Source organism: Heterodontus francisci, chromosome 22, assembly GCF_036365525.1.
Source record: "Heterodontus francisci isolate sHetFra1 chromosome 22, sHetFra1.hap1, whole genome shotgun sequence".
NCBI lineage: Eukaryota > Metazoa > Chordata > Chondrichthyes > Heterodontiformes > Heterodontidae > Heterodontus > Heterodontus francisci.
The window spans coordinates 31,024,738-31,096,826 of NC_090392.1; the positions used below are offsets into that span (position 1 = coordinate 31,024,738).

Below are 72,089 nucleotides of genomic sequence, written 5' to 3' on the forward strand. Positions count from 1 at the left end.
ACCTACCCTTCATTCTGCGAACATCCATGTACCTATCCAAGAGTCGCTTAAATGCCCCTAATTTATCTGCTTCAATTACCACCGACGGCAGCGCATTCCACGCACCCACCACTCTCTGTGTAAAGAACCTACCTGCGACATCTCCCCTAAACCTTCCCCCAATCGCCTTAATATTATGCACCCTGGTGATAGCCCTTTCCACCCTGGGGAAAAGTCTCTGGCTATCCACTCTATCTGTGCCTCTCATCATCTTGTAACCCTCTATGAAGTCACCTCTCATCCTTCTTCGCTCCAATGAGAAATACCCTAGCTCCCTCAATCTTTCTTTTAGGACATGCCCTCCAGTCCAGGCAGCGTCCTGGTAAATCTCCTCTGCACCCTCTCTAAAGCTTCCACATCCTTCCTATAATGAGACGACCAGAACTGAACACAATATTGCAAGTGTGGTCCAACCAGTGCCTTATAGAGCTGCAGCACAATCTCACGGCTCTTAAACTCAATCCCCCTGTTAAGGAAAGCCAACACACCATACGCCTTCTTAACAACCCTATCAACTTGGGTGGCAACTTTGAGCAATCTATGGACATGGAACCCAAGATCCCTCTGTTCCTCCACACTACCAAGAATCCTGTCTTTAAGCCTGTATTCCGCATTCAAATTCGACCTTCCAAAATGAATCACTTCACACTTTTCCAGGTTGAACTCCATTTGCCACTTCTCAGCCCAGCTCTGCATCCTGTCAATGTCCCGTTGCAACCGACAACAGCCTTCCACACTATCCACAACTCCAGCAACCTTCGTGTCATCGGCAAACTTGCTCAAGTTCCAAGTACTAATCCAAGCTCTAAGTTCATCTGCCTAACCTGTTAGACTTCTTGCATTGAAACAAATGCACTTCAGACCACTAGTCCCGCTGTTCTCTGCAACAACTCCCTGCCTGCTCTTCCCCTTAGTCTTACTGGTCTTATTTACTAGTTCCCCTTCATTTATTTCACTTGCTGTCCTGCTGCTCGGGTTCCCCCCTCCCCCGCCACACTAGCTTAAACCCTCCCGAGTGACACCAGCAAACATCGCACCCAGGATATTTGTGCCCCTCCAGTTTAGATGCAACCCGTCCTTCTTGTACAGGTTCCATCTGTCCCTGAAGAGATCACAATGGTCCAGATATCTGAAACCCTCCCTTCTACACCAGTTGTTCAGCCACGTGTTTAGCTGCAATATCTTTCTATTTCGAGCCTCACTGGCACGTGGCACAGGGAGGAATCCCGAGATTACAACCCTAGACGTCCAGTTTTTTAACTCCCCAACAAACATATCATTCATTCTTTGCCCTCTCCCATACCCAGAAATACTTACCTTGTCCACCTGACCTTACCCCCACAATGCTCGTACACTATGCACTTTACCCTTTCACACCATCTCCTTTACCAATTAGATGTGTTTGACCCCACCCCCTCCCTCACTGAAAAACATACCTTCTCCCCCCTCCCCACCAGTGTTCCATCTCAATCCCTGGATGGGGATCTGAAAGCAAGCAAGTGTCGGCCACCAACACCAATATCACTCTGGGACAGATGGCGGGAGCTGGGAAGTCATGAATTTGCTTATTTAAATAAATTTGAATATTTAAATGTGGCTGCCGTTGCCGTGCGGGGGAGGGGTCCACAACGAGACCTTGCCACCACCGGCAATATCGGGCTGGACCTTCCCGGCATTGAGGCCCCTGCTGGGCCTCTGCTGGAGACATTTTCCAGCAACCCCCTTTCATGACCCACAATGTCGGGGTGCCTGTAAAATTCAGGGCCCATATTTTTAATACACAGGTTTGCTTTCAGCACAGAAGCAAGTGCCTTTAGTTGAAGCAGTCGTGTCCAACTCAGGATCGCATGTCTAGTTTAGTTTAGAGATACAGCACTGAAACAGGCCCTTCGGCCCACCGAGTCTGTGCTGAACATCAACCACCCATTTGATACTAATCCTACACTAATCCCATATTCCTCCCACATCCCCACCTGTCCCTCGATTTCCCTAACACCGACCTATACCAGGGGAAATTTATAATGGCCAATTAACCTATCAACCGATCAACCTGCAAGTCTTCGGCATGTGGGAGGAAACTGGAGGACCCGGAGGAAACCCACGCAGACACAGGGAGAACTTGCAAACTCCACACAGGCAGTGCCCAGAATTCAACTCGGGTCGCTGGAGCTGTGAGGCTGCAGTGCTAACCACTGTGCCACCCCTGCAAATTTCACACAGAATCCTGTAAAACAGCTGACTTTGCTGGGAGTTGGACCAGTAACTTTCCTCTTCTCACTCGCTCACACAAATACAATCTCCTGCTTTTATCAGCCTTTCTCTCCTTCTCTGTTACAGCTAACCTGGCAGTGATTGTGATCCTGTCCCGAGGAAGATGTGCTCTCTCCAGATGTATCACTTACTACCTGGTGTCCATGGCAGTGACGGATCTCCTGGTCATTATCACTGCAGTGATATTAAATCGGATTGCTGGTATTTATTTCCCACTCAGTTTCCTGTGCATCACACCCATATGCAGTCTCCGTTCAGTCCTAAACTATACAACCATCAGCTGTTCTGTCTGGTTAACAGTCGCTTTCACCTTCGATCGATTTATGGCCATTTGTTGCCAGAAGCTGAAAATAAAATATTGCACTGAGAAAACTGCAGCATGGGTTGTAGCAACGGTCTAAACACGGAGCTGTTTGAAAACAGTCTTCTTGTATTTCACATATGAACCTAATTACATAATTAACAACATACCCTGGTTCTGCAGCATAACATTAATATATTATACATCATCTGCATGGGCTGCATATGACTTGAGTCTCACCATTTTAACCCCTAGTCTCCCATTCATTCTGGTTTTACTGCTCAATGCTCTCACTGTCAGACGCATTTTATCGGCCCGGAGACTCCGGGCTCACAGCAATGGAGAGAATCAGAGTGACCCAGAGATGGAGGAGCGGAGAAAATCCATTGTTTTACTTTTCACCATCTCAGGCAGTTTCATCCTGTTATATTTGTTATTTCTCATAAGGGTTCTCGATATCCGAATAGCGGGTGTTATATACTTTTCCGGTTCAAATTTCAAGGTATCAAATTTTATTCTGGAGGAGAGTGGAATAATGCTTCAGTTGTTGAGTTCTTGCATCAAACCGTTTATTTATGCAGGAACACAGAGTAAATTCAGGGAGGAGTTAAATGGGGTGAAATATCCAATGAGACTAATTGTTAAATTATTTAAACGACGAAAATAGCAAAACACAAATTTATATTGTATTTCCTCTTTTGCTGTCCTTGTTCTTTTCCAATTGGCCTCCTCTCCTAGATTAGAATTAGAATTAGAACATTACAGTGCAGTACAGGCCCTTCGGCCCTCGATGTTGCGCCGACCTGTGAAACCATCTGACCTACACTATTCCATTTTCATCCATATGTCTATCCAATGACCACTTAAATGCCTTTAAAGTTGGCGAGTCGACTACTGTTGCAGGCAGGGCGTTCCACGCCCCTACTACTCTGAGTAAAGAAACTACCTCTAACATCTGTCCTATATCTTTCACCCCGCAACTTAAAGCTATGTCCCCTCGTGTTTGCCATCACCATCCGAGGAAAAAGACTCTCACTATCCACCCTATCTAACCCTCTGATTATCTTATATGTCTCTATTAAGTCACCTCTCCTCCTCCTTCTCGCCAACGAAAACAACCTCAAGTCCCTCAGCCTTTCCTTGTAATACCTTCCCTCCATACCAGGCAACATCCTAGTGAATCTCCTCTGCACCCTTTCCAAAGCTTCCACATCCTTCCTATAATGCGGTGACCTGAACTGCATGTAATACTCCAGGTGCGGTCTCACCAGAGTTTTGTGCAGCTGCAGCATGACCTCGTGGCTCCGAAACTCGATCCCCCTACTAATAAAAGCTGACACACCATATGCCTTCTTAACAGCCCTATTAACCTGGGTAGCAACTTTCAGGGATTTATGTACCTGGACACCAAGATCTCTCTGTTCATCTACACTACCAAGAATATTCCCATTAGCCCAGTACTCTGCATTCCTGTTACACCTTCAAATTGAATCAACTCACACTTTTCCGCATTAAACTCCATTTGCCATCTCTCAGCCCAGCTCTGCAGCCTGTCTATGTCCCTCTGTACCCTACAACATCCTTCGGCACTATCCACAACTCCACCGACCTTAGTGTCATCTGCAAATTTACTAACCCACCCTTCTACACCTTCATCCAGGTCATTTATAAAAATGACAAACAGCAGTGGCCGCACTTTGTCCGATCCTGACATTGATTTCCAAGTGCTCAGCTATTACATGTTTTGTAATGGACTCTCGCATTTTCCTCACTACTGATGTCAGACTTAACTGTTTTCTCTCTGCCTCCTTTTTTAAATAATGGGGTTACATTAGCTACCCTCCAATCCATTGGAACTGTTCCAGAAACTTTAGAATTTTGAAAAATTACCACTAGGGCCATTTCCTTAAGTACTCTGGGATGTAGATTATCAGTCCCTGGGGATTTATCGGACTTCAATCCCATCAATTTCCCAAGCATCATTTCCCTATTAATACTGATTTCATCCAGTTCCTCCTTCTCACTAGACCCTATGTTCCCCAACATTTCTGGGAGGTAAATTGTGTCCTCCTTTGTCAATACTTTAGAAATCCTAGAAGAGTGTAGAAAGTGCAGGGGTAAAGTAAAAAAAGAAATTAGAAAGGCAAAGAGAGGGCATGAAAAACTATTGTCAGGTAAAATCCAGGAAAACTCGAAAATGTTTGATCAATACATTCAGAGCAAGAGGATAACTAAGGAAAGGGTAGGGCCCATCAGAGATATACAAGGGAACTTATGCGTGGATGCAGAAGATGTGGGCAGGGTTCTTAATGAGTTTTTTGTCCCTGTCTTCACAAAGGAGAGGGATGCGCAGACATTGGAGCAAAAGAGGAGGAGTGTGAAATATTAGGTACGATCAGCATAATGAGAGAGGAGCCCTAGTAAAACTGGAGTCAATGGGAATCAGGGAGAAAACTCTCTGCTGGTTAGAGACCTAGTTGTGGTTGTTGGAGGTCAATCATCTGAGCCCCAGGACATCACTGCAGGAGTTCCTCAGGGTAGTGTCGTAGGCCCAACTATCTTCAGCTGCTTCATCATCTTCATACAGTCCCTCACTTTGAGATCCTTACTAATTGTGTGATTTTTAACACAAACTGTGTCAGAACACTGCATCAGTGGACACTTCAGTGTTGTGACCTGTTCTTGGTTTCCAGTTCTCTTGCTTGTGTTGACTCAGGTCTGGTACAGTCCCACCAGCCCCCAGGGCACTGGCAAATCTTCATATACATGCCGGAATTTTATGCTCCCACTGGAGTGAGCTGGTGACGGTGATTGTGGGGAATAATGTTGAGTGAGAGGCAGGAGGCTGCTGTTCCTGAAGTCCTTCTGCCCCTGCTGTAATTTTACCAGTGCTGGGTATGTGCCTTAATCCCCACACAAGGCTGCTCGGTAAAACCTGGAGACTTCCCTGGGGAGTTGTGGTATGGGCCTCCTAATCGGGCACCCCTGCCCATGGAGCGTGCCCCTGAAGCCCCAACCGCCCCCACTGAAATAAAGTTCCCGGCCTCCCCAAAGGACCCCCTTTGCCTCACCGGGGCCGATCCGATTGTTCCTGACAAGGCCCCAAAACCTCATATCAGCTGGGGTCGAAAACCAAGTGGACACCACTCCCGGTGACGCTGCCTGGACTGAGAGCTGTCAGCCTCCTGATTGGCTGGTAGCTCTTGGAGGTGGGTATTCCTGACTCAAGAAGGTGGAAGTTCCACCCAAGTCCAATTAAGGACCTGGGCCATGTAAAATCCGAACATGGCTACCAGGCCCAGTTGAGGTGGGCTCGCTCCCGACTTTTCAGTTGGTCGGCCAGACTCGCGTCAATGTAAATTCTGGCAAGAGCATCTGGCCTCTGAACTGTTATTGGGAATGACATTGAACTATTTAATGAAGGGACCACAATATCTTTCCTTGGAATGATTTGGATCTTGAGGGCAGGATAAATTCTGAAATGGTCGAAACCCGGCAAGGTTTTTGGTTGTGGGTCAGAGTGTGTGCTTTACCCTCTGGAGTAAGCAGCAGATAAAGTCAAGTCTGGTGAAGAAGAGTAAAAAGGAGTGAAGACCACAACCCAGCTTCTTTTTCCAATTTCTCTGAAGGACCCTGAGAAGTTCACGGTATCAATTCATCTCACATCCTGTCTTTTGAAGAATATCTGCGAGTTTACTTTTCAACACAGCCTGAGAAGAATTGTTCTGGAAGATCCTAGTGGCCTGTCTATGTGTACTCAGACGTTAGACTGTATGCCAGTTTTGGAACAACATATCTCATCTGTTGTTTTCTTTGAAAATGAGCAAGTAATCTGTGACAGAGCTCTGAATTTATAAAAATCCCTTTTTTTCTGTTGACTAATGTATATGCACATCTGTGAGTGTGAAGGGACTAAGGTAAATAAAGGAACTTTAAATATTTTGATCTGTGTGTTTATGCTTTACTTCATTACTCGTTAAGACTTGTTTTATAATAAACTGGTAATTATCTTGTTCATTATAGAAACCCGGTTAGTGTGTTCTATTCTTTGAAAATAGAGGGTATGATTGACTGTATCGATAAGTGGGAAAATTTAAAATAATACGTTGTGACCTGTGGGAAAGTGGGACGAGAACAAACAGTGAACTCCTCCCACCTCGATTATTACATATTTAATTGGTTCTCCCATCACTAGGCAACGCCTCACAGCAACTTGTTGGAGCAAAAAGACAAAAGACCATCTCATTCACCTTTTACTCTCCTCATTGCTCAAATCGGATGAGAAATACCACCCGCATGTCATCAAAAAAATAAAATTAATCTAACAAAAGTGCCCCTTTCTAAAGGGGTAGAAACAATAAGCACCAAAATCATAGCAAATTAAATGAGAATATTATCTCCACTATGGACTGTGCACTCCAGTCTAATTTGCTTTGTGTCCTCCTGACAGTCGCATCATCAATAATAATGGAGTTGTTGACTAATCACAGGAATCAATTTCTATAAATTAATCTAAACAGACCCAGATATGGAGTGTGGAAAAACCCAGTGCCGGAGAATTTTAGGACACATAATTCCAAATTTCCCTGTTCCTCTCAAATATTATACACTTTCCACATGTTATGTCTCAAATTACTCACATACTGTATTGTAAAATAGTTTTCTGTGAATGAAATCTGTCTAGTTGTCATTGTAAGAATCAATATTAACAATCGGGAGTCTGCTTCATAGATCACTCTCTCAGTGAAATATTGGGCTGTATTTTGTTGAGGTCCTGTCTTCGGGATCCGTGGCAGTGGTGGGGGTGGGGGGTGCCCACCGGTGGTGTTGTGACGGGGGGCAGGATGATTGTACCAGCAGCGGCCAACTTGTTCCAGGCCCCAAATTCTCAGCAATGTCAATGCTGTGTGGTGCACCCGTCCTCTCCACCCGATGCTGGACAATGGGACCCGACTTTGATATGAAAATTCAAATAAAATTATCAGCGATAATCTGAAGTGAATGCGAGAGTGGCAGTGAGAGGAGCCGGGATATAAAAGGCCCGAGACCCAAGACCAGAAGCAGCGGCGTGAGCGGGAACAGGCGAGAGCGAGTGAGTGCAGGAACAGGTGAGAGCAGGAACAGGTGAGAGCAGGAACAGGTGAGAGCGGGTGAGAGCGGGAACAGGTGAGAGCAGGAACAGGTGAGAGCAGGAACAGGCGAGAGCGAGTGAGTGCAGGAACAGGTGAGAGCAGGAACAGGTGAGAGCAGGAACAGGTGAGAGCGGGTGAGAGCAGGAACAGGTGAGAGCAGGAACTGGTGAGAGCAGGAACAGGCGAGAGCGGGTGAGAGCGGGAACAGGTGAGAGCGGGAACAGGTGAGAGCGGGAACAGATGAGAGCGGTTGAGAGTGGGAACAGGTGAGAGCGGGAACAAGTGAGAGCGGGAACAGACGAGAGCGGGAACAGGTGAGAGCAGGAACAGGTGAGAGCGGATGAGAGTGGGAACAGGTGAGAGCAGGAACAGGTGAGAGCGGGAACAGGCGAGAGTGGATGAGAGCGGGAACAGGTGAGAGCAGGAACAGGTGAGAGCGGGTGGGAGCGGGAACAGGTGAGAGCGGGAACAGGTGAGTGCGGGAACAGGCGAGAGCGCTCTGTTTTGTTCTGTTCAGTGGAGCAGCTTGACCAGCAAAAATCGAAATGTGACGTCACAGGAGTGCTGGTAAGCGATTGGTGGGTATTTCCTTCTTACGCGCATCTTTTTCTGTTTACTTTGTTTTGGCCAAGTGACTTAAGACGTCATTACAGGTTAAGAGTACACTTAAATAAAAAGAATTTTTCAAAATACTGAGATCCAAATTCATTAATTAAATAGAATAGAGATGGCTGGGCAGCTGATGTGTTGCAGCTGTCGTATGTGAGAGCTCGTGGATGCCAGTGCGACCCACGGTGACCACATCTGCAGCATGTGTTAGTGGCTCGAGGAGCTTCGGCTCAGAGTTGATGAGCTGGAGTCCATGCTGCGGACACTGCAACACAACAGGGAGGGGGAGAGTCACCTGGAAACTATGTTTCAGTAGACAGTCACACCCCTTAGATTAATTACATCAAATTTGGACCGTAGTCAGGGACAGGAGGGTGTGACTGCGAGTGAGGCAGGTATGGGGATCCAGAATTTAGCTTTGGAGGAACCGCAGTGAGTGCCCTTATCCAATAGGTATGAGGTTCTTGCTCCCGATGTGGATGAGGGCACAGACTGCAGGGAGGATGAGCGAACTAACCACAGTGGTTCACAGTGCCATTCAAGTGGGGTTGGGGTGGTGGTGAAAAGAGAAATATTGCAGTCATAGGGGATAGCATTGTTAGGGGAATAGCTACCATTCTCTGCAGCAAAGATAAACGGTCCCGAAGGCTGTGTTGCCTACTCTGTCCATATTATCCTTTAAGTAAGAATTTGGGTCGGAGTCTGCCTTCTTTACCTCAGTGACTACAGTTGACTTCAGTAAGGCTTTTGATAAGGTCCCACATGGGAGACTGGTTAAGAAGGTAAGAGCCCATGGGATCCAGGGCAATTTGGCAAAGTGGATCCAAAATTGGCTTAGTGGCAGGAGGCAGAGAGTGATGGTCGAGGGTTGTTTTTACGATTGGAAGCCTGTGATCAGTGGTGTACTGCAGGGATCGGTGCTGGGACCTTTGTTGTTTGCAGTCTGCATTAATGATTTAGACGTGATTATAGGAGGTATGATCAGTATGTCGCAGATGACATGAAAATTGGTTGTGTTGTAAATACTGAGGAGGAAAGCCTTAGAGTACAGGACCATATAGATGGGCTGGTAAGATGGGCGGAGCAATGGCAAATGGAATTTAATCCTGAGAAGTGTGAGGTGATGCATTTTGGGAGATCTAACAATGCAAGGGAATATACAACGGGTGGTAGGACCCCAGGATGTACAGAAGGTCAGAGGGACCTTGGTGTACTTGTCCATAGGTCACTGAAGGCCGCAGCACAGGTAGATAAGGTGGTTAGGAAGGCATATGGGATATCTGCCTTTATTAGCCGAGACATAGAAAATAAGAGCAGGGAGGTTATGATGGAGCTGTATAAAACGCTAGTTCGGCCACAGCTGGACTACTGTGTGCAGTGCTGGGCACCACACTATAGGAAGGATGTGATTGCATTGGAGTGGGTGCAGAGGAGATTCGCCAGGATGTTGCCTGGGCTGGAGTATTTCTGCTATGAAGAGAGACTGGATAGACTAGGGTTGTTTTCCTTCGAGCAGAGAAGGCTGAGGGGAGACCTGATTGAGGTATACAAAGTTTTGAGGGCAATTGATTGGATAGATAGGAAGAAGCTTTTTTCCCTTTTGGAGGTGTCAATAACCAGGTGGTATAGATTTAAGGTAAGGGGCAGGAATTTTAGAGGGGATTTGAGGAAAAATGTTTTCACCCAGGGTGTGGTTGGAATCTGGAACACACTGTCTGAAGGGTTGGTAGAGGCAGCAACATCACAACATTTAAGAAGTATTTAGATGAGCACTTGAAACGCCATGGCATACAAGGAAAATGGGATTCGAATAGATAGGTGCTTGATGGTTGGCACGGACACGATGGGCAGAAGGGTCTGTTTCTGTGCTGTGTAACTCTATGACTCTTTGAACGCCTTTTCTGGAGTCAATGTAAGTTTGAGCTGACCCACCATGTTTAGTCATCAAGATTATCAGTCAATTCTAGCTGTCCTGCCGATGTTCAACTAAGCTGCCCTTCAGCATGTATTGTAACTCTGCTTCCACTTGGGTCTGTCTGTCTGGACCTAAGCTTCAAGAATGACATTTTAAAGGAATGGCTCCCTCTATACCCACATCATGTGTGGCTGAGGTTGTGCATTCTGGCTTATCGCTGCAAACGTTTTGTAATATTGTGAAAACCCTGGTTAGGACTTCACGCTGTTTTGCCTCTAAGTGTCAAAGCCGATTGTTTAATTTTCCTAGCCGTTCTGCATTCGCTGATCTGACAGATGGAGGTTCAATTTAAGAATTTCCTGGGCCTGCTTCTGCCTAATCCTCACTATCCTTTTCCTTCTCAACAGTCCCGATTGGCTGTATTGGCTAGTCCTCCTCCCTGCGGTCATATTGTTTGAGCATATTAATGTGACACAACTGGTTCTTCTTCCAGAAATCAGGAGTTTTAGTCAAGTAATATACCTTACCCACACTTCTGATCACTCTATATGCACCACTGAACCGTGCTTTTAATGGTTATCCCTGGGATGGTAACAACACTAATACTTCATCCCCTGGTTTTATGGTAGGTTGTGGTGTTCCCACCATTTGACAGGTATGGCTTGTCTTACAAAATTGTCTCACATCTTTGTAAGACCTGGCCAGTAATAATGTTTGCTTACTTGTGATTTGGTCTTCTGAATTCCCCTATGTCCTGCAAAAGGAATGTTGTGTGCTAACCTTAATAATCGTTGTCGATACTTCGGTGGTACCACTATCTGTCCAGTCTTCGTCAGCAGGTCTATGAGGTGGTCTCCATTTCCTCCTCAAATCCCCATTTGCCATATAATAGACTTCCCGAACTCCTATCACCTCAGCTTCTGACGGAGCCGTCTGTGCTATTTGATATATCTCTGGATCAGCTTGCTGTGCTGTAATGATAGACAATCTGTTAAACAACGTCTTTGGATTATCTAAATCCCCAAATAAGGTTTCAGATACTTGGCAATCTATTTGTGGTGCCGCTTTTACCTCTGACAACGGATCCTGTTAAGCCATTGCTCGGGTAACTACACACGCTGGAAATATTCCCTGAACATGTTAATGTAATTGCTCCATTTCCTTGATTTCACTTGGTTCCTCTGTAACTATAGGAGAAACTGATATTTTTGATCCAGCCAAATTATTTCCGAGAAGTAGATCAATTCCCTTTACTGGTAACCTGTGGACAAAACCTACAGTTACTATCCCAGATATTAAGTCACTCTCTAGGCGTACTTAAGACAAATGTAAGGGTATACACACCCCGCCAATTCCATTAACTAAGCATTCAAAGTGCTCTCTGGTAGAAAGTCACATATTTCCCCAGCAAGAGCGTTTGGGTTGCTCCTGTGACCCTGAGTATAATGATAGATTTTCATGCCTCACTTACAGGACGGCACAGTGGCGTAATGGTTAGCACCGCAGCCTCACAGCTCCAGCAACCCGGGTGCAGTTCTAGGTACTGCCTATGCAGAGTTTGCAAGTTCTCCCTGTGTCTGTGTGGGTTTCCGCCGTGTGCTCCAGTTTCCTCCCTCCTCCAAAAGACTTGCAGGTTGATAGGTAAATTGTCCATTGTAAATTGTCCCTAGTGTAGGCAAGTGGCAGGAGAATGGTGGGGATGTGGTAAAGAATATGGGATTAATGTAGGATTAGTACAAATAGGTGGTTGTTGGTCGGCACAGACTCAGTGGGCCGAAAAGCCTGTTTCAGTGCTGTATCTCTAAAGTAAAAACAAATCAATAAAAAAAATAAAATAAAAAAAATAAAAATAAAATAAAATGTTTAACAAAGGACACGGAGTTCCTCTCCCCTTTGATACTGGAGTGCTGACTTGGGCCTGCATTAGAGTGCTAAAGTGGGAGCTTCTTGACTGAGTGTAATTAAGGGTTAGTTTTATCTAAAGTCTAGTCCTTCTTTTATTTAGCAAATTAACTTAACAGTTGCTGTTTGGACTGCAGAAGGTAAGTTTTAGACCAGCTTTAAACAGAGTTCACTCAGGCTCTGCTTGCAGCTGCACCTTGTTAATTAGATAACTGGCTTAAACCAGTTTTCAGGGGCTTGAGTCAGACTGTATAAAAGTGGGCCATCTTACAGTTCAGACTTCGTTTGCACTGGAATGCTGACTTGGGGTTGCATTAGAGGGCTAAAGTGGGAGTTTTATGACTGAGGGAGTTCGGTGAGCAGGGAGCGAGGAGCTCCTTTCATTTCCTACCTGTCCTCAAAGAGCGTGTGGGGAGCAGAGAGTTTCCAAAGAGCACAGTTGACTGGTGAGTAAGTTCTGGTGGGTATTTTTCAAACTGGATTGAATTGTAAGTCATTGTTTTCACAAGATGTGGCTGATTTTTGTTTGTTATAAGTCTTCTAAAGTTTTAAATTTAAAGGGTTTCGTCATGGCAGGAGAGCCTAAAGCTGTGGTTTGCTCCTATTTCTGTATGTGTGAATCCGGGAACATTTCCAGTCCCTGGGACCAGCATGTGCACCAGAAGTGTGTCCAGCTGCAGCTCCTGGAAGCTCGGGTTTCAGAGCTGGAACGGCGGCTGGAAACACTGTGGAGCATCTGAGAGTCTGAGAGCATCGTGGATAGCACGTTTAGAGAGATGGTCACACCGCTGCTGAAGGGACTTGAGGAAGGAAGGGAATGGGTGACCACCAGGCTGTCCAAGAGAAACAGGCAGGTAGTTCAGGAGTCCCCTGGGATCCCGCTTGCAAATCGGTATTCCATTTTGGAGGCTGATGAGGCTGGTTCATCCAGGGAGTGTGGACAGAGCCAAGTTTCTGGCACCACAAACAGACTGTCTGCACAGGAAGGGGCAAAGAGAGGAAGTGCAATAGTAATAGGGGAATCTATAGTCGGGGAACAGATAGGCGCTACTGTGACTGTCAACGTGACTCCAGGATGGTGTGTTGCTTCCCTGGTGCCAGGGTCCGATATGTCACTGAACGGCTGCAGGGCATCCTGAAGGGGGAGGGTGATAAAGCAGAGGTCATGGTACATGTTGGTACCAATGACATAGGTAGAAAGAGGGATGAGGTCCTGCATCAAGAATTCAGGGAGTTAGGCAGTAGATTAAAAAGCACGACCTCTCGGGTGATAATCTCTGGATTACTCTCACTGCCACCTGCTAGCGAGTATAGAAATAGGAGAATGGCACAGGTGAATGTGTGGCTTAAGAGTTGGTGCAGCTGGGAAGGTTTTAGATTCCTGCACCACTGGAACCGTTCCTGGGGAAGGTGGGACCTGGACAAGTGGGACGGTCTATATCTAAACCAGAGGGGGACTAACATCCTTGCTGGCGGGTCTGCTCTTGCTGTTGGGAGATGTTTAAACTAATTTGGCAGGGGGAGGGGACACAGACTCCTAGCAGAATAGGGACACAGCTAAACACAGGAAAGCAAACAAGTCAGAGGGAATACAGTACGATCGTATGATCAGGATGGATAATCTCTACTTTAAAGCCAGGAGTATACCAGGTAAAACAGATGAGTTAAGGGCGAGGATTGACATGTGGAATTGTGATATAGTCGCCATCACGGAGACATGGTTGAGGGCGGGGCAGGATTGGCAGGTCAATATCCCGGGATATAGCATCTTCAGGCGAGACAAAGGAGGGATAAAAGAGGAGGGAGCATTGCAAAATTAGTTAAGGAGTCAGTTACTGCAGTAAGGAGAGATGATGTCTTGGATTGGGCATCAAATGAAGCTTTATGGGTCGAGTTTTGGAACAAAAAAAGGACAGCCTCATTGCTCGGTGTTTATTATAGACCCCCAGATAGTCAGCGGGAAATTGAGGAGCAAATATGTGCGCAATTCGCAGAGGTGTATTAAAATAATAATAAGGTAATTATATTAGGTGATTTCAACTTTTCCAACATTAATTGGGATAGCTATTGTGTTAAGGGCTTAGATGGAGTGCAGTTCTTAAAATGTGTGCAGGAGAACATTTTAGCTCAATATGTAAAGGATCCAACAAGGGAGGGTGCAGTGCTGGACCTAATTCTGGGGAATGAAGCCGGACAGGTGGGGGTGCATTTTGGTGATAGCGACCACAACATGGTACAATTTAAGCTTGTTATGGAGAAAGTAATAGACAAGTTGCAAAAAAAGGTTTTGGACTGGGGGAGAGCGTATTTTCGTAAAATAAGGCAAGATCTGACCAAGGTAGACTGGAATGAGTTACTTGTCGGGAAATCTACAGAAGAGCAGTGAGGGGCATTCAAAAAGGAATTGGGGAGGTTACAGGCCCAACATGTTCCATCGAGGGTAATAGGTAGGAGCAACAATCCCAGAGAACCATGGATGGCCAGAAACATTCAGGGTACGATGAAAAGGAAAAGAGAGGCCTTTAGCAAATACAAGGAGAGCAAATCAACAGAAGCATTAGTGGAGTACAGAAAGTGTAGGATGGAGCTTAAGAAAGCAATTAGGAGAGCAAAGAGGGGATATGAGAAAGCTCTGGCTGGTAAAAGTAGGGGAAATCCCAAGATATTCTATAAGTAATAATGGGTGGCACAGTAGCGCAGTGGTTTGCACTGCACCCTCACAGCTCCAGTGACCCGGGTTCAATTCTGGGTGCTGCCTGTGTGGAGTTTGCAACTTCTCCCTGTGTCTGCGTGGGTTTTCACTGGGTGCTCCGGTTTCTTCCCAAAGCCAAAGACCTGCAGGTTGATAGGTAAATTGGCCATTATAAATTGCTCCTAGTATAGGGAGGAGGTAGGGAAATATTGGGACAGCTGGGGATGTGGTAGGGATATGGGATTAGTGTAGAATTAATATAAATGGTTGATGGTCGGCACCAACTCGGTGGGCCGAAGGGCCTGTTTCAGTGCTGCATCTCTAAATAAAAAAAAATAAAAGTACATGAATGGAAAGAGAATAACCAGGGTAAGAGTAGGACCCAATAGGGGCCAAGGGGGAAATCTGTGGGTGGAGCCAGAGGACATTTGTCGGGTGTTGAGTAAATACTTCACATCTGTCATAGAGGGAGTCACAGACAGATGATGTTTACCATCAACCACCCATTTCCACTAATCCTACATTAATCCCATATTTCCTACCACATCCCCACCTTCCTTCAGTTCTCCTACAACCAATGTACACTAGGGGCAATTTACAATGGCAAATTTACCTATCAGCTTGTAAGTCTTTGGCTGTGGGATGAAACTGGAGCACCCGGCGGAAACCCACGCATTCACAGGGAAAACTTGCAAACTCCGCACAGGCAGTACCCAGAAACGAACACGGATCACTGGAGCTGTGAGACTGCGGTGCTAAAAACTGTGCCACCCCATTTCTTTTTACTATCCCAGTTGATATTGGGGAAGTTGAAATCCCCTACAGTTATTACCCTATTATTTTTACACCTCTCTGAGATTTGCCTACATATAGATTGGTCTTCACACAAGAGAATGAGGACGTAGTTATGGAACTCAGTGAGAGAGACTGTGAGGTTCTTGAGCAAATTTTCATAGGGAGTGACAAGGTATTGGAGGTTTTGGCCGGCTTCAAAGTGGACAAATCTCCAGGCCCGGACGATTTGTGTCCCAGGATGCTGTGGGAGGCAAGGGTGGAGTTTGCAGGGGCTCTAACCCAAATTTTTAATACCTCTCTGGTCGCGGGGGAGGTACCAGAGGACTGGAGAACAGCGAATGTGGTCCCACTATTTAATAAAGGTTGTATAGATAAGCCAGGGATCTACAGACCAGTGAGTCTCACGTCAGTGGAAGGGAAACTATTGGAGAAAATTCTGAAGGAGAGAATCTATCTCCACTTGGAGAGGCAAAATTTGATTAGGAATAGTCAGCATGGCTTTGTCAGAGGGAGGTCATGCCTAACAAATTTGATTGCATTTTTTGAGCATGTGACCAGGTGTGTAGATGAGGGTAGGGCAGTTGATGTCGTTTACATGGATTTCAGCAAAGCCTTTGACAAGGTCCCACACGGCAGACTTATCAAGAAAGCAAATGCACATGGGATACAAGGTAACCTGATGAGGTGGATTCAAAATTGGCTTAGCTGTAGGAGACAGAGTGATGACGGACGGCTGTTTTAGTGACTGGAAGCCAGTGTCCAGTGGCGTACCACAGGGATCTGTGCTGGGTCCCCTATTGTTTGTCATTTATATAAACGACATAGATGACTATGTCGGGGGTAGGATCAGTAAGTTTGTGGATGACGCAAAGATTGGCCGAGTGGTTAACATTGAGGTTGAGTATCTTGGGTTACAGGAAGATATAGGCGGGATGGTTAAATGGGCAGAAAAGTGGCAGATGAAATTTAACTCTGAAAAGTGTGAGGCGATACACTTTGGAAGGAGTAATGTAACACGGAAGTATTCAATGAATGGCCTGACACTGGGAAGTTCTGAGGAACAAAGGGACCTTGGCGTGTTTGTCCATAGATCTATGAAGCAGAAGGGCAGGTTAATAGGGTGGTGTAAAAGGCATATGGGTCACTTGCCTTTATCAATCGAGGCATAGATTACAAAAGCAGGGAGCTCATGTTGGAGTTGTATGGAACTTTGGTAAGGCCACAGCTGGAGTACTGTGTGCAATTCTGGTCGCCACATTATAGGAAGGATGTGATTGCACTGGAGCGGGTGAAGAGGCGATTCACAAGGATGTTGCCTGGGATGGAACATTTAAGCTATGAAGAGAGGTTGGATAGGCTTGGGTTGTTTTCACTGGAGCAGAGAAGACTGAGGGGTGACCTGATGGAGGTGTACAAGATTATGAGGGGCATGGACAGGGTGGATGGGGAGCAGCTGTTCCCCTTAGTTGAAGGGTCAGTTACGAGAGGACACAAGTTTACGGTGAGGGTCAGGAGGATTAAGGGGGATTTTACCCAGAGGGCGGTGACGGTCTGGAATGCACTGCCTGGGAGGGTGGTAGAGGCGGGTTGCCTCATATCCTTTAAAAAGTACCTGGATGAGCACTTGGCACGTCATAACATTCAAGGCTATGGGCCAAGGGATGGCAAATGGAATTTGGTAGGCAGGTCAGGTGTCTTTAATGCATCGGTGCAGACTCGATGGGCCGAAGGGCCTCTTGTGCACTGTATTATTCTGTGATTCTGTGAAAAATTCATGAAAACTCTCAGGTATTTTATTCTTAACGTCTACACTCCTTTTAGTTTTAGTGTCAGGTTTCACATTCACAACTGTCGTTAAAGCTATAGCCTGGTCTGCTTTACTCTCAGTTAGACTCTTGTCCTCTGCACTAACTGTGTGTACATAAGGTCATAGGAAGGAGTAGGAGTAGGCAATTCAGCCCCTCGAGCCTGCTCCGCCATTCAATACAATCATGGCTGATCTTATCTTGGCTTCAACTCCACTTTCCTGCCCGTTCTTCATAAACCTTCAACCCATTACAAATTAAAAATCTGTCTCCCATCTCCTTAAATTTACTCAATATCCCAGCATCCAACGCACTCTGGGGTAGTGAATTCCATAGACTCACGACCCTTTGAGAGAAGTAATTTCTCCTCATCTCTGTTTTAAATCTGCTACCCCTTATCGGAAAACTATGATCTCTTGTGGCATGCCCCACCAGAGGAAGCATCCTCTCTACGTCTACTTTGTCAATCCCCTTAATCATCTTATATACTTCAATTAAGTCTCCTCTCATTGTTCCAAACTCCAGAGAGTAAAGGCCTAAACTGCTCAATCTCCCTTCAGAAGACAAACCCCTCATCTCTGGAACCAATCTAATGAACCTCCTCTGAACTGTCTCCAATGCAACTCCATCCCTCCTCAAGTACGGGGACCAAAACTGAACACAATACTCCAGCTGCGGTCTCACTAATGCCTTGTACAGTTTCAGCAACACTTCCCTACTTTTATATTTTATTCCTTTAGCAATAAATGCCAACATTCCATTTGCCTTCCTTATTACCTGCTGCACCTGCATACTCGCTTTATGAGATTCATGCACGAGGACACCCAGATCCCTCTGCACCAAAGCACTCTGAAGTTTCTCTCCATTTAGATAATAATTTGCCTTTCTATTCTTCCGACCAAAGTGGATAACCACGCACTTATCCACGTTAAACTCCATCTGCCAAATTTTGGCCCAATCACCTGATGTATCCATATCCATTTGTACATTTCTTATTTCTTTGTTGCAACTTACTATCCCACCTATTTTAGTGTCATCTGCAAATTTGGCTATGGTACCTTCCATCCAAGTCATTAATATATATTGTAAATAGTTGGGGTCCAAGGACCGAACACTGTGGCATCCCACTAGTGACATCTTACTAACCAGAAAAAGACCCATTTATATCCCGACTCTATGTTTTTTTTTGGTTAGGCAATCCTCTCTCCAAACTAATAAATTGCCCCTAACCCCATATGATCTTACCTTGTGTATTAATCTTTTGTGCGGCACCTTATCAAATGCCATCTGGAAGTCCAGATATAATACATATGCAGAATCCCCATGATCCACTTTACTTGTAACAGCTTCGAAGAACTCGAGCAAATTAGTACTCCCACAAGTCCGAGAGGTTTACCTTGTAATTTCCAGCACTCTGAACGAAAATGACCCATTTTGTTGCAATAACACTTTGGCTTGTGAACCTCACTTCTACTCACAGCACCTTCCTTCCTGGCCTGAGGAGGTGATCCTGGGGCATTCCCAGCTGTTCCTTCTTGTCCCCGACTACTTGCCTTCATTTCACTCTCACACTTTCTATCCTTCTCGGGTTTATGGGGGTGACAGACAAAATAGGTTGGCTTATTCACAAGCTCAAAATCATCAGCAATCTCTGCTGCTTGCCTAGCTTTCAAAACTTTTAGGTTATCTTTATTAGCTCTCACTACTGAAGGAAAGGAATTTTTAAACTCTTCTCAGCCAATCTCCGTAAATTCCTAAACTTCTGACGGTTAACTTCAGGGACTAACTAATATGCAGCGAGAATAGCCTTTTTTGCTATTTCAAAACCTGCAGAAGCCACTTCAGAAAGCAGGGCATAAGCTTCATGAGCTCTGCCTACCAGCCTGCCCTAAATAAGCAGTGTCCAACTTTCTTTCGGCCATTTCATCTGTTTGGCTATCTTTTCAAAAGATATGAAAAATGCCTCTACGTCCCTTTCCTTTAACTTAGGAAGAGCCGGCATAAATTTAAAGAACTTGTCACTGGGTCCTGATCTGAATTCAGATTCTTCCTGACCTGAAATTTCCTTGGATTCAAGACCACCCTTTTGTCTCAGTTCCATCTCTTTTAACTTAAATTCACTCTCTTCTCTTTCACTTTCTCTTTCAAGTTCAAGTTTTGTTAATTCTTTTTCCTGTTGAAGCTCCCGTTTTTTTCATTTCTAGCTGAATCCTAGCCAATTCCATTGCATTGCTCTCAGACCGACTACCTTCTTCTGTCTCGTATTCCCTTTCTTGTTCCTTGTATTCCCCTTCATCAGCAATATCATCATCATCTTCTACTAATTCCAGATGTTTGAATATTATGTCAATTATCTCGGCTTTATTGGCATCTAATTGCAATTCCAACCCCAATTTCACTGCCAATTATTTTAATTTGTTCTTTTTTAAAGTTATCAAGTCACACAGGGAATCATTCTGCTTTTACAAAATTTTTACTACAACCTATAATACCATAACAATGGTACAGACCGTACCTTATTATACAAGAGACCCGTTTTTAAAAATTCCCTTGTAATTGGCCTTAGATTTAGATCCCTTATAATTGCTATGATCCCAGACTCGAGAGAAATTAAATATGCTGCCAACCGCAAGACCAAAATTTAAAGATGTTATCCCAGAGATCAGTAATCAATATAATTCCAAATGTGATTCCTCCAAAGTAGTCTCATGCTGATCCCAGACAGCAGCCACTGAATTAAAAATGATTCAACCTCGAGTGAGCCCCCAATTAAGATATGATTCAACTCCCAGACGCGAATCCCGATTAATATGTTACGACTGATCACTCCAAAGCCCCCAATCAAAAGATGTGTTTCTGATTGTGGTGGGCGAAATGCACTGTTAAGTCAACCTCGTCCCTTGACAGATCAATGAACATATCATGTTAAACTTTCCAAATTAAAGAATGACCCAGCAGGTGGATAAGGCAGTCAAGAAGGCATACAGCATGCTTGCCTTCATCGGTCGGGGCATAGAGCATAAAAATTGGCAAGTCATGTTGCAGCTGTACAGAACCTTATTTAGGCCACACTTGGAATAAAGCGTGCAATTCTGGTTGCCACACGACCAGAAGGACGCGGAGGCTTTGAAGAGGGTACAGAGGAGGTTTACCAGGATGTTGCCTGGTCTGGAGGGCATTAGCTATGAGGAGAGGTTGGAAAAACTCGGATTGTTTTCACTGGAACGACGGAGGTGGAGGGGCGACATGATAGAGGTTTACAAAGTTATGAGCGGCATGGACAGAGTGGATAGTCAGAAGCTTTTTCCCAGGGTGGAAGAGTCAGTTACGTGGGGACATAGGTTTAAGGTGCGAGGGGCAAAATTTAGAGGGGATGTGCGAGGCAAGTTGTTTACACAGAGGGTGGTGAGTGCCCGGAACTTGCTGCCAGGGGAGGTGGTGGAAGCAGATATGATAGCGACGTTTAAGAGACATCTTGACAAGTACATGAATAGGTAGAGAATAGAGGGATATGGGCCCCGGAAGTGCAGAAGGTGTTAGTTTCGGCAGGCATCAAGATCGGCGCAGGGTGGAGGGCCGAATGGCCTGTTCCTGTGCTGTACTGTTCTTTGTTCTTTTGTTCAGACTGCACCATCTATTAACTCCCAAATGAGGCTCATCAAACCAGGTGTTTAATCAGAAAAACTAAATTCTTAAACACTACTGAGATAGAAACAACATTTAAAACATAAAATATTAGAGTCCTTGCTGATTTAGGCTCCTGCCAAATGTGGAACAGTCCAAGGTTGCTTGAAGTCCTCACAGCCATCTGATGGTGGGGGGATAAAAGGTTCTTCAACAGTAGAACAGTCCGTAGTCTAATTCAACAGTTGAAGGGATGCTTTCCTTCTCCGCTAAGGAATTTCAACAATTACAGTTCAGTAGTTAAAGAAATTTGGTTCTTTTCTTTTAAGACATGAATCTGACTTGACATCAGAATTCTGAAACGATAATATATAGAGTTAAGATAAACCGAGGGACAGCTCCCTTTTCCTTCAGGATATGCATATCAGCTGTCTGTCTGTGTCTCTGAGTTAGAACAGTCTGATTCTACTATAAGCCAGTTCAAAATTAAATTGTAACATTGTATCTCGCGATCTTTGGTCCTGAGTGGCTGTATCGTAGGCAATGAGAATGCGCTCTTTGACTCCGTTTTTAGAGCTTGCTACTTTAAAGCAGCATTGCTCCATTTCCAGCCTTAAAGGCACACTGCTTTCTTCCCCCCCACCCTCCGAAAAAGCTACAGGATCAGAACAATGGTAATGGTGAAAGACAAAGCATTAGTCCTGAGAGAGTGTTCATGGAAGAATAATGAGCAGCTGTATCCAAAAGCAAAACATAAAAAACAGGCACATGGTAAAAAAAATGAAATAAAATAGTAAAAAAAGAAATAAAAATAAAAAAGTCAGTCATGCTGTGAAGTTACTGAACTCAATGTTGAGTCTGCAAGACTGTAGAATACCAAATTGAAAGATCAGGTGCTGTTCCTCAAGTTTGCGTTGATGTTCCCAGGAACACCCCAGCAGGCCAAAGACAGAAATGTGGGCATGACAGCAGGGTGATGGGGGTGGGTGGGGGTGTGGAGGTAGGTGGTTCTTGAAATGGCCAGCAACCGGAAGTTAGGGGTTATGCTTTTGGACTGAGTGGAGGTGTTCCGCAATGTGGTCACCCAATCTGTGTTTGGTCTCCCCAGTGTAGAGGTGACTGCACTGATAGCAGCAAATACAGTATACTAAATTGAAGGAAGTACAAGTAAATCACTGTTTCACTTGGAAAAAGTGTCTAGGGCCTTGGATGGTGAGGAGAGAGGAGGTAAAAGGGCAGGTACTATACCTCCTGTGATTGCATCGGAAAGAGCCATGGGAAAGGGACAAGGTGTCGGGGGTGATGGAGGAGTGGACCAGGGTGTCGCAGAGGGAACAATCCCCTTGGAATGCTGACAGGGGAAGGGAGGGGAAGATGTGTTTGGTGGTGGCATCACGCTGGAGGTGGCGGAAATGGAGGAGGATGATCTTTTAGAAGTGGAGGATGGTGGGATGGAAAGTGAGGACAAGAGGTACCCTGTCGCAGAGGAAAAGGAAGGGGTGAGGGCACCAGTGCTGGAAATGGGTCGGACACAGTCGACTTCCCTGTTAATCACAGTGGGGGCAATCTTCAGTTGAGGCAAAAGGAAGACATGTCAGAAGTGCTGTTGTGGAAGGTTGCATCATCAGAAAAGATGCGTCGGAGACAGAGACACTGGAAGAATCAGATGAAGTCTTTCCATGAAACGACTGTTACTCATTCTCAGTTACTCTTTTCTGTGTCTGTTTAATTGCTGCAATATCCTGTGGTGCCAGAATGGTTCACATTAATGTGAGAGCAGTTGCACCAAAGTGGCAGGATTCCTCACTATCTCAGCTCAATAGTGACCTTTTAAGACATACAAACGTCTGATTATATTCACTCATTGTGGCAGTAGCTTCACTTTATTGTCAATCAGAAACCCCAGATCGCTTTCATTTTCCATGTGATTTCTTTTCCTTTCACGAATATTCCCTTCCTGGATTTCTTGTCTCCATGTGATGTACTTTGCATTTCTCGACTTGAATTCTACCTGTGTCCTGTCTACCCAATTCCAAAGTATCTAAATCCTCCTGTAGCTTATCCACTTCAGCTTTGCAATCTACCACTTTTATCAGCTTTGTTTAGTCTGAAAATGTAACCATTGTTCTTGTGACTCCGAGTTGCTGATTGTTTATAAAGATGTTAAACTGATGAGGTTGAAAACAGATCTCTGTGGGATACATTCTCCCAGGCCAATGGCAATCACTACCGCCACACACTGGGCGCTAGCGATCAACCCATTTCCAATCCCTTGTAAAACATTTCCACTGATTCTTGCTATATTTCTTTTCAGTACTTTTCTTTCCAGAGGAAGTGTATAAAAGGCTGATCGAAATCCAAGTGCACCACATCCACCCCCTTACCCCTATCAAGCTCCGTTCACAAACACTCATGAAAATGAGTGAACTAGATTGACAAGGCCGCCAGTTCATGAGCACTTATTGACAATATTATAAGATTATATTTATCTCCAAATGTTCCATGACCTTATACTTAATGTGATTCCATAACTTTACCCACAGTGTACCTCTAATTCCATGGTCTGTAGTTTCCTGAGCCGCTTTTGCTACCGACTTTTTATTAATAAGAGAGTGTAGAATGTGCCTTTATCTAGTCTCCCGGTACCTCTACAGTATTCAATAATTTCTCCTCGATTTATAACCATGGCTGTGCAATTTTCTCCATGCTTTCCCATAGAATTATCGAAAGCAAATTATTCAGCGGCTCAGACTGATTCATTCACCTTCAGTTGTACAGCTGTTTGTTACCATGTCGGTGGTAATGTGAATAAGAATTTAGAACATTACAGCGCAGTACAGGCCCTTCGGCCCTCGATGTTGCGCCGACCTGTGAAACCATCTGACCTACACTATTCCATTTTCATCCATGTGTCTATCCAATGTCCACTTAAATGCCCTTAAAGTTGGCGAATCTACTACTGCTGCAGGCAGGGCGTTCCACACCCTTACTACTCTCTGAGTAAAGAAACTACCTCTCACATCAGTCCGATATCTATCACCCCTCAACTTGAAGCTTTGTCCCCTCGTGTTTGCCATCACCATCCGAGGAAAAAGACGCTCACTATCCACCCTATCTAACCCTCTGATTATCTTATATGTCTCTATTAAGTCACCTCTCCTCCTCCTTCTCTCCAACGAAAACAACCTCAAGTCCCTCAGCCTTTCCTCGTAAGACCTTCCCTCCATACCAGGCAACATCCTAGTAAATCTCCTCTGCACCCTTTCCATAGCTTCCACATCCTTCCTATAATGCGGTGACAAGAACTGCACGCAATACTCCAGGTGCGGTCTCACCAGAGTTTTGTACAGCTGCAGCATGACCTCGTGGCTCCGAAACTCGACCCCCCTACTAATAAAAGCTAACACACCATATGCCTTCTTAACAGCCCTATTAACCTGGTTAGCAACCTTCAGGGATTTATGCACCTGGACACCAAGATCTCTCTGTTCATCTACAGTACCAAGAATCCTCCCATTAGCCCAGTACTCTGCATTCCTGTTACTCCTTCCAAAGTGAATCACCTCACACTTTTCCGCATTAAACTCCATTTGCCATCTCTCAGCCCAGCTCTGCAGCCTATCTATGTCTCTCTGTACCCGACAACATCCTTCGGCACTATCCACAGCTCCACCGACCTTAGTGTCATCTGCAAATTTACTAACCCACCCTTCTACACCCTCTTCCAGGTCATTTATAAAAATGACAAACAGCAGTGGCCCCAAAACAGATCCTTGCAGTACACCACTAGTAACTAAACTCCAGGATGAACATTTGCCATCAACCACCACCCTCTGTCTTCTTTCAGCTAGCCAATTTATGATCCAAAGCTCTAAATCACCTTCAACCCCATACTTGCGTATTTTCTGCAATAGCCTACCGTGGGGAACCGTATCAAACGCCTTACTGAAATCCATATACACCACATCCACTGCTTTACCCTCATCCACCTGTTTGGTCACCTTCTCGAAAAACTCAATAAGGTTTGTGAGGCACGACCTACCCGTCACAAAACCGTGCTGACTATCTCTAATGTACTTATTCTTTTCAAGATGATTATAAATCCTGTCTCTTCTAACCTTTTCCAACATTTTACCCACAACCGAAGTAAGGCTCACAGGTCTATAATTACCAGGGCTGTCTCTACTCCCTTTCTAGAACAAGGGGACAACATTTGCAATCCTCCAGTCTTCCGGCACTATTCCTGTCGACAATGACGACATAAAGATCAAGGACGAAGGCTCTGCAATCTCCTCCCTAGCTTCCCAGAGAATCCGAGGATAAATCCCATCTGGCCCAGGGGACTTATCTATTTTCACACTTTCCAAAATTGCTAACACCTCCTCCTTGTGAACCTCAATCCCATCTAGCCTCGTAGCCTGAATCTCAGTATTCTCAACAACATTTTCTTTCTCTACTGTAAATACTGACGCAAAATATTCATTTAACACTTCCCCTATCTCCTCTGATTCCACACACAACTTCCCACTACTATCCTTGATTGGCCCTAATCTAACTCTAGTCATTCTTTTATTCCTGATATACCTATAGAAAGCCTTAGGGTTTTCCCTGATCCTATCCACCAATGACTTCTCGTGTCCTCTCCTTGCTCTTCTTAGCTCTCCCTTTAGATCCTTCCTGGCTAGCTTGTAACTCTCAAGCGCCCTAACTGAGCCTTCACGTCTCATCCTAACATGAGCCTTCTTCTTCCTCTTGACAAGCGCTTCAACTTCTTTAGTAAACCACGGCTCCCTCGCACGACAACTTCCTCCCTGCCTCACAGGTACATACTTACCAAGGACACGCAGTAGCTGCTCCTTGAATAAGCTCCACATTTCGATTGTTCCCATCCCCTGCAGTTTCCTTCCCCATCCTACGCATCCTAAATCTTGCCTAATCGCATCATAATTTCCTTTCCCCCAGTTATAATTCTTGCCCTGCGGTATATACCTGTCCCTGCCCATCGCTAAGGTAAACCTAACCGAATTGTGATCACTATCACCAAAGTGCTCACCTACATCTAAATCTAACACCTGGCCGGGTTCATTTCCCAGTACCAAATCCAATGTGGCATCGCCCCTGGTTGGCCTGTCTACATACTGTGTCAGAAAACCCTCCTGCACACACTGGACAAAAACTGACCCATCTAAAGTACTCGAACTCTAGTATTTCCAGTCGATATTTGGAAAGTTAAAGTCCCCCATAACAACTACCCTGTTACTCTCACCCCTGTCGAGAATCATCTTCGCTATCCTTTCCTCTACATCTCTGGAGCTATTCGGAGGTCTATAAAAGACTCCCAACAGGGTAACCTCACCTCTCCTGTTTCTAACCTCAGCCCATACTACCTCAGTAGCCGAGTCCTCAAACGTCCTTTCTGTCGCTGTAATACTCTCCTTGATTAACAATGCCACACCACGCCCCCCCCTCTTTTACCATCTTCTCTGTTCTTACTGAAATATCTAAATCCCGGAATCTGCAACATCCATTCCTGCCCCTGCTCTACCCATGTCTCCGAAATGGCCACTACATCGAGATCCCAGGTACCAACCCATGCTGCAAGCTCACCCACCTTATTCCGGATGCTCCTGGCGTTGAAATAGACACACTTTAAACCAGGTTCTTGCTTGCCAGTGCCCTCTTGCGTCCTTGTAACCATATCCCTGACCTCACTACTCTCAACATCCTGTACACTGGCACTACAATTTAGGTTCCCATTCCCCTGCTGAATTAGTTTAAACCCCCCCGAAGAGCACTAGCAAACCTCCCCCCCAGGATATTGGTACCCCTCTGGTTCAGGTGAAGACCATCCTGTTTGTAGAGGTCCCACCTACCCCAGAAAGAGCCCCAATTATCCAGGAAACCAAAACCCTCCCTCCTGCCCCATCCCTGCAGCCACGTGTTCAACTCCTCTCTCTCCCTGGTCCTCGCTTCGCTATCACGTGGCACGGGCAACAACCCAGAGATAACAACTCTGTTTGTTCTCGCTCTAAGCTTCCACCCTAGCTCCCTAAATTTCTGTCTTAAATCCCCATCTCTCTTCCTACCTATGTCGTTGGTGCCTATGTGGACCACGACTTGGGGCTGCTCCCCCTCCCCCTTAAGGATCCCAAAAACACGATCCGAGACATCACGAACCCTGGCACCTGGGAGGCAACATACCAACCGTGAGTCTCTCTAGAAATGCTGGAAATACTCAGCAGGGTTGGCAGAATCTGTGAAAACAGTGTGAAATTTTCAGCTCTGTGACCTTTCATGAAACTCTTTATTTCTTTTGTCGTTCTCTTGGCAGCATATCTTTCAGGGTCACGGTCGCACACAAGTATTCCCAAAACATCAGGCAGAAGTTACTGTGAAGAGGTACAATTGTTGGCAGAAACACCAATTCATTAATATTGCCAGATAATTATAGAATTGACGATAAATTGTTATAATGTGCACATTGACTTACAATGTAAATTAATTAAATGCTTACATTAAATCCTGATAACGTGATTAATTTGCATTAGCCTTTACTAAAACGGGAGAAACCTGCACATATTACGGTAAAGGGGAGGGATAAAACAATTCAATATAATGGAAATTCATCAATAGGTTGGGAGTGTTAAGTGCAGAAACGTCACTCGACCTGGATGGGATGGAACCTCGGTTGCTGAGGGGAGTAAGGATGGAATTGCTGGAGAGGTGCCAGAAAACCAGAGGGTTGAAAAAGCAACATCGATGTTCGAAAAAGAAAAGCATAAACCCAACAATATAGGCTCACCAGGGTAGGAAAAGTTCTAGTCAGCAAAATCTGAGACAAAATTAATTTTTACTTGAATGAACATGGGTTAATATATAACAACCAACACAGATTTGTAAAAGGCAAATTGTGCCTGGCAAAACTGATTGAGTACATCAATGAAATAATGGAAAGTGTTGATGAAGGTAGTGCAATTGACATGTTTATGGTGTCATGAAGACCCCACCTGCCAAAAATGAGGCATATTAATTTTGTCATATAAACATTAGTTTTAAACTGTTGCTGGAATGAAGGGATGACTTGTTTAAAGAGATCAGCAGTGGCTGGAAGACATTTGCATCCTGAGAGTCAGTGCCTGGAGACCATAGAACCTCTCCCTGATCCAGTTAGCCTAAATGGATTTTGATCACCAGATATTGAATGTGTAAGAAAGTCAACATTCCAGGGTGTCTGCAAAGATGGAGAATCCACAAAAGTGCTGGAGTTGTAAAAAGAAACATCTAGTCACATGACTGAACCGCTGGCTCAGCTTTGGGTTTTGAACTGCTCACAGAACAGTTTGGGTCAGATTGCAACTGAACTTGGAGGAAGAGATCCTCTTTCCTGCCTGACTCTCTCTCTCTCTTTCTCATGAATCCACTGAAGACACTTAAACATCAAAAGAGAAGACTCCTACATCGAAACAAGTGTGAAAGCACCCACTGGGCCCCAATGAAATGTCAACGTTTAAATGCAATGAAAGACTCTACATTGAACTCAAAGGACAGTAAATAAACCCCAGCTACTGCTTCAAACTTTTCCCCTTTATTCTTTCTACTTTTCAGTCTGCGCATATGCATTTATCGGGTCGGCATGTTAACATGGTCATGTTGCGTATTCATAGTAGTTTTGACCGAAGTAGACGTTTAAGGTTTATAAACTTACACTTTCTTGAATAAATCTAGATACACCTGTTTGATGCGATGAAGTATAACAGGTCAGGCAGATGAACTTAGAGCTTGGATTAGTACTTGGAACTATGATGATGTTGCGATTACAGAGAGTTGGTTGAGGGAAGGACAGGATTGGCAGCTAAATGTTCCAGGATTTAGAAGCTTCAGGCAGGATAGAGGGGGATGTAAAATGGGTGGGGGAGTTGCAATACTGCCTAAGGGGAATATCACAGCTGTACTGCGGGAGGACACCTCGGAAGGGTCGTGCAGTGAGGCAATATGGGTGGAGCTCAGGAAAAGTCACGATGTTGGGGGTTTTCTACAGGCCTCCCAACAGCCAGCGGGAGGTAGAGGAGCAGATATGCAGACAGATTTTGGAAAGATGTAAAGGTAACAAGGTTGTCGTGGTGGGTGACTTTAACTTCCCCTATATTGACTGGGACTCACTTACTGCTTGGGGATTGGATGGGGCAGAAGTTGTAAGGAGCATCCAGGAGGGCTTCTTGAAACAATATGTAGATAGTCCAACTAGGGATGGGGCCGTACTGGACCTGGTATTGGTGAATGAGCCCGGCCAGGTGTTCGAGTTTTCAGTAGGGGAGCATTTCGGGAACAGTGACCATAATTCCATAAGTTTTAAGGTACTTGTGGAGAAGGATAAGAGTAGCCCTCGGGTGGAGGTGCTAAATTGGGGGAAGGCTAATGATAACAAAATTAGGCAGGAACTGAAGAATTTAGATTGGGGGCGGCTGTTTGAGGGTAAATCAACATCTGACATGTGGGAGGCTTTCAAACGTCAGTTGTTTAGAATCCTGCACCAGCATGTTCCTGTGAGGAAGAAGGATAACTTTGGTAAGTTTCGGGAACCTTGGATAACACGGATAACGAGTCATAAAGAAAAAGGAAGCATTCGGAAGGGCTGGAAGGCTTGGAACAGTCGAATCCTTTGAGGAATATAAAGACAGCAGAAAGGAACTTAAGCAAGGAGACAGGAGGGCTAGAATGGGTCATGAAAAGTCATTGGCAAACACGATTAAGTATAATCCCAAGGCTTTTTATACATATATAAAGGGCAAGAGGGTGACTAGGGAAAGGGTTGGCCCGTTCAAGGACAGAGAAGGGAATCTATGTGTGGAGCCAGAGGAAGTGGGAGAGGAACCAAATGAGTACTTTGCATTAGTATTCACCAAAGAGAAGGACACGGTGGATGATGAGCCTGCGGAAGGGAGAGCAGATAGTCTCAATCATCTTATTATCAAAAAGGAGGAGATGTTGGGTGTCTTGCAAAGTATTAAGGAAGATAAGTCCCCAAGGGCTGATGGGATCTACCCCAGAATACTAAGGGAGGCAAGGGAAGAAATTGATGGGGCCTTGACAGAAATCTTTGCATCCTCTTTGGCTACAGGTGAGGTCCCAGAGGACTGGAGAATAGCCAATGTTGTTCCTTTGTTTAAGAAGGGTAGCAAGGATAATGCAGGAAATTATAGGCCGGTGAGCATTACGTCAGTGGTAGGGAAATTAGTGGAGAGGATTCTTCGGGACAGGATTAACTCCCATTTGGAAACAAACAAAATTATTAGCGAGAGGCAGCATGGTTTTGTGAAGGGGAGGTCGTGTCTCACTAACTTGATTGAGTTTTTTGAGGAAGTGACGAAGATGATTGATGAAGGAAGGGCAGTGGATGTTATCTACATGGACTTCAGTAAAGCCTTTGACAAGGTCTCTCATGGCAGACTGGTACAAAAGGTGAAGTCACACGGGATCAGAGGTGAGCTGGAAAGATGGAAACAGAACTGGCTCGGTCATAGAATACAGACGGTAGTAATGGATGGGTGCTTTTCTGAATGGAGGGATGTGACTAGTGATGTTCGGCAGGGATCAGTGCTGGGACCTTTGCTGTTTGTAGTATATATAAATGATTTGGATTAAAATGTAGCTGGTCTGATTAGCAAGTTTGCGGACGACACAAAGGTTGGTGGAGTTGCGGATAGTGATGAGGATTGTCAGAGGATACAGCAGGATATAGATCGGTTGGAGACTTGGGTGGAGAAATGGCAGATGGAGTTTAATCTAGACAAATGAGAGGTAATGCATTTTGGAAGATCTAATGCAGATGGGAAGTGTACAGTAAATGGCAGAACTCTTAGGAGTATTGACAGGCAGAGAGATCTGGGTGTACAGCGCCACAAGTCACTGAAAGTGGGAATGCATTTGGATAAGGTAGTTAAGAAGGCATACGGCATGCTTGTCTTCATCGGTCGGGGCATAGAGTATAAAAATTAGCAAGTCATGCTGCAGCTGTACAGAACTTTAGTCAGGCCACACTTGGAATATTGCTTGCAATTCTGGTTGCCACACTACCAGAAGGATGTGCAGGCTTTGGAGAGGGTACAGAAGAGGTTTACCAGGATGTTGCCTGGTCTGGAGGACATTAGCTATGAAGAGAGGTTGGATAAACTAGGATTGTTTTCACTTGAACGACGGAGGTGGAGGGGTGACATGATAAAGGTTTATAAAGTTATGAGCGGCATGGACAGAGTGGATAGTCAGAAGCTTTTGCACAGCGTGGAAGAGTCAGTTACTAGGGGACATAGGTTTATGCTGCGAGGGGCAAAGTTTCGAGGGGATGTGCGATTGAAGTTCTTTACAGAGAGGGTGGTGAGTGCCTGGAACTTGCTGCCAGCAGCAGGTACGATAATGACGTTTAAGAGGCATCTTGACAAATATATGAATAGGATGGGAATAGAGGGATATGGGCCCCGGAAGTGCCGAAGGTTTTAGTTCAGGCAGGCATCAAGATCGGCGCAGGCTTGGAGGGCCTCCCATTTACCTCCTCTCTCCTCACTATCCCAGGCCCCAAACACTCCTTTCAGGTGAAGCAGCGATTTACTTGTTCTTCTTTCAATGTAGTATACTGTATTCGCTGCTCACAGTGTGGTCTCCTCTACATTGGGGAGACCAAGCGCAGACTGGGTGACCGCTTAGCGGAACATCTCCGCTCAGTCCGCAAGCAGGACCCTGAGCTTCCGGTTGCTGGCCATTTCAACACTCCCCACTGCTCTGATGCTCACATCTCTGTCCTGGGATTGCTGCAATGTTCCAGTGAACATCAACGCAAGCTCGAGGACCAGCATCTCATTTATCTCAGGCACACTACAGCCTGCCGGACTGAACATTGAGTTCAATAATTTCAGAGCATGACAGCCCTCCATTTGACTTTCATTTTTAGTTCTTTTTTTTCTTTTTCTTTTTTTCTTTCTTTTTTGCATTTTTTGTACGTTTATTTTATTTCATATTAGTTTGTTCAGTTTGCTTACCCACTGCTTTTTTTCATGTCTGTACTTGCTGCTGTTCAATTTTCAGTCTGTTAACACCCGATCTGAACTAATGCTTTGTCTTTCATAACATATTTAACATATTGTTTGCTTTGCTCCATGACCTTCTGGTCAGCTATTCTGTGGCCTTGTCCAAGCTACACCTTCTCCTTTTTTATCTGTTGCCCCACCCGCGCTTTACTTGCTTATAACCTTTGGCATTTCTCATATTTGCCAGTTCTGATGAAGGGTCACTGACGCAAAACGTTAACTCTGCTTCTCCCTCCACTGATGCTGCCAGACCTGCTGAGTATTTCCAGCATTTCTTGTTTTTACAACTAATACAGTTATCCAGTTCTGCATCCCACTTCCCCCGCCACAAACAGTGCGTCCACTTGCAAAGGACCCCCTCCCCTCACATATGCGGTGTAACCTTATTTCAGTGTCCGATGTTGAAATATTCAACAGGAAAGCACGGTATCACTTACCCAACATTTGCAGGAACCTAGGACTCTCGCCTCGTCGATGACAGCTTTTCAAGGATGGGAAAGTGAAGGCATGTGAGTGCCGAGCATGTCAAGCAGAAGATTGTGAACGGCTGGTAGGAATGTGGTGAATTAAATTCTAATTCATGCAAAAGGGTATTTAACATAATTAAAGATCTGTCCTGTCGCAGAGCAGCTGAGGTGCTGCCACGGAACTTCGCCGCCTTCGGGAATAACACAACCCGGCACTGCAGCATCGAGTTCCGTGGCGGACGATCCATTTCCGAATCACTGACTCCTCCCACCGCACCATAAAACCTGCCTTCAGGCTGAGCACAACATCCAGCCCGTAATGTAACTGTGCAGAACTGGACCAGTACAAACTGTTTGTAACTGTGTTGAACTTGACCTTCTTTGGCCTCCTTATCTCGAGAGACAACGGGTAAGCGCCTGGATGTGGTCAGTGGTTTCTGGAGCAGCGCCTGGAGTGGCTATAAAGGCCAATTCCAGAGTGACAGGCTCTTCCACAGGTGCTGCAGAAAAATCTGTTTGTCGCGGCTGTTAAACAGTTGGCTCTCCTCTTGCGCTTCTGTCTTTTTTCCTGCCAACTGCAAAGTCTCTTCGACTCACCACACTTTAGCCCCGCCTTTATGGCTGCCCACCAGTTCTGGCGATCGCTGGCAACTTGTGATCAATGTCACAGGATTTCATGTCGCGTTTGCAGACGTCTTTAAAGCGGAGACATGGAAGGCCGGTGGGTCCGATACCAGTGACGAGCGCGCTGCACAATGTTTCTTCGGGGATCCTGCCATCTTCCATGCGGCTCGCATGGCCAAGCCATCTCAAGTGCCGCTAACTCAGTAGTGTGTTTTAGCTGGGGATGTTGGCCGCCTCAAGGACTTCTGTTTTGGAGATACGGTCCTGCCACCTGATGCCAAGTATTCTCCAGAGGCAGCGAAGATGGAATGAATTGAGACGTCGCTCTTGGCTGACATACGTTGTCCAGGCCTCGCTGCCATAGAGCAAGGTACTGAGGACACAGGCTTGATACATTCGGACTTTTGTGTTCCGTGTCAGTGCGCCATTTTCCCACAATCTCTTGGCCAGTCTGGAGATAGCAGTGGAAGCCTTTCCCATGCGCTTGTTGATATATGCACCTAGAGACAGGTTACTGGTGATAGTTGAGCCTAGATAGGTGAACTCTTGAAGCACTTCCAGAGCGTGGTCGCCGATATTGATGGATGGAGCATTTCTGACGTCCTGTCCCATGATGTGTGTTTTCTTGAGGCTGATGTTTAGGCCAAATTCGTTGCAGGCAGCCGCAAACCTGTCGATGAGACACTGCAGACACTCTTCAGTGTGAGATGTTAAAGCATCATCGTCAGCAAAGAGGAGTTCCCTAATGAGGACTTTCCGTACTTTGGACTTCGCTCTTCGACGGGCAAGGTTGAACAACCTGTCCCCTGATCTTGTGTGGAGGAAAATTTCTTCTTCTGAAGACTTGAACGCATGTGAGAGCAGCAGGGAGAAGAAAATCCCAAACAGTGTGGGTGCGAGAACACAGCCCTGTTTCACGCCACTCAGGATAGGAATGGGGTCTGATGAGGTGCTGCTATGCTGAGTTGTGCCTTCCATATGGTCATGGAATGAGGTGATGATAATTAGTAGCTTTGGTGGACATCCAATCTTTTCTAGTCGTCTGAAGAGACCACGTCTGCTGACGAGATCAAAGGCTTTGGTGAGATCAATGAAAGCAATGTAGAGGGGCATCTGTTGTCCGCGACATTTCTCCTGCATCTGACAAAGGGAGAACAGCATGTCAATGGCCGATCTCTCTGCACAAAAGCCACACTGTGCCTCAAGGGGGACACGCTCGGCCAGCCTATTTAAAGCGACTCGAGCAAAGACTTTCCCCACTATGCTGAGCAGGGAGATTCCACGGTAGTTGTTGCAGTCACCGCGGGTCACCTTTGTTTTTATAGAGGGTGATGATGTTGGCATCGCGCATGTCCTGAGGTACTGCTCCCTCGTCCCAGCACAGGCAAAGCATATCATGTAGTGCTGAGAGCATAGCAGGCTTGGCACTCTTGATTATTTCAGGGGTAATGCTGTCCTTCCCAGGGGCTTTTCCACTGGCTAGAGAAACAATGGCATCACTGAGTTCCGATTTTGTTGGCTGTACGTCCATGACTGGTAGAGGCTGGGCTGCATTGAGGGCAGTCTCAGTGACAGCATTCTCCCTGGAGTACAGTTCTAGGTAGTTCTCAACCCAGCGGTCCATCTGTTTGCGTTGGTCAGTGATTATGTCCCCCGATTTAGATTTGAGGGGGGCGATCTTCTTGATGGTTGGCCCAAAAGCTCTCTTAATGCCATCATACATTCCTCTGATGTTTCCGGTGTCTGAGGCCAGCTGAATATGACTGCATAGGTGTTGCCAGTAGTCATTTGCGCAGCGCCTAGCTGTTCTTTGTGCAGTACTTCTGGCTGCTTTAAGTGCTGCGGATGTTAAATCGCTGGGGGCTTTCTTGTAGTTCAACAGTGCAATGCACATAGCGGCTATGACAGGTTCCAGCTCTTCATTATGAGATTGAAAGCAGTCTGCATTCCTTTTCGCACTTTTGCCGTAGGTGGTCAAAACTGACTCATAGATGGTGTCTCTGATGTGGGCCCTCTTGGTCTCAGCATCCCCAGTGGGAGTGTTTTGAAGGGCTTTTAAAAGTGAATTTAGAAATTTTTGTAACAGCTGTGGGTGAGAAATTCTGCTCATTTTGATGCGCGGGTGGCCCTTCTGCTTGGAGTGATGCAACTTCTTTGGTCTGAGTCTAACCTTGCTGCACACCAGGGAGTGGTCGGTGTCGCAGTCCGCACTGTGGAAGCTGCGTGTGATTTTAATACTGTTTAAGGAGGCTCGCGTTGTGACGATGAGGTCTAGCTGGTGCCAACGACGCGATCTTGGGTGCCTCCATGAAACCCGGTGACTGGGTTTAGTGTGAAAGAACGAGTTGGTGATGCAGAGGTTATGATAGGTACACAACTCAAGAAGTCTCTGTCCATTCTCATTCATCCTTCCAACGTCATAGCGCCCAACGCAAGAGGGCCATGAGTCATGGTCGGACCCAACCCTGGCATTAAAGTCCCCCAGCAGGAACAGTTGTTCGGTGTTGGGGATGCTACTAATGATATTATGGAGTTTCTCGTAGAACTGGTCTTTAGCTTCATGTGAGGAGCAGACTGTTGGAGCATAGATGCTGAGTAGATGTACTGGACCAGAGGTGGTGAGCAGTCGGAAGGACTGTATGCGTTCTGAGACATTTGAGGGAGGCTCTATCATGCTGAGCAAGGGGTTTCAGATGGCGAAGCCCACTCCATGCTGTCTTGGTTCTTCAGGATCCCTACCTTGCCAGAAGAAGGTGTAGTCTTGCTCTGTTAGAGATCCACTCGCAGGGAGGTATGTCTCCTGCAATGTCTACATTGAGTCTACTGAGCTCGTTATTAATGATGGCGGGCTTCCGAGAATCGTTGATTTGTGTAAGGTCTTCCGACAGGCCAGGACACATAGTTCTGACATTCCAGCTAGCAAATCGAAGGGCTGGTACCTTCTTTCTTTTTTCATGTTGTTTGGTGCGGTGTTGCAGTCGACTTTTCGGGCAATGACCCTGACCTCCAAGCACCCATTGAAGCAGGTGGACTGTGGTGGGACAGAACCTTATTGATCGGGGGCTGCCCGGTATGAGGCCTCTCCCACCAACAAAGGCAACCCGTGGCGCCCAATCTCTATGCCAATTGAGCTGGACTTATAACCCGTAACTGCTGCCTTCCGTGTTCTTTCAGTCACTGTGAGGTGACTATGGAGTGCCCTCTCCATGGCGCATGCCTGGGCGAATGTATAGAGGTTGAGAGTTGCCCATGCATCAAAACCCCCTCTCGGCCTTTCTGGTGGGGTCCAAAGGAGTGCAGAGCACGATGTTTGGCACTGGTATGGTGCAGGAACTACCGGAAACATGCCAAAGGTGACACATGACCGTCTACGGGGTTCCGCTCCAGATTTTCTTTTCGGGCTTACTCCCTTAGCCTTGGTCTCTCCCGAGACGCCCACAAGGCAGTGGGGTTGTTAGGGCCCCTACACAGGGGTACGAGGATGCCGGTGGGAGGAGGGGGTGCGAGGGGGAGGGGTGGAGGGAGGGGGGTGAGAGGGGGTGCTGGGAAGGGGGCTGTAAGGGGGTGGGGGTGCAGGGGAAGGGGGTGCTGGGGCAAGATGGTGTCAGGGGGAAGCTGGGAAGGGGTTGCGAGGGGGAAGGGGTGGGGGAGGGGGTTGCGGGGGTGGGGTGATCTGAGAGAGTGCAGCTGGGAAGGGGAAGGGGGGAAGCGGGGAAAGGGGGTGCAGGTAATAAGCCATTTCATCAGTTCCGACCATCGACGCCGGGAAAGCTCATACGCGTGCTCCAGAAGATGAGGGACATCCTCGGGCGCCGGTACCAACAGGAATTCGGCGACATTGTGCTGCAGATACTCTCCGAGCCATCTCCTGCGGGTGCTTTGAAGTTCTGGTTGAGGATCCGTTCGTGGCTTTTTGCGTGTTCGGGGCACCTTTTCACAAGGCTTCCCCTCTGTGATAGTCTTATTTCCCTAGGGTCCCGCTGCTCCTTCTTCTCTACAATGGACTTACCGCACACCCTGGCTGCAGACACTCTGGACGGTGCAGACAGCAGGATCGGAGATCGAAGTATCACCGATCAAAGTACAGCTGTACTTTGCAATTACGTCAGGATTATGTTCAATTTCATTGAGTGCTCAATGAGGAAAACAAAGAGCAGGTATGGCTGGGGGAGGACAGTGGGCTCAGGTACCATAAACTAGCTGTTAGCTTGTGGTTAGGGCTAAAATGAACTGGACCAGTATACATTGAACATAACTGTGCATAACTGGACCAGTACACACTGAATGTAACTGTGTTGAACTGGACCAGTACACACTGAATGTAACTGTGTTGAACTGGACCAGTACACACTGAATGTAACCGTGCTGAACTGGACCAGTACACACTGAATGAACTGTGCAGAACTGGACCAGTCCACACTGAATGTAACTGTGTTGAACTGAACCAGTACACAACGAATGTAACCGTGAAGAACTGGACCAGTACACACTGAATGTAACTGTGCTCAACTCGACATGCCTATGCTGACTGTAACACTGCTGAACTGGACCTATCTGCAATGCCTGCACAGAAAAATATATAAAAGTGTGTGCACAGTCTCAGAGGGATTTGGAGTCAGTTGCATGTGACCTTTGATTGAATTGAATAATGATCAGGAACCAGAAATGGCTATGTTTTGCTTCAGGTCAGAAAATCTCTGGCGACTTGTGCGAAGCCCCATAACTCAGCATTAAAGGGTTGAAACCTCAGGGTTACTTGCACACAAGGTTTGCTTTCATCATTCCAAAGGCCTTCTAAGTTTTCATCATCTTTTATGAAGAAATGTGAATGGCATCAGGCAGAACTTTCAGGGTATTTCACTTTAAAGCCCTGCTAGTGTACTTTAAAAACATTCCATTCCACCGAAACAAAACATGAGCCTGACAACAGCTGCACTAATCTCTCTGATTCAATTAATGTAAATAATGCAAAGGATCAAAGCATCTAATTAACTCCCTGGAGGCTGACATCAGGTATAAATTTGGTAATCTTTGAGTGGAGCGTGGAATGAGCTTAGAGTTTCTCACAGCAATGCACGGATCACCAAAAGGTCTGCTGTTTGCCATTTACTATCCCATCCTTGCAGCTGTTGGGGTTCCAGGTAAAGTATTGGAGTTAGTTATTGGTTATGGTCACCATTGATTAGCTGTGTCACTGCTCTAATAGCCAGCAGGGCTTCTCCATTGTACCGACATTCTTTCTTTCATTTACCGGGATAATTCCTCCCTTTAACGGGATTTAATTTCCCTTTGAATCAGCATAACCTTTCCTCTTTCACAGTATCATGTATTCCACGAGAACAAATTTTCTTCCCATTTTATCGTTGTTTCTTCTTCCTGTAGAAAATCAAAGTACTGAAGAAAAAAGTTATGATGAAAGTTCATTGACCTGAAATGTTAACTCTGTTTCTCTCCCACAGATGCTTCCAGACCTGCTGAGTATTTCCAGCGCTTGCCCTGTCTATTTCCTCCTGTTACCGATCTAATTTCTCCCTTTTTATGCCATAATTCATTCCCTTTAAGAGACCCACCTTTACCGTACAAATTCTTCTCTTGACTGATATCATCTTACCGCTTTACCGGTAAAATGCTTCACCTGACCAATAACATTTCATCAAATTAACTGCATTATCGCTCCACTTTACTGCTACCATCTCACAGTCGTTCTATTGTGTTATTGACACTGCTACAGTGGGTGAATTATCACACTGTTATCATGGTGTAAATGTAGTTCTATTGTGCTATTGACATTGATAATAATAGTAAGGTTTAATTAATAATTTTAAGGTGTTGCAGTATTGGTCAGTTTGTTTTAGAAGTAGCAAAGGGTCAACTAATAAATCACGGAGTGGCAGAGGTGCTTCAACCTTGAGAGTGCACCTCCTGTGCTATCTGGGAGCTCCCAGGATATTTCCTGTATCCCGGAGAAACATTTGTGCAACAAGTGTTGTCAATTGTGGCAGCTTGAGCTCCGAGTGTTGGAACTTGAACAATACGGTGCATTCATGAGGATGAGAGTTATTAGAAAACATGTTTATAGATGTGGTCACCCCACAGCTTAAGATTATGCAGGGAGAGAGGGAAAGGGTGACCACCAGGCAGTCAAAAATAGCCAGGCAGATAGTGCAGGAGACCCCTGAGTGCATCTCATTCTCCAACAGTTATGAATACTGAGGAAAATAATGCTTCACCTGGGGAGTGCAGCCAGAGCCAATTCCATGACACCACAGGTGGCTCAGCTGCATGGTGGGGTACAGGGAAGCCTGGAAGAGCCATAGTGATGGGTGATTCAATAGTCAGGGGAACAGGCAGGCGTTTTTGTGGCCGCAGACGTGAATCCAGGATGGTGTGTTACTTCCCTGGTGCCAGGGTCAAGGATGTCACTGAGTGGCGACAGAGCATCCTGAAGGGGGAGGGTGAGCAGCCAGCAGTCATCCACATCAGAACCAACGACATAGGTAGAAAGAGGGATGTAGTCCTGCCGTCAGAATTTAGGGAGCAAAGTCAGACATTAGCAAGCAGGACCTCAAAAGTAGTCATCTCCGGATTACTCCCAGTGCCACGCACAAGTGAATACAGGAATAGAGGATAAACGTTCGAAGATTGGAAAGATGGTGCAAAAGGGAGGGTTTCAGATTCTTTGGTCATTGGGACCGGCTCAGGGGAGATGTGACCTGTCCAGGACAGATTTGTTGCGCCTGAACAGAGCGGGGACTGAGTTCCTTGTGGGACGTTTTGCAAGTGCTGTTGGGGAATGGTTAAACTCGTTTGGTAGCGGAATGGGGACCTGAGGGTAGACTCAGTTAGGACAAAGTCAGAAATGAAAACGGAAGGCAGAAAATTAATAGATGAATCTGGAAGACAGTGGAAACAAAGTTTAGAAAATAGTTAAAGGAGTTAAGGAATGAGGGAGTGTGGCAATTTTGGTTTATCTAACCATTACATCTGTGAGGAGGGATGATATGTTGGAAAGTTCATCAAATGAGGCCATATGGATTGAGCTAAGGAACAAAAACAGGACAGTCACACTGCTGGGAATGTACTATAGACCCCCAAACAGTCAGAGGGGGAGAGAAGAGCAGATATGTCAGCAAATTTCTGAGAAGTGCAAGAACAATTGGGAAGTAATAGTAGGGGATTTGAACTATCGCAATATTAACTGGGACAGTTTTAGTGTGAAAGAAATTGAGGGAGCAGAATTTCTGAGAGACATTCAGGAGAATCTTTTTGCCCAGTATGTCGCAAGTCCAACAAGAGAGGGCACAGTTTCAGACTTGGTTTTAGGAAATGAAGATGGGTAGGTAGATGGGGTGGCAGTGGGTGAGCATTTGGGTGGCAGTGATCATAATTCAGTCATTTTTAACGTAAGTATGGAAAAGAACAGGGATGGAACATGAGTTAGAGTTCTCAATTGGGGCAAGGCCAATTTTACTAAAATGAGGAGTGATTGAGCGAAAGTGAACTGGAAACAGCTACTTGAAGGTAAATCAGTGTCAGACCAGTGGGATGTGTTCAAAGATGAGATTCAAGGGGTTCAGAATAAACATGTTCCCACAAAGAAAAAGGGTGAGATGGCCAAATCTAGAGTCCCATGGATGTCAAGGAGCTGACAGGGCATGATAAGGCAGAAAAGGAAAGCTGATGTCCGACATCGAGAGCTCAATACGACAGAAATCCAAGAATAGTATAGAAAGTGGATTGATGAAATCCAAAAGGAAATTAGGAAAGCAAAGAGAGGACATGAAAAAAATATTGGCAAGCAACATCAAGGTGAACCCACATGTACTTTTTCAATAAGTAATAGGTTAACGAAGGAGAGAGTAGGGCCATAAAAGACCAAAAGGTAACCTATGTGTAGGGGTGGAAGACATTGGTATGGTTCGAAATGAATACTTGGCGTCTGTCTTCACAAAAGAGGGGGACGATGCAGATATTGTAGTTAAAGAGGAGGAGTGTGAAGTATTGGATGTGATAAACATCGTGAGAGAGGAAGCATGAATGTGATTAGCATCCTTGAAAGTTGATAACTCACCAGGGCCAAATCAAATGTACCCTAGGCTGTTAAAAGTATCAAGAGAGGAAATAGCAGAGGGTCTGACCATCATTTTCCAGTCCTCGGTGGATACTGGTATTGTGCCGGAGGATTGGAAAACAGCAAACGTTGTACCTCTGTTTAAAAATGGAGAGAAGGATAGACCGAATAATTACAGGCCTGTCAGTCTAACCTCAGTACTGGGCATATTATTGGAATCTATTCTGAGAGACAGGATAAACTGTCATTTCGAAAGGCACAGGTTAATCAAGGATAGTCAGCGTGGATTTGTTAAGGGACATTCTTGTTTCACCAACTTGATCAAATTTTTTGAAGAAGTAGCAAGGAAGATAGATGAGATCATTGCAGTTGATGTGTTTTATATGGTGTTTAGCAAGGCTTTTGACAAGGTCCCAGATGGCAGATTTGTTAAAAACAATAAAATACCATGGTATCTGTGGAAATGCCACAAGGCGGTTACAAAATTGGCTCAGTTGCATGAAGCAAAGGGTAATTTTTGACAATTGTTTTAGTGACTGGAGGGATGTTTCCAGTGGCATTCCGCGGGCCTCAGTACTGGGTCCCCTGCTTATTGCTATAGGTAATTTTTTGGACACAAATGTATGATCAATATATGATCAAGAAGTTTTCAGATGACACAAAGATTGGCTGTGTGGTGGCTAGAGAGGAGGATAGCTGGAGGTTGCAGGTAGATATTGATGGGCTGGTCAGATGGGCAAAAAATGGTAAATGGAATGCAACCTGGAGAAGTGTGAAGTGATGCATTTGTGGAGGTCAAACAAGGCAAAGGAATACACGATTAATGGGACGAGGGTACTAACACCCATTGTATATTCGCTTGCCTTATTAGTCCTCACAAAGTGCATCACCTCACACATCTTAGGTTTAAATTCCATTTGTCACTGCTCTGCCCATCTTACCAGCCCATCTATATTGTCCTGCAATCTAAGGCTTTCCTCTTCACTGTTTACGACACCACCAATTTTCGTGTCATCTGCGAACTTACTGATCATACCTCCTATAGTCATGTCTAAATCATTAAAATACACTACAAAGTGTAAGAGTCCCAGCACCGATCCCTGTGGTACACCACTGGTCACAGGCTTCCAATCTCAAAAACAACCCTCGACCATCACCCTCTGCCTACTGTCACGAAGCCAATTTTGGATCCAATTTGCCAAATTGCCCTGGATTCCATGGGCTCTTACCTTCTTCACCAATCTGCCATGCGGGACGTTATCAAAAGCCTTACTGAAGTCAATCTAGACTACATCAACTGCTTACCACTCATCTACTCATCTAGTCACCTCCTCGAAAATATTCTATCAAGTTTGAAAGACATGATCCTGTTCCTGTTCCTGACATGTTCCTGTGAGGAAGAAGGATAAGTTTGGCAAGTTTCGGGAACCTTGGATAACGCGGGATATTGTGAGCCTCGTCAAAAAGAAAAAGGAAGCATTCATAACGGCTGGAAGGCTAGGAAGAGACGAATCCCTTGAGAAATATAAAGACAGTAGGAAGGAACTTAAGCAAGGAGTCAGGAGGGCTAAAAGGGGTTATGAGAAGTCATTGGCAAACAGGATTAAGGAAAATCCCAAGGCTTTTTATACGTATATGAAGAGCAAGAGGGTAACCAGGGAAAGGGTTGGCCCACTCAAGGACAGATAAAGGAATCTATGTATGGAGCCAGAGGAAATGGGCAAGGTACTCAATGAATACTTTGCACCAGTATTCACCAAGGAGAAGGACTTGGTGGATGATGAGCCTAGGGAAGGGAGTGTACATAGTCTCAGTCATCTCATTGTCAAAATGGAGGAGGGGTTGGGTGTCTTGCAAAGCATTAAGGTAGCTACGTCCCCAGGGACTGATGGGATCTCCCCCAGAATACTGAGGGAGGCAAGGGAACAAATTGCTGGGCCTTGACTGAAATCTTTGCATCCTCATTGGTTACAGGTGAGGTCCCAGAGGACTGCAGAATAGCCAATGTTGTTCCTTCGCTGAAGAAGGGTAGCAAGGATAATCCAGGAAATTATAGGCCGGTGAGCCTTACGTCAGTGGTAGGTTTAATTATTAGAGAGGATTCTTCGGGACAGGATTTACTCCCATTTGGAAACAAATGGACTTATTAGCGAGAGGCAGTATGGTTTTGTGAATGGGAGGTCGTGTCTCACTAATTTGATTGAGTTGTTTGAGGAAGTGGCAAAGATGCTTGATGAAGGAAGAACAGTGAATTTTATCTATATGGACTTCGGTAAAGCCTTTGACAAGGCCCCTCATGGCAGACTGATACAAAAGGTGAAGTCACATGGGATCAGAGGGGAGCTGGCAAGATGGATACAGAACTGGCTCTGTCATAGAAGACAGAGGGTAGCAGTGGAAGGGTGCTTTTCTGAATGGAGGGATGTGACTAGTGATGTTCGCAGGGATCAGTGCTCTTTGTAGTATATATCAATGATTTGGAGGAAAATGTAGCTGGTCTGATTAGTAAGTTTGCGGACGACAGAATGGCTGGTGGAGTTGCGGACAGTGACGAGGATTGTCAGAGATTACAGCAGGATATAGATCGGTTGGAGACTTGGGCGGAGAAATGGCAGATGGAGTTTAATTCGGACAAATGTGAGGTAATACATTTTGGAAGGTCTAATGCAGGTGGGAAATATACAGTAAATTGCAGAACCCTTCGGAGCATTGACAGGCAGAGAGATCTGGGCATAGAGATCCACAGGTCACTGAAAGTGGCAACGCAGGTGGATAAGGTAGTCAAGAAGGCATATAGCATGCTTGCCTTCATCGGTCGGCGCATAGAGTATAAAAATTGGCAAGTCATGTTGCAGCTGTACAGAACCTTAGTTCGGCCACACTTCGAACATTGTGTGCAATTCTGGTCGGCACACTACCAGAAGGACGTGGAGGCTTTGGAGAGGGTACAGAGGAGGTTTACCAGGATGTTGCCTGGTCTGGAGGACATTAGCTATGAGGAGAGGTTGGAAAAACTCGGATTGTTCTCACTGGAACGACGGAGGTGGAGGGGCGACATGATAGAGGTTTACAAAGTTATGAGCGGCATGGACAGAGTGGATAGTCAGAAGCTTTTTCCCAGGGTGGAAGAGTCAGTTACTAGGGGACATAGGTTTAAGGTGAGAGGGGCAAAGTTTAGAGGGGATGTGCGAGGCAAGTTTTTTACACAGAGGCTGGTGAGTGCCTGGAACTTGCTGCCAGGGGAGGTGGTGGAAGCAGATACGATACATCTTGACAAATACATGAATATGAAGGGAATAGAGGGATATGGGCCCCGGAAGTGCAGAAGGTGTTAGTTTAGGCATGCATCGGCGCAGGCTTGGAGGGCCGAATGGCCTGTTCCTGTGCAGTACTGTTCTTTGTTCTTTGTTCTTTGTTCTTGTTTCACCAACTTGATCAAATTTTTTGACGAAGTAACAAAGAAGATAGATGATATTAATGCAGTTGTTGTGGTCGACATGGATTTTATCAAGATTTTTGACATGGTCCCAGATTGCAGATTGGTTGTAAACAATAAAATCCCATGGGATCCAGGGAAATGCAGCAAGGTGGAGACAAAATTGGCTCAGTGGCAGGAAGCAAAGGATAATTTTTGACAACTGCTTTAGTGACTGGAGGGATGATTCCAGTGCATTCCGCAGGGCTCAGTACTGCGTCCCCTGCTTTTTGCTACAGTTGACAATTTGGACATAACTGTATGATCAACATATGATCAAGAAGCTTTCAGATGACACAAAGATTGGCTGTGTGGTGGATAGCGAGGAGGATAGCTGCAGGTTGCAGGAAGATATTGAGGGGCTTGTCAGATGGGCAGAAAAGTGGTAAATGGAATTCAACCTGGAGAAGTGTGAAGTGATGCATTTGTGGAGGTCAAACAAGGCAAAGGAATACATGATTAATGGGATGTGGTTCCTAACACCCATTGTATATTCCCTTGCCTTGTTAGTCCTCACAAAGTGCATCACCTCACACATCTCAGGTTTAAATTCCATTTGCCACTGCTCCGCCCATCTTACCAGCCCATCTATATTGTCCTGCAATCTAAGGCTTTCCTCCTTACTGTTGACAACACCACCAATTTTCATGTCATCTGCGAACTTACTGATCATACCTCCTGTAGTCATGTCTAAATCATTAAAATACACTACAAACTGTAAGAGTCCCAACACCGATCCCTGCGGTACACCACTGGTCACAGGCTTCCAATCTCAAAAACAACCCTCGACCATCACCCTCTGCCTACGGTCACTGAGCCAATTTTGGATCCAATTTGCCAAATTGCCCTGGATCCCATGGGCTCTTACTTTCTTAACCAATCTCCCATGCGGGTCCTCAACAAAAGCCTCACTGAAGTCCATGTCGACTACATCAACTGCTTTACACTCATCTACACATCTCATCACCTCCTCGAAAAATTTATCAAATTTGGTAGACATGATCTCCCCCAACAAAGCCATGCTGACTATTCCTGATTAATCCCTACCACTCCGAGTGGAGATTAATCCTGTCCCTCAGAATTTTTTGCAATAGATTCCCTACCACTGATGTTAGACTCACCGGCCTGTAACTGCCTGGTTTATCTCTGCTACCGTTCTTGAATAATGATACCACATTCGCTGTCCTCCAGTCCTCTGGTACCTCTCCTGTGGCCAGAGAGGATTTGAAAATTTATGTCAGAGCTCCAGCTATCTCCTCCCTTGCCTCACATAACAGCCTGGGTTACATCTCATCTGGGCCTGTAGATTTATCCACTTGTAAGTCTGCTGAAACAGCTAATACATCCTCCCTTTCACGGCTAATTTGTTCATGTATAACACAATCCCCCTCTCTGATCTCTACACCTACAGATCCTTCTCCATAGTGAACACATATGAAAAGTAATCATTTAAAACATGACTGACATCCTCCGGCTCCACACACAGATTGCCACCTTGGTCCCTAATGAGCCCTACTCTTTCTCTGGTTATCCTCTTCCCCTTAATATACTTATCAAATACCTTGAGATTTTCCTTTATCATGCCCGCCAATGTTTTTGCTCTCCTAATTATTTTTTAAGTACCGCCCCCCTACACTTTCTATACTCCTGTGGGGCCTTCTCTATTTTCAGCACTCAGCACCTGCCATAAGCCTCATTTTTTACCCTTTTCCAATCCTCTATCTTTTCACCTCCAGGGTTCCCTGGACTTGTTGGTCCTACCCTTTAACTTTACGGGAACATGTTGGCCCTGAACTCTCACTATTTCCTTTTTGAATGACTCCCACTACTCTGATGTAGACTTTCCTACAAGTAGCTGCTCGCAGTCCACTTTGGCCAGATCCTGTTCTATCATATTGAAATCGGCCTTCCCCCAATTCAGTACCTTTATTTCCGGTCCATCTTTGTCCTTTTCCATAACTACCTTAAATCTTACAGAGTTATCGTCACTATCCCCAAAATGGGCCCCCACTGACACTTCTACCACTTGTCCGGCTTCATTCTCTGTGATTCGGTCCATTACTGCCCCTTCTCTTGTCGGACTTTCTACGTGCTGACTCAAAAATCTTTCCTGTATGCACTTTAAGAATTCCACCCACTTTCAGCCTTTTGCACTAAGACTATTCCAGTTAATATTGAGGAAGTTGAAATCCCCGAAAATTATTACCCCACTATTTTTACACCACTCTGAGATTTGCCTACATATATATTCCTCTATCTCTCCCTGACTATTTGGAGGCCTGTTTTACACACCCAGCCAAGTGATTGCCCCCTTTTTGGATTTAAATTCTGCCCATATGCCTCATTTGAGGAACCTTCGAAGATATCATCCCTCCTTACTGCCGTAATTGACTCCTTGATCAATAGTGCAATGCCACCTCCTCTTTTATCCCCTCCCCTGTCATGCCTGAAGATTCTATACCCTGGAATATTGAGCTGCCAGTCCTGCCCTTCCCTCAAACATGTCTCTGTGAGAGCAATAATATCATATTCGCATATGTTAATCAATGCCCTCAATTCATCTGCCTTACTTGCAACACTCTTTGTGTTAAAATAGATGTAATCCAGCCTTCCAATATTTGCTTGTGCCTTAACAGGTCTATATTTGCTCCCACTTCCAGATTGACTTAATTTCTCTTCTATATTTGGCTGTGCATTACCCCCTACTGTACCTCCACTCTGTATCCCATCCCCCTGCCAAATTAGTTTAAATCCCCCACAACAGCAGCAGCAAACCTCCCAGCAAGAATGTTGGTCCCGTTCCAGTTCATGTGCAACCCATCCAACTTGTACAGGTCCCACATTCACCAGAAACAGACCCAGTGATCCAGGAAACTAAAACTCTCCCTCCTGCACCATGTCTTCAGTTCTGGTTCTGGTTTCCTCTAATTAAACATACTTGTCCAAGTGCCTGTTGATTTTGTCCCAGATTATCATCTCTAAATTTTTGCCACAACTGAGGTTAAACTGACTGACATGTAGTTGCTTGTTTTATTCTTAAACCCTTTCTTGGACAAGATTGTAACATTTGCAATTCTCCAATTCTCTAGCACCAGCCCTATATACAAGAAGGATTGGAAGGATATGCCCAGCAGTAGCTTCATAATTTCCACTCTTAATACCTTCAGCCTCCTCGGATGCAACTGATTCTGGTGATTTATCAAATTTAAGGGCGGTCAGCCTTTCTAATACTGCTTCCTTATCAGTTTTTAATCCACTCAGTATATCAGTTACCTCCTGTTTCAATATGACTTGGGCAGCATTTTCTTCCTTTGGTAAATACAGGTGCAAGGTCTTCATTTAATATCTCAGAAATTGATCCTCTTTTTGGCTCCCAATTGGCCCGAACCATCCTCTGAGCAGTCTTCTACGATTTAAATGCTTATGGACGATTTTTTGATTCCCTGTTATGTTGGTTGCCTGACTCTTCGCATACTCTCGCTTTGCTTCTCTGATTTCACAAGAACACAGAAATAGGAGCAGGAGGAGACCATAAGGCCCATCGAGCCTGCTCCACTATTCAAAATGATCATGGTTGATCTTAGGATACAACTCTAATTTCCCGCCCACTCATCATAGCCCTTGATTCCTTGAGAGACCAAAAATCTGTCTCTCTGAGGCTCACATGTATTCAACGATGGAGCATCCACAACCCCCTGGGGCAGAGAATTCCAACGTTTTACAATCCTTTGAGTGAAGTAATTTCATCTCATCTCAGTCCGAAATGATCGGCCCTTTATACTGAGATTGTGCTTCCATGTTTTAAATTCCCCAGCCAATGGAAATTATCCCTCAGTGTCGATCTTATCCAACCCCTTTAGAAACTTACATGTTTCAATGAGATCACCTCTCATTCTTCTGACCTTCGTACAATACAGTCCCAATTTGATAATCATAGGACAACACTCTCATCCCAGTGACCAATCCAGTGAACCCTGGCTGCAATGATAGTATATCCTTTCTTAAATGTAGAGACCAAAACTGCACACAATGTTCCAGATGTGGTTTCACCAAAGACCTGTGCAATTGTAGCAACACTTACTTGTTCCTGTTCTCCAATTCCCTTGCAATAAAGGCCAACATGCTATTTGCCTTCCTAATTGCTTGCTGTATCTGCATGTGAACTTTCTCCATTCCTGGTACAAGCACAACCAAGTCTCTTTGAATGTCAAAACTTATAAGTTTCACATCTTTTTCCACTTCCCCTCTGAAATTTTTATCTTCAGCCCGGCTTTCACGTATTATCAGCTTAACATTTGTCATGTGCTCCTTTTTCTACTTCATCTTACTCCCGATCTTTCTCGTCATCCAGGGAGTTCAGGTTTTCGTTCACTATCTTTCCCCCTTGTGGGGATGTACCTCGACTGTACCTGAACCATTTCCTCTTCAAAGGCAGTCCATTGTTTTGTTACGTTTTGCCTGCCAATCTTTGAGTCCAATTTACCAGAATAGATTCGCTCTCACCCCACTGAAATTGGCCGTCCTCCAATTTAGTATTTTAATTTAGATTGTTCCCTGCCTCTTCCACAGCTAACCAAAAGCTTATGATACTCTGATCATTGTTCACTAACTGTTCAGCTGACACCTGATCCACTTAACCCACCTCATTCTCCAGAACCAGATCCGGAAAAACCTCCTTCCTCATTGACCTGGAAATATGCTGATCAAGAAAATTCACCTGAATACTTCATAATCTCTTCCCCCTCTTTGCCCTTTACACAATTGTTATCCCATGCTATATGAGGATAATTCAAGTCTCCCATTATCACTACTTTATAGTTTTTGTAATTTCCCTTCACATTTGCTCCTCTATATCTTTCCCACTAGTTGGTGGCCTATAGAATACAAAGAGTGGTTATAATGGTACCTCTACTGTTTGTGAACTCAAACCAAATAGATTCAGTCCTTAAATTCTTCAGGACAAGCTCTCTCTCCAGCTGTGCAATATTCACCTTCATAATTATAGCTAATCATCTTCCTTTCTTTCCATCCTTATCTTTCCTAAATATGTTGTATCCAGGAATATTTGGTTGCCACTCCTCCCCTTTTTTGAGCCAGGTCTCTGTTATCATCATGACGTTATGTTCCCATGTGGCTATTTGCACTGGCAACTGTCCAAGCTAATTTACCATGCTCCGTGTGTTTACGTACATGCACAGTGAACCTAATTAAGACTTTACTGCATTCCCTCTTACTCTGACCCCACCTAATGCCTCACTGTTTCTTACTCTAGTGCTATCCGCTTCTCCTAATCCTTTGTGCACCTTGTTTATCATCCCTAATTCTCCATCTTGGTTCCCAACCTCCTGCCAAGCACTTTTAAGCCTCCCAACAGCACTAGCAAACTCAACTTGAGGGTATTGCTTCCGGCTCGACCTTTATAGGTCCCACCTCCCCTAGAACTGCTGTCAATGTCCCAGGAATCTAAAGATCTACCTCATTCACCACCTCCAGCCACACATTCATCTGCTCTATCCTATTCCGTACTCACCACAGCGGCTCAGTGGCGCAGTGGTTAGCACCGCAGCCTCATAGTTCCAGTAACCCGGGTTTAATTCTGGGTACTGCCTGTGTGGAATTTGCAAGTTCTCCCTGTGTCTGTGTGGGTTTCCTCTGGGCGCTCCGGTTTCCTCCCACATGCCAAAGACTTGCAGGTTGATAGGTTAATTGGCCATGATAAATTGCCCCTAGTATAGGTAGGTGGGAGGGAAATTTAGGGACAGGTGGGGATGTGGTAGGAATATGGGATTAGTGTAGCATTAGTATAAATGGGTGGTTGATGGTCGACACAGACTCGGTGGGTCGAAGTGCCTGTTTCAGTGCTGTATCTCGAAAAAAAAGGTCCTGTTTTTTCACTCCCCAATAAACATATAATTAATTCTTTGCCCTCTCCCCTACCCAGAAATGCTTACCTTGTCCACCTGACCTTCCCCCCACAATGTTCATACACAATGCACTTTACCCTTTCTCACCATCTCCTTCACCAATTCGATGTGTTGACCCCACCCCCTCCCTCACTGAAAAGCATACCTTCTCCCCCTTCCCCACCAGTGTTCCACCTCACTCCCTGGATGGGGATATGAAAGCAGGGAAGTGTCGGCCACCAACACCAATATCACTCCGGGACAGATGGCAGGAGCTGGGAAGTCATGAATTTATTTATTTAAATAAATTTGAATATTTAAATGGGGCTCCCGTTGCCGTGCGCGGGAGGGGTCCACCACGAGGCCTTGCCGCCAACAGCAATATCGGGATGGACCTTCCCGGCATTGAGGCCCGTGCTGGGCCTCTGCTGGAGGCATTTTCCAGCAACCCCACTTTCATGACCCACAATGTCGGGGTGCCTGTAAACTTCAGGCCCATATGTTTAATCCACAGGATTATTTTAAACACAGTAGCAAGTGCCTGCAGTGGAAGCATCGTGTCCAACTCAGGATCACATGTCAAAACTGTAAATTTCACACAGAATCCTGTAAAACAGCTGATTTTGCTGGAAGTTGGACCAGTAACTTTCCTCTTCTCACTCGCGCACACACATACACTCTCCTGCTTTCTCTCAGCCTTTCTGTCTCTCTCTGTTACAGCTAACCTGGCAGTGATTGTGATCCTGTCCCGAGGCAGATGTGGTCTCTCCAGATGTATCACGTACTACCTGGTGTCCATGGCAGTGACGGATCTCCTGCTCATTGTCACTGCAGTGATATTAAACCGGATTGCTGGTATTTATTTCCCACTCAGTTTCCTGTCCATCACACCCGTGTGCAGTCTCCGTTCTGTCCTAAACTATGCAACCATCAGCTGTTCTGTCTGGTTAACAGTCGCTTTCTCCTTTGATCGATTTATGGCCATTTGTTGCCAGAAGCTGAAAATAAAATATTGCACTGAGAAAACTGCAGCACGGGTTATAGCAACGGTCTGTACACTGAGCTGTTTCAAAAATGTCTTCTGGTATTTCATATATGAACCTAATTACATAATTAACAACATACCCTGGTTCTGCAGCATCAGATTAATATATTATACATCATCTGCATGGGCTGCATATGACTGGATTTTTACCATTTTAACACCTTGTCTCCCATTCATTCTGATTTTATTGTTCAATGCTCTGACTGTCAGACACATTTTATCAGCCAGTCGAGCACGCAGGAGACTCTGGGCTCAAAGCAATAAAGAGAATCAGAGTGACCCAGAGATGGAGAAGCGGAGAAAGTCCATTGTTTTACTCTTTGCCATCTCGGGCAGTTTCATCCTTTTATATTTGTTATTTTTTATAACAATTCTCTGTGTCCGAATTGAGGGTGTCACTTATTTCTCTGGCACAAATTTCAATGAATCAAATTTTGTTCTGGAGGAAAGTGGATTTATGCTCCAGTTTTTGAGTTCTTGCATCAACCCATTTATTTATGCAGGAACCCAGAGTAAATTCAGGGAGGAGTTAAAGAATGGGGTGAAATATCTAATGAGTCTATTTGTTAAATTATTTAAATGATGAAAATAGCAAAACATGAATTTCTATTGTATTCGCTCTATTGCTGTCCTTGTTCATGCCTCCTCTCCTAGATACAGTCACTCACTTTGAGATCCTTACCCATTGTGTGATTTTGAACAGACACCGTGTCGGAACTCAGCATCAGTGGACAATTCAGTGTTGTGACCTGTTCTTGGTTTCCAGTTCTCTTGCTTGTGTTGACTCAGTCTGGTACAGTCCCACCAGTCCCCGGGGCACTGGCATATCTTTACGCCCCCTACTGGAGTGAGCTGGTGGCAGGTGAGAGGGGGGGGGTAATAAAGTTGAGTGGGGGAAGCTGCTGTTCCTGATGCCTTACTGCCCCTTCTGCAATTGATCCGGTGGTGGGTGGGTGCCTTAATCCCCACAGAAGGCCACCAGGTAAAACTTTGAGGCTTCCTTGGGGGCTTGGGTTGTGGGCTTCCTGATCAGACACCCTGTGCCCAGAGAGGGTTCCACCGAAGCTGCAACCGCCCCCACTGGAATAAAGCTCTCGTCCTCCCCAAACGCCCCTCTTTGCCTCGCCAGGATCCGGCCGATTGTTCCCGGCAAGGCCCCAAAACTTACTTGTCTGCGGGGACCGACATCCACTTCGCTGCTGTTGGTTGGGTGCAGTCCTAGCAGTGGACACTGCTCCCGGTGACACGACTGGGACTGAGAGCTGCCAGCTTGCTGATTGGCTGTTAGCTCATGGAGGTGCAACTTCCTGCCTCAAAGAGGTGGAAGTCCTGCCCAAGTCGAAAAAAGAGCCTGAGCCGTGTAAAATCCTAACGAGACTCCCAGGCCCGGCGGAGGTGGGCTCCTCCTGACTTTTCTGTGAGCGGGCCAGCCTCCCCACCAATGTAAACTTCCGGACAGAGAGTCCGGCCTCTGAACTGTTATCCAAAATGACACTGAACTGTTTAATGAAGGGACCACAATATCTCTCCTTAAAGTCATTTGGATCTTGAGGGCAGGATACATTCAGAAATGGTACAATCCTCGCATGGTTTTTGCTTGTGGGTCAGAGTGTGTGTTTTACCCTCTGGAGTGAGCGGCAGATAAAGCCAAGTCTGTTGAAGAAGAGTAAAAAGGAGAGACGACCACAACCCAGCTTCATTTTCCAATATCTCTGAAGGACCCTGAGACGCTCACGGTGTTAATTCACCTCACATTCTGGCTATGAGGAATATCTGCAAAATTAGTGTATTTGTGTGTATGTGAGTCTGAAGGGACTTGGGTTAAAAAAAAGGGGAACTTTAAACATTTTGATCTGTGTGTTTATGCTTTACTTCATTACTAGTTAAGACTTGTTTTATAATAAACTGATAATTTTGTTGTTAATTAGAGAAAACCGGTTACTGTGTTCTATTTGAAAAATAGATTATATGATTGATTGTATCCATAAGTGGGAATATTTACCCTCATCTGTTGTGATCTGTGGGAAAGTGGGACTGGAACAAACAGTGAACTCCTCCCACCTCGATCATTACATATTTAATTGGTTCTCCCATCACTAGGCAACGCCTCACAGCTACTTGCTGGAGCAAAAAGACAAAAGACCATCTCATTCACCTTTTACTCTTCTCATTCCCCACCCCGTTGCATCAAAAAAATAAAATTAATCTAACAAAAGTGCCCCATTTTAAAAGGGTAGAAACAATAAGCATCAAAATCAGGAAAACAAAACTTAACAAATTAAATGAGAATATTATCTCCACTATGGACTGTGCACTCCAGTCTAATTTGCTTTGTGTCCTCCTGACAGTCGCATCATCAATAATAATCGATTTTTTGACTAATCACAGGAATCAATTTCTATAAATTAGTCTAAACAAACCCAAATAAGAAGCCTGGAAAACTCCAGCGCCGGAGAATTTTCGGAAACGTAGGGAAACAAATTTCCCTGTTCCTCTCAAATATTATGCACTTTCCACATTTTATGTCTCAAATTACTCACATACTGTATTGTAAAATGGTTTTCTGTGAATGAAATCTGTCTAGTTGTCATTGTAAAAATCAATATTATCTTTAGGGAGTCTGCTTCATAGATCGATCTCTCATTGAAATATTAGGTTGTACTTTGTTGAGGTCCCATCATCAGGATCCGTGTCAGTGGTGGGGGTGTGGGGGTGCAGGAAGATTGTCCCAGCAGTGGCCAACACGGAGACGGGCCCCAACTTCCCAATGATGGCAATGCTCTGTGTCGCACCTCCCCCACTGGGACCTGAGTTTGAATATGAAAATTAAGAAAATTCATACATTTTAAATAAAGTTGTCAGTGATCTCACCTGGTTCCCGGGATCTTCCCAGTGGCGGCCGGCACTCATGAGCATTCACTTGTCCATCAAGGGAAAGCTGGCACTACCGAGGTGGGGAAGGGGGCACTTCGGATTTTCAGTGTAGTGTAGTGTGGGGAGGGGGCTAAATTACTAGTGTCGGGGAGGGGCAAAGGGGTGATATCTGCACTTTGAACAGTTTGGGGGGTCAATGTCAAGTCTTGGATGTAAGTTTGCTTTATGGGGTGAGGGCAATTATTGTCTGTGTTATAGGGAGGAAGGGGGAATATTTTATTGTGGTGTACTGGGAGTGGTACAGTTTTCAATATTTAAATTTAGATGCAGGTCTGGCTGCCTTTTAAAAATGGCGCTAGTGCCAGCGCACAGGCAGCTGATACCATTGCTGGAGTTGCAGAGCCCGCCCCCTCCATGTGATTGGGGGAGTTGGCCTGACTGGTATGTTTTCTTGAGCTTCAGCATGGTAGATCGTAGCGGCATGGCGGTACATGCGGGCTATCATATTTATCGCCTGCCAACGCTACCAGTGGGAGAATAAAATTCCGCCCATTGTTTCAGCAGATTGGTTATTAATTTATCCCCTTCAAGCACAGACCTTGACCTCTGGTTATCCTGTTCTGGGCAAGATTAAATAACTCAATCTCGACACTTTGGAAGCTTCAAAGAAGCAATCATATTACCTTTCAACATTCTCTTTTCCAATGAGAACATGCTTTATCGACATCATCATTCCTCACAATCCAATCCATCCAGACCCTCAATCATTCTGAAATAAAAACAGAAAGTGCTGGAAATACTCAGTAGCTCAGGCAGCATCTATGGAGAGCGAAGTAGAGTTAATGGGCTGGATTTTCTAGACTTGCTGCCGATCTCGGCAGTAAGAATCAAAAATGGCAGCCTGCCTGAGCGGGTCGTTCACCAAAGAGCCACCGCGATCTCAAACAAGGCAGCTCATTTAAATATCCGGGGTGGGCCACCCACCTCCCCCGATCACGGAGAGCAGACGAGCTGTCCTTCTCTGGCAATGGCGTCAGCTGCCTGTGTGCAGACGCTGACGCCATTTTTAAAGGACAGTCAACCCTACTGGCTTATTTTAATATTTAGACAAATATTCAATACAATTACATAAATACATTTCTTTTGCCCAACTTCCACCCCCAACAACAATTAAATTAATTATTTGCCCTTTGGCCAAAAGAACGCCTTTACCATCTGACCTTCCCCTCCCCGCACAAACTGCACAAACCATAAACTACAATTCTTCCCACCATCCCCTACATCCATGATGTTAATTTGACTCCGCCTCCCCCACGCCCCGCACTGTGAAATTTCACCCCTCTCCCCTCCGCACCAGTGTTGCACCTCATTTACCCGGACAAGGATCCTAAGGAGTGTCGGCCATTCGGACATCTAGATTAAGTGTAAGTACATGTAAATGTAATAACTTTATGAATTTGCATATGTTAATTGTGGTGCAATCACTGAGCGGCTGGTCGGTGGTGGGGTGGGTGGCACAACAGAGACTCGCTGCAACCCGGAGTATCGGGTGGGACCAGCCAGAGTCGAGGTTCGGAGTGGACCTCATCTGGGTCGGTCTTCAGACCCCCCCACCAAAGGTCCCAGCATCAAGGTGAGAAAAGTATTAGGTTTTAAGCAAGTGAAGTGGGGGTGGGAGGTGGATGTGGTGGGTGGAAGATGAGGAAGAGAAAAAAAGGGAAAGTGTGTGCTCGGGCAGAGGGCACGAGAGATTATAGAACAAAGATATCAGGAGACCAAAGTAAAGAGACTGTTCATGGTGAAGGTGAAAGACAAAACATTACAGAGTGTTCATGAAAGAATAATGAGCAGCTGGAGCCAAAAGTACAACATGAAAAACAGGCACATGGTGAAAAAAATAAATAAAATAATAATAAATAATAAATAAAGTAAAAGCCAGTCATGCTCTGAAATTGTTGAACTCAATGTTGAGTCTGCAAGGTTGTAGAGTACCCAATCGAAAGATCAGGTGTTGTTCCTCAAGTTTGCATTGACATTCACTGGAACACTGCAGCAGGACAAGGACAGAAATGTGGGCATGAGAGCAAGGTGGTGGGGTAATTGGGGGTGGGTGGGTGTTGAAGTGGTGAGCAACCGGAAGTTCAGGGTCATGCTTTCAGACTGAGCAGAGGTGTTCCACAAAGCGTTCACCCAATCTACATTCGGATTCCCTAATGTAGAGGTGACCGCATTGTGAGCAGCAAATACAATATACTAAATTGAAGGACGTACAAGTAAATCACTGCTTCACCTGGAAGGAGTGTCTGGGGCATTGGATAGTGAGGAGAGAGGAGGTAAAATGGCAGGTATTACTCCTCCTGTGATTGCATGGGAAAGTGCCTTGGGAAGGGGACAAGGTGTTGAGGGTGATGGAGGAGTGGACTAGGGTGTCGCAGATACAACAATCCCTTCGGAATGCTGATAGGAGAGGGGAGGGGAAGATGCGTTTGGTGGTGGCATCACGCTGGAGATGGCTGAAATGATGGAGGATGATCTTTTGGATGTGATGGTTGGTGGGGTGGGAAGTGAGGACAAGGGAAACCTTGTCGTGGAGGAAGGAGAAGGGGTTAGGGCAGAAGTGTGGGAAAAGGGTCGGACCCTGTCAAGGATTTTATTAACCACACTGGGGTTAATCCTCAGTTACCAGGAGTGCTGTTGTGGAAGGTTGCATCATCAGTACAAATGAGTCCCAGACGGGGAGAATGGGATGGAGTCCTTACAGGAATTTTTTTAATTTTATTTTTCCAAAAATGCACTTTATTCATAAAAATCTGGAAAAAAACAGCAACTATGGCAGGAAGACCTTACACAGTGTCTTTCCCCATTGAGCCTTTGCGGCAGTTGCCCCCAAACTTTAGTGCGTCACTCAGCATATACTCCTGGACCTTGGGATAGAGTCATAGAGTCATGCAGCATAGAAACAGGCCCTTCAGCCCACCACGTCCAGGCCGACCATGATGAGTATCTATACTTATCCCAGCTGCCTGCATTAATTCCATATCTCTCGATGCCTTGCTCATTCAAGTACCTGTCCAGATGCCCCTTAAATGTCGCTACTGTTCCTGCCTCCACCACCTCCTCATGCAGCTCATTCCAGATATCCACTATTTTTTGCCTGAAAAATGTACCCCCTTAAACCTCCTCCCTCACACTTTAAATCTATGCCCTCCAGTTTTAGTCACCCCTACCCATGGGAAACAGACTCTGGCTATATACCCTATCTATGCCCCTCATAATTTTATATACCTCCATCATGTCCCCTCTCAGCCTCCTTCGCTCCAGGGAAAACAGACCCAGCCGATCCAATCTCTCTTTATAACTCAAGCCCTCCAAACCAGGCAACATCCTTGTGAATCTTTTCTGCACCCTCTCTAGCTTAATCACATCTTTCCTGTAGTGCGGTGACCAGAACTGCACACAGTACTCCAAATGCGGCCTAACCAACTTTATGCAAAACTGCAACATGACATCCCAACTCTTGTTCTCAATGCCTCGGCTGATGAAGGCAAGCATGCCATATGCCTTCTTCACCACCCTATCTACTTGTGTTGCCACTTTCAGGGAACTATGTACTTGCACCCCAAGGTCTCTCTGCTCAAGAACACTCCCCAGGGCCCTGCCATTCACTGTATATACCCTGCTTTGTGGGATACATTCTCCCAGGCCAATGGCAATCACTACCACCACACTCTGGGCCCCAGTGATCAACCAATTACCAATCCCTTGTAAAACATTTCCACTGATTCCTGCTATATTTCTTTTCAGTACTATTCTTTCCAGAGGAAGTGTATAAAAGGCTGATAGAAATCCAAGTGCACCACATCCACCCCCTTACCCCTATCAAGCTCCGTTCACAAACACTCATGAAAATGAGTGAACTAGATTGGCAAGGCCGCCACTTCATGAGCACTTATTAACAATATTCTAAGATTATATTTATATCCAAATGCTCCATGATCTTATATTTAATGTGTTTCCATAACTTTACCCACAGTGTACCTCTAATTCCATGGTCTGTAGTTTCCTGAGCCACTTTTGCAACCTTCTTTTTATTAATAAGAGAGTGTAGAATGTGCCTTTATCTAGTCTCCCGGTACCTCCACAGTGTCCAATAATTTCTCCTGGATTTACAACCATGCCCATCAATTTTCTCCATGATTTCCCATAGAATTCTCGGAAGCAAATTATACAGTGGCTCAGACTGATTCACCTTCAGTTGTACAGCTGTTTGTTGCCATGTAGGTGGCAATGTGAATAGAAATGCTGGAAATTTTCTGCAGTTGTGGCAGAATCTGTGAAAACAGTGTGAAATTTTCAGCTCTGTGACCTTTCATGAAAACTCTTTATTTCTTTTGTTGTTCTCCTGTTAGCACCTCTTTCAGGGTCATGGTCACACACAAGCATTCCCAAAACATCAGGAAGAAGTTACTGGGGAGAGGTTCAATTGTTGGTGGAAACACCAGATCATCAATAATATATTGCAGCAGCTTATTCGGAAGCAGAGAGTGCGAGCGAGTGATCAGCTGGGAAGGTCAGTTTCAACTGAAACTTAATTTCTTTTTGTTTTCGGCGGACCAGGGGGCGTCTGGCAGCTTATTCGGGAGCAGAGAGTGCGAGCGAGTGATCAGCTGGGAAGGTCAGTTTCAACTGAAACTTAATTTCCTTTTGTTTTCAGCGGAGCAGGGCGCTTCTGGCAGCTTATTGGGGAGTAGAGAGTGCGAGCGAGAGATCAGCTGGGAAGGTCAGTTTCAACTTAAACTTAATTTCCTTTTGTTTTCGGTGGACCAGGGGGCTTCTGGCAGCTTATTCGGGAGCAGAGAGTGTGAGCGAGTGATCAGCTGGGAAGCAGCTTATTCGGGAGCAGAGAGTGCGAGCGAGAGATCAGCTGGGAAGGTCAATTTCAACTGAAACTTAATTTCCTTTTGTTTTCGGCAGACCAGGGGGCTTCTGGGTAAGTAAAACGCTTATATATTTGGGTCGTTTCTGAACCCGAGACACTACACGTGCAGTGTCTCCCTCCCGCCCTCCTCCTCTAATCAAAAAAAAGGACTCGGTGGTATGTAGATAAGGTAAGGCTTTTTCTTTTTTTTTTACCATGTGATTGGTAAAAACTTTTCGTTCCTTTTTCATTTATCTAAGTTTAAGACGAAGTTAAGTTTAAAATTAAAAATGGCAGGAGATCTCAGACCCGTGCAATGCTCCTCTTGCTCAGTGTGGGAGCTCAGGGACACGGCTGATGTCCCTGACTCCTTCACGTGCGGGAAGTGTGTCCAGCTGCAGCTCTTGTTAGACCGCATGATGGCTCTGGAGCTGCAGATGGACTCACTTTGGAGCATCCGCGATGCTGAGGAGGTCGTGGCTAGCACGTTTAGAGAATTGGTCACACCGCAGACTAGGATTGCTGAGGGAGAAAGGGAATGGGTGACCCAAAGGTAGAGAAAGAGCAGGAAGGCAGCGCAGGTGTCCCCTGCGGTCATCTCCCTGCACAACAGGTATACCGTTTTGGATACTGTTGAGGGAGATGGCTCACCAGGGGAAGGCAGCAGTAGCCAGGTTCATGGCACCGTGGCTGGCTCTGCTGTTCAGAAGGGCGGGAAAAGGAGTGGAAGGGCTATAGTCATAGGGGATTCGATTGTAAGGAGAGTAGATAGGCGGTTCTGTGGTCGAAAACGAGACTCCCGAACGGTATGCTGCCTCCCAGGTGCATGGGTCAGGGATGTCTCAGATCGGCTGCAGAACATTCTGAAGGGGGAGGGTGAACAGCCAGTTTTCGTTGTGCACATAGGCCCCAATGATATAGGTAAAAAACGGGATGATGTCCTACAAGCAGAATTTAGGGAGTTAAGAGCCAAGTTAAAAAGTAGGACCTCAGAGGTAGGAATCTCAGGATTGCTACCAGTGCCACGTGATAGTCAGAGTAGAAACGAAAGAATAGTCAGGATGAATGCGTGGCTTGAGAGATGGTGCAGGAGGGAGGGGTTCAGATTTTTGGGACATTGGGACCGGTACTGGGGGAGGTGGGACTATTACAAATTGGAAGGTCTACAACTGGGCCAGACTAGAACCAATGTCCTTGGGGGTGCTTTTGCTAACGCTGTTGGGGAGGGTTTAACCTAATATGGCAGGGGGATGGGAACCAAATGAGGAGGTCAGTGGATAGTAAGGAGGTAGTAACTAAAGAATGAAAGGAACGAGATAATGAAGTCAGTGTGACGAAGGGGAAGAGTAGGCAGAGAGCAGAAGATGAACGCAAAGGGACTGGTGGTCTGAGGTGCATTTGTTTTAATGCAAGAAGTGTAGTCGGTAAGGCAGATGAACTTAGGGCTTGGATTAGTACGTGGGAGTATAATGTTATTGCTATTACTGAGACTTGGTTGAGGGAAGGGCATGATTGGCAACTAAATATTCCAGGATATCGATGCTTCCGGCGGGATAGAGAGGGAGGTAAAAGGGGTGGAGGAGTTGCATTACTGGTCAAAGAGGATATCACAGCTGTGCTGAAGAAGGGCACTATGGAGGACTCGAACAGTGAGGCAATATAGGCAGAACTCAGAAATAGGAAGGGTGCGGTAACAAGGTTGGGGCTGTACTACAGGCCTCCCAACAGCGAGCGTGAGATAGAGGTACAAATATGTAAACAGATTATGGAAAGCTGTAGGAGCAACAGGGTGGTGGTGATAGGAGATTTTAATTTTCCCAACATTGACTGGGATTCTCTTAGTGTTAGAGGTCCAGATGGAGCACAATTTGTAAGGAGCATCCAGGAGGGTTTTCTAGAGCAGTATGTAAATAGTCCAACTCGGGAAGGAGCCATACTGAACCAGGTGTTGGGGAATGAGCCCGGCCAGATGGTTGAAGTTTCAGTCGGGGACTACTTTGGGAATAGTGATCACAATTCCGTAAGTTTTAGAATACTCATGGACAAAGACGAGAGTGGTCCTAAAGGAAGAGTGCTAAATTGGGGGAAGACCAACTGTACCAAAATTCGGCAGGAGCTGGGGAATGTAAATTGGGAGCAGATGTTTGAAGGTAAATCCACATTTGATATGTGGGAGGCTTTTAAAGAGAGGTTGATTAGCGTGCAGGAGCGACATGTTCCTGTGAAAATGAGGGATAGAAATGGCAAGAATAGGGAACCATGGATGACAGGTGAAATTGTGAAACTAGCTAAGAGGAAAAAGGAAGCATACATGAGGTCTAGGCAGTTGAAGAAAGATGAAGCTTTCAAAGAATATCGGGAATGTAGGACCAATCTGAAATGAGGAATTAAGAGGGCTAAAAGGGGTCATGAAATATCTTTAGCAAACAGGGTTAAGGAAAATCCCAAAGCCTTTTATTCACATATAAGGAGCAAGAGGGTAACTAGAGAAAGGATTGGCCCACTCAAGGATAAAGGAGGAAAGTTATGCCTGGAGTCAGAGAAAATGGGTGAGATTCTAAATGAGTACTTTGCATCGGTATTCACCGAGGAGAGGGACATGACGGATGTTGAGGTTAGGGACAGATGTTTGATTACTCTAGGTTAAGTCGGCATAAGGAGGGAGGAAGTGTTGGGTGTTCTAAAAGGCATTAAGGTGGACAAGTCCCCAGGTCCGGATGGGATCTATCCCAGGTTACTGAGGGAAGCGAGAGAGGAAATAGCTGGGGCCTTAACAGATATCTTTGCAGCATCATTAAACACGGGTGAGGTCCCAGAGGATTGGAGAATTGCTAATGTTGTCTCCTTGTTTAAGAAGGGTAGCAGGGAAAATCCAAGTAATTATAGACCGGTGAGCCTGACGTCAGTGGTAGGGAAGCTGTTGGAGAAGATACTGAGGGATAGGATCTATTCCCATTTGGAAGAAAATGGGCTTATCAGTGATAGGCAACATGGTTTTGTGCAGGGAAGGTCATGTCTTACCAACGTAATAGAATTCTTTGAGGAAGTGACAAAGTTGATTGACGAGGGAAGGGCTGTAGATGTCATATACATGGACTTCAGTAAGGCGTTTGATAAGGTTCCCCATGGTAGGCTGATGGAGAAAGTGAAGTCGCATGGGGTCCAGGGTGCACTAGCTGGATGGATAAAGAACTGGCTGGGCAACAGGAGACAGAGAGTAGCAGTGGAAGGGAGTTTCTCAAAATGGAGATGTGTGACCAGTGGTGTTCCACAGGGATCCGTGCTGGGACCACTGTGGTTTGTGATATACATAAATGATTTGGAGGAAAGTATAGGTGGTCTGATTAGCAAGTTTGCAGACGACACTAAGATTGGTGGAGTAGCCCATAGTGAAGGAGACTGTCAGAGAATGCAGCAGAATATCGATAGATTGAAGAGTTGGGCAGAGAAATGGCAGATGGAGTTCAATCAGGGAAAATGCGAGGTGATGCATTTTAGAAGATCCAATTCAAGAGTGAACTATACAGTAAATGGAAAAGTCCAGTGAAAAATTGATGTGCAGAGAGATTTGGGTGTTCAGGTACATTGTTCCCTGAAGGTGGCAACGCAGGTCAATAGAGTGGTCAAGTAGGCATACGGCATGCTTTCCTTCATCGGACGGGGTATTGAGTACAAGGGTTGGCAGGTCATGTTACAGTTGTATAGGACTTTGGTTTGACCACATTTGGAATCCTGCGTGCAATTCGGGTCGCCACATTACCAAAAGGATGTGGATGCTTTGGAGAGGGTGCAGAGGAGGTTCATCAGGATGTTGCCTGGCATGGAGGGTGCTCGCTATGAAGAGAGGTTGAGTAGATTAGGATTATTTTCATTAGAAATACGAAGGCTGAGGGGGGACCTGATTGAGGTGTATAAAATCATGAGAGGTATAGACAGGGTGGATAGCAAGAAGCTTTTTCCCAGATTGGGGGATTCAATAACTAGGGGTCACGAGTTCAAAGTGAGAGGGGAAAAGTTTAGGGGGGATATGCGTGGAAAGTTCTTTATACAGAGGGTGGTGGGTGCCTGGAACCCGTTGCCAGTGGAAGTGGTAGATGCGGGCACGATAGCGTCTTTTAAGATGTATCTAGACAGATACATGAATGAGCAGGAAGCAGAGAAAATTATTAGAAAATCGGCACCATGTTCAGATAGAGGATCTGGATCGGCGCAGGCTTGGAGGGCCGAAGGGCCTGTTCCTGTGCTGTAATTTTCTTTGCTCTTTGTTCGTTGTTCTTTGAAAAGGTAGTCAAGAAGGCATACGGCAAGCTTGCCTTCATCGTTCGGGGCATAAAGTATAAACATAGGCAAGTCATGCTGCAGCTGTACAGAACTTTTGTTAGGCCACACACAGAATATTGCCTGCAATTCTGGTCGCCACACTACCAGAAGGACGTGGAGGCTTTGGAGTGGGTACAGAGGACGTTTACCAGGATGTTGCCTGGTCTGGAGGGCATTAGATATGAGGAGAGGTTGGATAAACTCAGATTCGTTTTCACTGGAACGACGGAAGAGGAGGGGCGACATGATAGAAGTTGACAAAGTTATGAGTGGCATGGACAGAGTGGATAGTCAGAAGCTTTTTCCCAAGGTAGAAGAGTCAGTTACTAGGGGACATAGGTTTAAGGTGCGATTGGCAAAGTGTGGAGGGATGTGCGAGGCAAGTTCTTTACACAGAGGGTGGCGAGTGCCTGGAACTTATTGCCGGGGGAGGTGGTGGAAGCAGGTACCATAGGGATGATAAAGAGGCATCTTGACAAATATATGAATCGGATGGGAATAGAAGGGTACGTACAGCGGAAGTGCAGAAGGTTTTAGTTTAAGCAGGCATCAAGATCAGCGCAGGCTTGGAAGACGGATGGCTTGTTTCTGTGCTGTACTGTTCTTTGTTCTTTGTATATATAAAATTGACGATAAATTGTTATTATGCGTTCATTGACTTACAATGTAAATACATTAAATGCTTACATGAAATCCAGTAATGGCCTTCACAAAACAGGAGAAACCTGCACATATTACGGTAAAGGGGGAGGAGTAAAATAATCCAATAGTATAGAAATTCATCAATAGGTTGGGAGTGCTTAGTGTCGAAAAGTAACTTGACCTGGATGGGATGGAACCTCGGTTGCTTAGTGGAGTAAGGATGGAAATTGCTGGAGAGGTGCCAGAAAACAATAGGCTTGGAAAAGCTATGTTGCTGTTCGAAAAAGAAGATAAGAATAAACCCGACAATATAGGCTCGCCTGGGAAAAGTTCTGGTGAGCAAAATCTGAGAGAAAATTCATTTTTACTTGACAGAACATGAGTTAATATAAAGCAACCAACATGGATTTGGAAAAGGCAAATAGTGCCTGGCAAAACTGATTGAGTACATCAATGAAATAATGGAAAGTGTTGATGAAGGTTGTGCAATTGACATGTTTATGTTGTCATGAAAACCCCACCTGCCAAAACTGAGGCATATTAATTTCCTCGTATGAACATTAATTTTAAACTGTTGCTGGAATGAAGAGATGACTTGTTTAAAGAGATCAGCAGTGGCTGGAAGACATTTGCATCCTAAGAGTCAGTGCCTGGAGACAATAGAACATCTCCCTGATCCAATTAACCCAAATGGATTTTGATCATCAATCACATTGAATGTGTAAGAAAGCCAGCATTCCAGGGTGTCTGCTAAGAAGGAGAATCCACAAAAATGCAGGAGTTTGTTAAAACAAAACTAGTCATTTGACGAACCTGCTGGCCCAGCTTTGGTTTTGAACTGCTCAAAGAACAGTTTGGGTCAGATTGCAACTGAACTTGGAAGAATAGAGCCTCTTTCCTGTTTGGCTCTCCCTCACTCTCGTGAATTTCCAGATCCACTGAAGACACTTAACCCTCAAAAGAGAAGACGCCCACATTGAAAGCGTCCACTGGACCCCAACAAAATGTCAAGATTTAAATGCAATCAAAGACTCCACATCGAGCTCAAAGGACAGTGAATAAACCCCAGCTATTGCTTCAAACTTTTCCCCTTAATTCTTTCTACTTTTCTGTCTCTATCTGCGCATGTGCATTTATTGGGTAGGCATGCTTGCGTTTTCATAGAAGTTTTGACCGAGTTATAGTTTTAAGGTTAATAAACTTACTCTTTTCTTGTTTAAATCTAAGAAAACCTGTCTGGTTGATTCCTTTGGCTGACAATACCAAGAACAACGAACAAAGAAAATTACAGCACAGGAACAGGCCCTTCGGCCCTCCAAGCTTGCGCCGATCCAGATCCTCTATCTAAACATGTCGCCTATTTTCTAAGGGTCTGTATCTCTTTGCTTCCTGCCCATTCATGTATCTGTCTAGATACATCTTAAAAGACGCTATCATGCCCACGTCTACCACCTCCGTTGGCATTGCATTCCAGGCACCCATCACCCTCTGCATAAAGAACTTTCCACGCATATCCCCCCTAAACTTTTCCCCTCTCACTTTGAACTCGTGACCCCTAGTAATTGAATCCCCCACTCTGGGAAAAAGCTTCTTGCTATCCACCCTGTCTGTACCTCTCAATAGGAGAACAGTGAACAAGAATTCACTGAAGGGGAGCTAAAAACATGTTTTTTTTTTTTAATTTAAACCCTGTTACAGTTAAACCAGGCAAGGGCCAAGAGGGAACCCCTAGACCCCTTTGTCACCTGGTCACAACAGAAATTTGGGGGCTCGCGTTCGGATTTGATCCACAGACAAATGAGAAATTGGAAGTCGGAAGCCAAATTTATTCCAATCAAAATGAGAACATATTTCAATACAGGTTTTCTTGTGTTTGTGTGTGCTAGAATTCTAACATGTCTGCAACTAAAGCCAATAACTCCCCAAGCCATGATGAAGTAACTTGGGGAAAGTTAAAAGCACTGTCTATGGAGGAGTTGAGAAAAATAGATGAGCAGTGTGGGATCACTGTCCATGATCACTGTCCATGCCCAGGCTAGAAAGTCTGAACTCCTGAGACCAGTGGCCAACCACGTTTCACTTGAATCTGAAGAAGCAGAAACAGGGTTAGAAATAGACTCCCACTTTGCTGTCAAAGATACAATTGGAACAGAGGAAACTTGAATATGAGAAAGAGAAAGTGAGAGACAGGAGAATGAGAAAGAAAGAGCATTCCCAAAGGAACGTGAGGAAAGAGAAAGTGAAAGAGAGAGACAGGAGAAAGAAAAAGCAAGATAGAAGAGAGAAAGAAAGAACCTTTCAGAAAGAACGTGAAGAAAAAGAGAGAGAGGAGCGAGAGAAAGAAAGAGCCTTCCTGAAGGAACGCTATGAAAGAAAGAGAGAGTCAGTAGAAAGAAAAAGCAAGATCGGAGAAAGAAAGAAAGAAGGTTTCGGAAGGAACGTGAAGAAAAAAAGAGAGGTGAGAGAGAAAGAAAGAGCCTTCCAGAAGAAATGCGAAGAGAGAGAGAGAGCTGAGGTGGCTTGAGTTAACTTGGTGGTGACAGAGTGACCCCAGTGAAAGCATGGCCAATATGGAGGATCATAATTCAGGGCTGGGTACAGAATTTTTAAAATTTTCCCAATTGATTCCAAGCATCAATGTGGGAGATTTGGATGCATTTTATGTATCTTTTCATTAAATGGCAAGGCAGTTAACGTGGCCAGCTGAGGCTTGGACTCTCCTGCTACAAGCAACCTAACAGGAAAAGCCCATGAGGTTTATTCTCTATTGCCAGATAAGTGCTCATCCAATTATGAACTGACAAGAAATGCTATCCTCGGGGTATATGAGTTAGTACCAGAAGCCTTCCACCAAAAGTTTAGATCCCTTAAGAAGCAAGTTGATTAAACTTACCAGGAGTTTGGGAGAAGTAGGCAGATGGCTTTTGACCTGTGGCTGAGGGCTGTTAAAGTACAGTTCAGCTATGAAAATCTCAGTGAGGTAATTTTGCTCGAGGAATTTAAAAACTCTCTCCCACTTTCCATAAGGACACATGAACAGAAGGTTCATAGAGCCTGGCAAGCCACAGTTCTGGCTGATGAGTTTGCTCTCATTTAGATGGAAACCTTTCCTAATCACCCACACAAACCCAGAAAAGGACGAAGGGTGGGAAGGTGTTAGAAGCACAAGCAGTCCTGGAAGGGAAAAATGCAGGAGACACAGGTGGCCCTCCTCAAGCCAAAAGGAAGGTTCTGTAAGTAGGAGTGAGACCCGGAGACCTGTGTGCTTCCATTGTAATAAAACAGGGCATCTAAGAGCTGACTGCTGGAAAGTAAAGGGAAAACATATAGGTTCAATCAGGGCACACACCCTCAGTGAAGGAGAAGGGACCCTGATGAAAAGCACAGCAGAACAAGCTGCAGCATTAACTGCAGCAATAGTAAGACCCAGGACGCCTACTGCTGCAAGTGCAGGAAAATGTAATGAGATTCCTGAAATTTTTCAGGATTTTCTGTCTGAAGGGAGAGTAACCCCATACCACTCAAGTGGGGCAAGCAAGTCCATAGAAATACTTAGGTACACAGGGGCCACTCGATCTCTTTTATAGGGAAAAGGCCTAACCATTCCCCCAGAGAGAGCAGTAAACACCAGAATGGTGGTGAATGACATTGGAGGGCAGTGTATGCCTGTACCTTTACACCAGATGGCACTGGATTGTGAGCTATTTTCAGGACCGATGAACATCGGGATTGTCCCTAGTTTGCCTGTGGACGGGGTTGACCTGCTCCTAGGAAATGATCTGGTGGGGGTGAAGTTAGTAGTTTCCCCCATCGTGAAAGAGAGACCGCAGGAGGTCAGAGAAACAAGACAGTGGCAGGAGACGGTCCCCTGCAGTTTACCTGCCTGTGTAGTGAATGAGGCCATGATCAAACCAGCTCCCCCAGTGGACACTGAATTGGCACTTCAGGCAGATGACCACAAGGTCTGTATGTCTGAGACTTTCCTTGGGAAGTTCGAAGACCCAGGGAATGAGTTAAATGGATCTTCCCTAGCCGAGGCTCAGCGAGCCAACCCAGTACTGAGAGAGTTAGTGCAGGCAGTCCAGTCTGAAATTGATGCAGAGGGAGTCCCTGTGTGCTACGATTTAAAGAATGAGGTACTGATAAGGAAGTGGAATTCTCCTCACAGACCTGGGGCAAGGAGTGGATAGTGGTTCACCAGTTAGAGGTACCGCAGAGGTACCAGAGAGAAATAGTAAAAGTGGCCCATGAGATTACAGTGGCTGTATGTGTCGGACTATGAAAAGCCAAAGCCTGCATAAGACAGCAGTTTGACTGGCGAAAACTGAACAAAGAAGTGGTGGAGTACTGCAGGAGTTGCCACATGGGCCAGGTTGAGGGGAAATCCCAACCTACAGTGAAATCTGCACCCCTAAGTCCTGTACCGGTGTTTGGAGGACCCTCCAACAGAGGGCTGGTGAACCTGCTGAGAACAAAAGGGGACAGGCAGGCACAAGGCTGGCAGAAGATTAGAAAGGAAAGGGGGAAAAGGGACAAAGAGGGCAGGTTAAAGGAAGTCCGGTAGGAATCTCAAATGGAAACCCCTACTATCCAGTCAGCCAACAATAAAATGTTTGAAAAGTTAGACCCCACATCCTCCAATGTAAATGCAGACACGGGAAGCACCCCACTCGAGTTACTCACAGCATTTACAGGAAACTGCTGACACAAAGATAGTCCTCAAGAGGTCACAGAAACCACGAGTGTGATGCCTCACCTAGTCGAAGTGCCAAAGGGAGGTGCAGTAGCATCTGGACAAATACCTGCAAGCAGGAGTGTCCCAGAGGACAAAGGGAAGATCAGCGAGGAATTGTCCCCCGCAGTCAGGAGAGAAGGGAACCAACCATCCCCTAAGATGAAAAGCCCTTGCATGACTCGTTAAAGCACTGAAAGAGAGTACAGAGTGGATACACCAACTGTTGATGCCCATAAGCAGAACTCCAACCAAGACTAAGTAAATCTAACCCTCCCCCTCCAGACCTCAACAGGAACAAAGAGACCCTAGACAGTCATGGAAATGGGCAAACTGAAAACTTCCCCAAAAATCACATGTTTATTGGGATACCAAAACGTGCAGTTTAAAGCAGCACGGCTACCAAGAGAAGACAGGTTGCAACAGATTTTAGGATTACTGAATGAATGAGAAGGAATGAAAGCATGTGTGTTTTTCTGTATCTACTCTTTACTCTAGTCCTTTTTAATAAAATGCTCTTCATCAAATTGCATTTCATTCCATTGCGTGTGGAGGTGTCTTGAAGACCCCACCTGCCATGAATGGGGCATATTAATTTTGTCATATGAACATTAATTTTAAACTGTTGCTGGAATGAAGAGATGACTTGTTTAAAGAGATCAGCAGTGGCCGAAAAACATCTGCATACTAAGAGACAGTGCCTGGAGACAATAGAACTGCTCCCTGATCCAGTTAACCCAAATGGATTTTGATCACCAGACACTGAATGTGTAAGAAGCCAGCATTCCCACGTGTCCAACAAGAAAGGAGGCACTGCTCGACTGGGTTCTTGGGTTTGAGGTGGGCCAAGTGGATCAAATATCAATCGGAGAGCATTTAGGGGATCGTGATCATTGTATCGTAAGTATTAGGCTGATTATGGAAAAGGATAAAGAGCAATCCAGGGTACGAATATTTAATTGGGGGAAGGCTAACTTCGATGGGGTAAGAATGGAGCTGGGATGAATAAAGTGGAGTCAAAGGTTGGCAGGAAAACTGGTCGATGAACAATGGGCTACCTTCAAAGAAGAGATAGTTCGGGCAGAATCATGGTATCTTCCGTCAAAGAGGAAAAGGAAAGCAAACAAATCCTGAGCTCCCTGGATGACAAAAGAGGTAGAGATTAAGATAAAGAAGATAAAGTATGCTTATGATAGACGCCAGGTAGAAAATATTATTGAGAAACAGGCAGAATATAGAAGGTCCAGAGGGGAAGTGAAAAAGCAAATAAGTGAAGCAAAGAGAGAGCATGAAAAGAAACAGGCAGCTAACATTAAAGGAAATCCCAAAGTTTTCTATGTATAGTGAAAAGATGGCAAAAGGAGGGGTGGGGCCAATGAGGGGCCAGAACGGGGAATTGCACATGGAGGTAGAGGGCATAGCTGAGGTATTAAATTAATACTTTGCATCTGTCTTTACCAAGGAAGATGATGCAACTCAGGCAATGTTGCAAGAGGAGGTATGTCAGACACTAGAGGGGTCTAACATTGATAAAGAGGAAGTATTAGAAAGGCTGGCTATACCGAAAGTGGATAAAAAACCAGGGACAGATGAGATGCCTCCGAGGATACTGATGGAAGTGAGGGTAGAAATCGCAGAGGCACTGGCCATAATTTTTCAGTCTTCCTTGGACTCTGGGGTTGTGCCAGAGGACTGGAGAATTGCAAACGTGACACCTTGTTCAAAAAAGCGTGTAAAAATAAGCCCAGCAACTGCAGACCAGTAAGTTCAACATCGGTAGTGGCAAAACCTCTAGAAAAACTATTTAGGGAGAAAATCAGGAGTCACATGGACAAATATGAGTTAATTAAGAAAAGCCAGCATGTTTGACTAATTTGCTGGAGTCTTTTGAGGAGGTAACAGAGAGGGTCGATGAGGGCAATGCTGTTGATAAGCTGTCGATGGACTTGCAAAAGACATTTGATGCAGTGCCACACAACAGACTTGTGAACAAACATGAAACTCATGGAATAAAAGGGTCGGTAGCAACATGGATAGAAAATTGGTTGAATGACAGGAAACAAAGAGGAGTCGTTAATGATGTTGTTCTGGCTGGAGGAAGATTTGTAGTGGAGTTCCCCAGGGATCAGTGTTGGGACCCTTGCTTTTCCTGATATATATTAATGACTCAGACACTGATGTACAGGACACAGTTTCAAAGTTTGTTGTTGATATGAAACTTGGAAGCATGGCGAACTTTGAGGAGGATAGTGTAGAACGTCAAAAGGACATAGACGAGTTGGTGGAATGGGCAGACAGGTGACAGATGAAGTTCAATGCAGAGAAATGTGAAATGATTCATTTTGGTAGGAAGAATGTAGAGAGACATTATAGAATATAGGGCACAATTCTAAAGGGGGTGCAGGAGCAGAGGGACCTAGTTGTATATGTGCATAAGTCATTGAAGGTGACAGAACAGGTTGAGAGAGCTGTTAATAAAGCATTCTTGGCTTTATTAATAGGGGCAAAGAGTACAAGAGCAAGGAAGTTATGTTGAACTTTTATAAGACACTAGTCCGGTCTCAGCTGGAGTATTGTGTCCAATTCTGGGCACCACACTTGAGGAAAGATGTGAGGGCATTGAAGAGAGTACAGAAAGGATTCATGAGAATGGTTCCAGGGATGAGGAATTTCTGTTTTGAAGATAGATTGGAGAAGTTAGGACTGTTTTCCTTGGAGAAGATAAGGCTGAGAGATGATTTGATAGAGGTATTCAAAATCCTGAGGTGTCTGCACAGAGTCGATAGAGAGAAACTGACCCGACTCGTGGAAGGATCGAGAATGAGAGGGCACAGACTTAAAGTATTTGGTAGGAG

At 45.3% G+C, this 72,089-nt stretch overlaps 1 protein-coding gene across 1 annotated transcript; it reads left to right on the forward strand.

The window, feature by feature from the left end:
• The first annotated feature begins 38,325 nt into the window (after window positions 1-38,325).
• LOC137381592 (probable G-protein coupled receptor 139) lies at window positions 38,326-52,331 on the forward strand. The gene is made up of 2 exons (XM_068054287.1): window positions 38,326-38,395; window positions 51,424-52,331. The coding sequence occupies exons 1-2, from the start codon at window positions 38,326-38,328 to the stop codon at window positions 52,329-52,331; spliced, it is 978 nt and encodes a 325-aa protein (XP_067910388.1).
• Window positions 52,332-72,089: the final 19,758 nt, after the last annotated feature.

Excerpts from the sequence above, each read along its gene's own strand:
- LOC137381592 (XM_068054287.1), top strand. The coding sequence starts at position 38,326 with ATGCACGGATCACCAAAAGGTCTGCTGTTTGCCATTTACTATCCCATC. Across the intron at positions 38,396-51,423 it reads TGCAGCTGTTGGGGTTCCAG|CTAACCTGGCAGTGATTGTG; the intron begins GTAAAGTATTGG and ends TCTCTGTTACAG.